A 71,600-nucleotide genomic window follows, 5' to 3' on the forward strand; every position below is an offset into this window, starting at 1 on the left:
GATACAAAGCAGGAAGCAGCCTGCAGGCCGAGGCGGGACAGAGGCTGGGTGAATGAGCAAGGAGCACCCGAGAGAGGCTCGGCAGGGTCTCACTCCCCTGCCCTCAGACCCAGGCCGCTCACCCTGATGCTAACCACGCAGGCCACCCAGCTGAAAATGTGCCCAGGGATGGCCCAGAGTTTCCAGTCTGAGGGGCTTGGGTTCCAACCCCAGCTCCATTTCTGTGACCTGTATCCACATATTCACACATGAACAAACATTAGGGAAGCGCTGCTGTGTACCTGCCATGAGCTGAGCCTGGCACGGCATGGTGAGGAAGCCGGCATGGCTCCTGCCCTGGCAGGGTGGAAGTCCAGCGGGGACAGTGGTAAAGCAGGTGAGCGAGGATGTGGTTGCGCAGTTGCTCATGGCGATAGCAGCATCAAAAGAGATGGTGCAGAGCTCTGGGAAGGGCTCTCCCAGGAGGGAGATTCCTGCCAGGCAGGGGAAAGGCAGGAAGTTGCTGGCTGAGTGGGGCCCAGCAGTCGATGGCCTGCGACAGATGCCACCCCTTACGCAGTGGGTGGAGCAGGTGGACGGTAGCTGCCCAATAGAGCCAGTGGGGGGGCAAATGAGACCTGCGCATGCTCTGTTGGTCCCAGCTCCGTCACAGTCTCGGCTCAACGCAGACAACGGTTCCTTCCTTCCTTCCTACTGCATCGCCCATCTGGCGAACCTGCCTTGATGAAAGGTGACTTGAAGGTGGTAATGCCTTAACCCACAGGGAGGAGCGGGTAACGATGGCGTTCCATCCAGTGTTGCCAGTGCCAATGTGGGGCCGCAAGGGGCGGCGCTTGGCCCCACCGCAGCCGCTGTTGCTCCAGAGGGCAGTCCTCAGCCCAGAAGGCTGGATTGAGTCTGGGAGACCCCAAAGAGCCGTGGGCAGCCGGCAGAAGCAGGAGGCCTGGGGAAAGGGACAGCTGTGCATTGGATTCCAGTGGCTGCAGCAGGACTCAGGAGGAAACCCTCACTTGTATGGGAAGCGCCAGGGGCAGCTGTCACTGCAGAGAATGAATTGTCAAGGAAACAGCCCTGTCCTGTCACATGGCAGAGGGAGGGCACCGTCAGTTGTTGTAAGCACAGGGAATTGGACTGGAAAGAAGTGCTAGACAAGCTTTTGTGCTGTCATTGTCACCTTTGTCCTCACTGCTATCACCATTTTCAGTCACCAAATGGCCCCTGGACTGTCACTGTCACCACAGAAGCCAGCTGTAGCTATGCTGTTATTATTACCACCTTTCCTGTATTCCATACTTTCCATCCAGCCATCCATCCATCCATCCACCTGTTCACCTATCCACCCATCCACCTGTTCATCCATCCATCCATCCAACTGTTCACCTACCCATCCAGCCATCCACCTATCCACCCATCCATTCATCCAACCACCTGTTCACCCACCCATATATCCACCCATCCATCCATCTATCCATCCATCCACCTGTTCACCTATCCACCCATCCATCCATCCACCCACCCACCCATCCATCCACCTATCCACCCCATCCATCCATCCATCCATCTATCCATCCATCCATCCATCCATCCATCCATCCATCCACCCACCCACCTGTTCATCTATCCACTCATCCACCCATCCATCCACCTGTTCAACCACCCATTCATCCACCCATCCATCCTTCCATCTGTTCACCCACCCATCCATCCACCCATCCAACCATTCATCCATCCACCCATCTATCCATTCACCCATCCATCCACCTGTTCACTCACCCACCCATCCATCCATCCATTCATTCACCCATCCATCCACCCACTCATCCATCCACTCATCTGTCCAGCCATCTATCACTCCATCTGTCCATCCATAGGTCCATCTTCCCATCAGTCCATCCATCAGGACCCTCTCTGAGCACTCCATCTCTGACTCTGTGGCTGGCACTAGAATAGGTGCTGGTTACGCTGTGAGCCAAACAAGGTCCCCAGCTCTGGTGGGGCTCACAGTCCCCTGGGGTAGACTTTGACAGAGAAGATACAAGTGAGGTCTCTCAACAAGATGATTCAGAGGGTGACGAGTACTTCATGAAACTGCACAAAACCCAGAGTGAAGGGTGGGGTGGGTGCCTGTGCAGGCAGGGTGGTCGGCACAGCCTCTCCAGGCATGCCATTGAGCTGAGACCCGGAGAGTGGGAAGGTTTCAAGAAGGAGCCTTCCAGGAATGGGAAACAGCAGGAGAAGGGACCTCAGGTGAAGGGGACAGATGGTGTGGGGTGTGAGGCATGGATGGGCCAATGGGGCTGAAACCAGCAAGGGGGACAGTGGTAGCCAAGGAGCTGACTCAGCCAAGCTAGCAGGGACTGGGGCTGTGGGTGTGCAGGGGGCTTATGGACCATGGGAGCAGGGGTGCTTCTAAGTGTGATGGGATGCCTCTGAGGGGCTTAGCTTAACAAGAAAAATACTGACAACAATAAGCTCCAGAAAGCCAGAAAGTGTTTTATGACAAACCCTCATGTTCCTGCCTCCCCAAGTGAAAAATCCCTTCCTGGAGGCAGCCCACCGTCATGAATGAGGGAGTAATTAGTCCACGTTTTAGACCTCTTCTGCACAGGACCTCCATAAACAATATGTTCTACTGTACTGTTTAAGCATTTACATAAATGGGATTATGGTGTAAGTAATGTTTTACAATTTCTCTTTTTACTCAACATTTTATTTTCAAGATCCATCCATGGTGACAATCTAAGTCTATTTTATATGTTTTTAAGTTCTGTAGTGTATTCCATCATGTGAAAATATTTAAATGTATGTGTTCATTTCCATTCTGATGGGCATTTGGCTTGTTTCCAGTGTTTTCTATTACAAATAAAGTCATGGTGAAAATAGCCGTCATCTATTAGGCTCATTGATGTTCTAGTAATGAGTAATTTTATATACATCCTCTCATGGAACTCACCTAATGACATTCGAGGGGGAAGTGCCCATTTTCCAATTAAGGGAACTGAGGCACAGAGAAAGCACATGGCCTGCCTAGGGTGATCAGCTGGTAGACACCCTGGCAGGCCCGTCCTGGGGTTTGGGGCCTTGGCTCTGATGCCATGCCACCTCGCATCCCTGACTTCTACGGGGCACATGCGTGGGAGGGAATGTGCAGGGTCTAGACTCACCTGTTCTCAACTCGATTTCCCTAGATGGTCTCCCAAAGGATCATGTTCTAAATTGCTCACATCAACAGTGTGTGCAACTTTTTATGCTTGGAATTGTCAATCTTCTAGATGTTTACCATTCTGATGGATGTGGAATGATATTCTAGGGAATAATCACATGTTAGTGAACATGTTCTCGTACCTATTCATGATGTAGATTTCCTCTTTGGGGAGTTGCCTGTTCAGATGCTTTGCGTGTTTTTTCTTTGGGTTGTCACCTTATTGGTTTGTAGATACTCTTTATATATTATGGCTATCAATCCATTATTTGCTGCATGTTGCAAAAATCTGCCTCACAAAGTCACTTATCTTTTAATTACGTTTATGGGCCTTTTTCATACAGAAGTTACAAATTTTGATAATTCAAACTGATCATTTTTCTCTTTATGTCTTTAATTTTAAAACTCTTTTTTACCCTGAGGTCATAGAAAAGTTTTCTGTGCTTTAATTGGTTAAACGTGTTTTATCACATTTGGATCACACCTGGATTTTTCTTTTCTTCCATGTGCACAGTCAACTACTCAAGTGCGACTCACACTTGGGCATTAAATTGAAGATGATATGGGCAGTTGCGAACATTCTCCTTTTACTCCTCACTAATGGAAATGCTTCTAAAGGTTCATCAGTAAGCGTGGGGCTTCCTGTAGGTTAAGCCAGAAATTCTAAGCACCATCGTCACCGCTGTCAACATCGTGAAAATGCTTTCTAAGTATCCATGTGGCCTGGACTCCTAGGGCTCTGAGCCTTCTTGCATGAAGCCCACCCAAGCAGGAGACTGCAGCCCAGGCCCAGGGGTACAGAAGGGATGGGCAAGGGGGCTTAAAAGATGAGGCTAAACCCAGAGGGGTGAGTGTGGCACAACCTGGGGGTGAGTGTGGCAGAGAGGGAAGGCCTGTGTCCATGGGGAGAGGGCAGAGGGTGGAGACCTGCCCGTGCTGGCACATGAGGAGAGAGGAGGGCAGTGAACAGCATAAATCTGGGGCTAAGTCTGCCTCCTGCCTCTGCTACTAACAGTCAGCCTCACACAAGTTACTTGGCCTCCTCAGGCCTCCGTTTCCTCCTGCGTAAAATGGGGCACGCAGCAGCTCCTTCCCAGCATCCTTCGAGGACTGAGTTAAGTGCTGTGAGCAGAGCCTGGTGCAGGGTGTGGGCTGGGCCGGGTGCTGCTGATGCTGCTGCCGCTGCTGCCGCTGCTGACTCAGTTGCTGCGGGTGGCAGGTGTGGCTGTGATTGGTGTTGAGGTAAAGGCGGCTGCAGCACCGTCCATCCTGTATGCCCCGGCTGACCCAGTCTAAGGCATTCAGGCCCTGCCACAGGTCCCAGATGTGTCAGGACATTGGTAGAGGAGAGCTGGGAGGACTCCAGGTCTGTGCCTGCCCTCCTGGCATGCTGAGCACCAGCGCAGAGCCCCGGACCTGACAGCGCTGCTGATGGACACGGCGGGGGGCCAGGCTGCCTGGGTTCGATCTGAGTCACTGAGCCATCCGTTCCAGGATTCCACAGATGGTGAGGAAAGAGGCCTTCGGGGTAGGGTTTCCACATGAAAACAGGAGGCCCAGCTAAATTTTAATCTCAGCTAAATAGTGAACACTAATTTTTTTAGCATAAGTATGTCCCAATTATTGCACCAGACATACATGTACTAAAAACATGTTGTTTATATGGAATTCAAGTTTAGATGAATTGAAATGTACCTACGTTTGGCTGGTGCTCAATATCTTTTAGTTACTAAATATGGGGCCCTATTTGGGGGAAGAGCATGGACAGGACCTAGAGAGGGTCTGTGGTCTGCTAAGGTTGGAAACAGGGCTGCAGGTGGGGAAATCAAGGCAGACCCTCTGGAAGGGGAACGGGTCTAGCCACAAGGTGCCAGCATAACTACGAGGTCGGGGGCACGTATTATGGGGAGGCTTCAGGGTATGGGGCCTGGGCCTGCATCCTGTCACCCTATTGACCCTAAGGCCTTGGAAAATCACTCTCTCGGCCTCCCTTTCCTCAGCTGTAAATAACGGGGCTCATCCTCGTGCCCCTCGCACTCAGGGCTGCGTCTGAGATGGACCCCACAGGGGAAGAGTCTGTAGCAGGAGGTGGAGTGATGGATGCCAATGTCCAGACAGACAGGATGGGAGCTCAGAGAAAGAAGTCTGCCTGCTGGGTGGATGTGAGGGCTTCCAGGGGGTGGTGACCTGGAGTTGGGCCCGGCAGGCTGAGCCAAGCTTTCTAAGCAGAAGCCCCCGAGAGCAGCACCAGGCGGTTTGAGGTTCAGATGGCCCCTCCTGGTCCCTCCTGTCACCCTGCCCAGCAGGGAACACGGTTGTCCCCCCAGCTCCCACAATGGCTGCTGATGTGCTGGAATCATCGAACACCATGATTTTTTAGCTCCTCTGCATGAGTGGCTTTGGCCTGGGGGCAGGGGCTCAGCTAAGGGGGAGGGCAGGGGAGAGACGGACGCCGATCAGCAGCCACAGGGCTGCCCTCCTCCCCTGCAAGTGCCCAGGGCTTGGAACCATCCAAGAGCTTCCTGCGGCTACCCCCTCTGATCTGTGAGTGTCCTGGCTTTGCCAACAGCCAGTGGCCCTCCCGAGAGCTGGTGAGGACTAGAAAGAAAGCCACAGAGCCCTAGGCCTGCTCGGCCCCTCATCATTTAGCACTGGGCTCATTCTGCGGCCGCCTGAAGGGCCTGCAAGGCCAGGGAAGCTGGTCCCATCCTCCAGGACGGCTTCTCCTCCGTGAGCTCTGCTGGCGCGGGTGCTGCCACAGCTGCTGGGGACTCGCTGCTTTGAGTCATCCTGGCTGGAGGGGAGGAAGCAGCCTCCTCAGAGCTGGGGCTGGCGACAGATTTCTCCTAATTGGCTTCTGAGCTTAGAGACTGACTCTCACAGCAGCGGTGACCGGGGACCGTGAGTCAGATGGGCAGAGAACAGAGAGGGAGGGAGGGAGGCATCCAGCAGTGCCAGAGAGGGGCTTGCAGCACTCAGGCCACCCTCGCTGCTGCAATGGGAGCCAGCAAGGCAAGGTCACAGGCGAGTAGGTGACGGCATGGAGCCGGAGGCTGGGCCAGCTGCAGCGCCGGCCAAGAGGAGTGGGGCCAGCCCTGATCTGGAGCCCTAGAGTGAGGTCAGGCTTCTGGGCCGGTCCTGTCCTTACGCCACGACCAAGTCCTGATATCCCGTGGCTCCGACCCTTGCTCCCACCACGTGGGCTGATCGTGAGATGTTTCTCGGTCACCTGCCTGGGATCGTTGACCTTGACGTAGGTAAATGAAGACCAAGTCTTACATCTCAGCTTTGCATCATCCCTGCCTCCTCGAGAGCCCAGCTCCTTGGAGGTCCATGTGCTCCCTGCCCCAATCCACTAACCCTCTGCTCCATGCATTTGTGGGGGCCGTCAGACACTCCGTGCTGATGGGACATTCTAGAAAAAGCCCCTCCAACACTCTTTCCTGCTGCTCACCAGCCGTCTGTTTCCTCCACCCGCATCCCCAGAAAGGAGGCGACTGGTGTGGGGTTCCAGCCCCACAGACCTCAGGGCCAGGCTGTACTGAGACATGCTTTCTGGCAGAGCATAGGGTCCTGACCCAGGTTGCAGGCCGAGGTTTCCATGGTGAAGCACATGGCCCGGCCTCCTTCCTTCCCTGCTCAGCTCTCCTCTCCCTGTCTGTAGGGGCTGCTCCCCGCTTCCTCCCTTCCCTTCTTCTCCTCTTCCCCTCTCCCCTCCATGCTCCACGCCCACAGAAGTTGCCTGACACACAGTCAAGGTCTAACGACGCTGACTCAGCCCCGCTGGCCCAGCCACCCCCTCCCCAGCATGGCGCAGCTCATTTCAGCCCCATGCCCCTGGGAGGCTGACTCACACGACTTCACTCACCCATAATGGGCTTGTGATGGTCGACGGGCCTGGCAGGGAAACAGGCCCTGTGTTCCTGAGATGACACGCAAATGCCTCCTGCACGAGGACAGATGTTTGTCATTAGCCAAGATGGGGCTGCACGCTACCCTCCTGCACAGCTGGACAGTGTGGTCCAGCGGCCTCGGCGAGGTCGGGTGTCAGGCTGTTGTCTTGGGTGTGACCCGCTCTGAGGCTTCTCCAGGGATCAGAGGGCAAGGGCTGAATGCCAGGAAGTGCAGGGCAGGCATGGCCAGGGCAGAGGTGCCCTCTGCTGTGCCCTCCTCTTCCTACATCCAAATCCTTCCCTTCCTGGGGCTTTGACCTCCTCCTGCAGGCCTGACCTCCTCATCCTGGGACCTGTGGAGAGGGCAGCGTGGCATTTGAAGTGCTTTTCAAGGATCTTTTGGTTTCAAGGGACAGAAACCCATCTCAACTGGCTCAAGCAAAAGAGGGAAGTCCCGGGCACCCCAACATTATCATCGCTGCCTTCTGTCTCTTCTTTCATCTTCCCTTTGAGAGGCCGCCATTCTCTGGCAGGCTGGGCCACACCTGGCTTATACCCAAGGATATAGCCAGCACAAGGCGAAGAGGTTTCCTCTCCCCTGACACTTCCAGGGAAAGTCCCCAAATGGAGTCCCATGATCACCTCCAAACCAATCACTGAGTCCAGAGGAGAGGCTCTGCTGACGGGCCAGGCAGGGCTGTGTGCTCATGCACAGGTGGGGCCTGGGGGCATGGCAACATCGTACACCACCACAGGGACGGAGCCGGGAAGAGAAGGCTCCCCCAGGAAGTGCTGGGTGCCACCCCAGAGGGGGATGGAGGCTGGGCATGCAAGAGGCCGAGACCTCTACTGCCCAGCTCCTATCTGGCTCTGACTTCAGTTAGCTGCCCTGAGCCCCCTCCTTGGGTCTCTGTGCCCTCCTTTCAGAAATGGAGCTCAGGCCAGGCTTTCCTCGCCATGTTATCAAGAACACAAATGAAAATATGTGCAACATGTGCCTTGCAGGCTGTAGCATGCAGATGTTACACGTGCCTTGCACACTCTAGCATGTAGACGTTACATGCGCCTTGCAGGCTCTGGAATGCAGATGTTACATGCGCCTTGCACGCTCTAGCATGCAGACCTTGTAATAAGATCGGGGTAAGCGATGACAGGAAGAGCAGTAATTCTAGGTGTCCTATGGTGATTCTGAAATGTAAAATCGTGTTAATTTGGCAAAGACAATTGAAACCTAGAATATCATCCGTGGATAGAAAGTCACTCCCCCCCACACAGCATACAGGAACTGGGAGAGTGTGGGGGTGGGAATGAGCGCTTTCCCTTCCCTGGTGTGGAAGAGGGAGGCAGAGGTTCAGAGAAGTCCTGAGTGGGTCTGACTGTCCCCAGGCCACCCTGCTCCACCTGCCGCTGCCGCCCCGCTGGCTGGGCCCCTGCTGAGCTTGAGGCCTGGTGTTCAGCAAGCTGCCTCGCATGCACTTCATCCTTACTCGTTCAGTCTGCACATCAAGCCTGTCGGGTGCGTATGAATGTCAGCCCACTTTACAGACGTGGAAACTGTTTTGCTGCGCCAGCCATCTCCAGAGGGTACCTTCCTCAGCGGGACCACTGCGGTCACCGGCCACATGGTCAGCTTTAGGCACCACTGTCAGAGGCTGTTAGAATAGGCACAGCTGGGTCTGTGACCCAGGAGCTGTGTAACTTGCCTAAGTTACCTGACCTCTCTGAATGTCAAGTTCTGATCAGTAGAGGGCGAGTGATACAGCTGGCATCTCAGGCCCCCTGTGGGTGCTGCGGGAACAGCCAGCGAGACTGCCTGCCAATGAGAGATGGTGGTGGAGTGGGATGAGGCCCCACAACTCCACACTGTCTAGGTGGGGGGGTGCAGAGGGCTGGGAAGCACTGGAGGGTCCCAGGGCAGGGGTAGCCACACTCATGCAGGGCTGCCAGGAGGAGGCTGCTGGGGGGACAGGCTGAGGGGACAAGCCAAGGGGACAGGCCAAGTGGACAGGCTGAGTGGATAGGCTGAGGGGACAGACCTGGTGGACAGGCGGGGTGGACAGGCCAAAAGGACAGGCTGAGGGTACAGGCCAATGAGACAGGCCTGGTGGACAGGCTGAGGGGCCAGGCTGAGGGGACAGACATGGTGGACAGGCTGGGTGGGCAGGCCGAGTGGACAGGCTGAGGGGACAGTCCAGGTGGACAGGCTGAGGGAATAGGCAAGGGGACAGGCCAGGTGACAGGCTGAGTGGACAGGCCGAGGGGACAGGCAAGGGGACATGCCAAAGGGAGAGGCTGACCGGACATGACAGGTGGTCAGGCTGAGGGGAGAGGCTGACAAGACAGGCCAAGGGGACAGGCTGAGGGGACAGGCCAGGTGGTCTGGCCAAGTGGACAGGCTGAGTGGTTAGGCTGAGGGGACAGACCTGGTGGACAGGCGGGGTGGACAGGCCAAAAGGACAGGCTGAGGGTACAGGCCAATGAGACAGGCCTGGTGGACAGGCTGAGGGGCCAGGCTGAGGGGACAGACATGGTGGACAGGCTGGGTGGGCAGGCCGAGTGGACAGGCTGAGGGGACAGGCCAGGTGGACACGCCAAGGGAACAGGCTAGGGGACAGGCCAGGTGACAGGCTGAGTGGACAGGCCGAGGGGACAGGCTGAGGGGACAGGCAAGGGGACATGCCGAAGGGAGAGGCTGACAGGACATGACAGGTGGTCAGGCCGAGGGGACAGGCTGACAAGACAGGCCAAGGGGACAGGCTGAGGGGACAGGCCAGGTGGTCAGGCCGAATGGACAGGTTGGGTTGTCAGGCTGAGAGGACAGGCTTGGTGGACAGGCCGAGAAGACAGGCAGATGGGACAGGCCTACGGGTCAGGCCATCTCAGGGAGTGGTGGCGGGGGTATTTGTGCAAACGCTCAGAGGCCAAGAAACTCACTGGTGGGTGGTGAGGGCTAGAGAGCCACCTGGCATGGCTGGGGCATGAGGCTCAAGGAGGGTGCAGGAGGTGGGCCATTAGATTCTGGCCACAGGGTGGGAGCCATCTATGCCAAGGGCAGTAGTGCAGATTGGATGTGTGAGTCACTGGGGGCCCATAAGGGGCTTAACTTGGGAAGCGCATAGCCAGGTGGGTGTGTTAGGGACAGCAGGGACTGGCAGGGTACTGGGAGGGGGTGTGCCTTGAGGTGGGGCGACAGAGAGGCTGTGGCTATGTCCAGAATGGGGCCAGCACCACAGCAGAGGCCTTGGGGGTGCAGGCAGGGATGCACTGGGTGGGATCCCAGGAAAGGACTTCCCAATGCTGCACCTGTAGTCTGTCCCGGTTCTGTAAATGCAGTGGGGAGTCCCAAGGACGAGTGCTCTATCCAGGCTTGTGCCTCTGCTGGGGGCTGGCGATATGGGTTGGGGCTGTGGTGGGGACATCTCAGTGGGTGAGCCTAGAAAGAAAGGGGCTGCAGGAGGGACTCACACAGAGGAGCCCACAGAACCTGTCCCCCTGGGGGCCTTCGGGGCCCAGAGGTCCCTGCCTAGCCAAGTTATTAACAGCATTGGTGGCTGTGGGTGGCATGGCCTGGGCAGGGTCCCCTCTGACTCACGCTGTGCCCTGAGAGGGTTCCCTTTCTGAAGAGCCCACAAGTGGGCAGGCTGGCTGGCTCCCTGGACAGCCTCGGAAGGGGTGGGGTCCACTCACTCTGCCCTGCTCACCTCGGCCACCCAGAAAGGCATCCAGGCCTGTGATTCTGGTCCTGAGGCATCACCAGCCTGGTGTGTGTGTTCCTGTGGGAATGAAGAAGGCAGGCGCCTGGAGCCCAGCACATCTGCTGTGGGGAGGACCTCCCTGTCCCCTGATGAGCTGGGCACAGGGGGAACCCAGGTTCTGCTCAGTCTTCCCACCTGGCCTCCGGTGCCATCCACACTGCCCCTCTGCCTCCTCCCCGGCTGCATGGACTGCACCTTGCCTGAGTGGTCTCCAGAGGTACCTCAAACACTCTCTGCATCTACTGCACCCTGCCACCCTCCTCGGCATTCTGCCTGGAGCAGAGCTGCTGCCTCACAGTCTTGGGAAGGATTCATGGGCCTGATGGGCCCATTTCACAGATGAAGACACTGAGACTCAGATGAGGGGTGCCAGGGTGGCCTGAGGTCCCTTAGCTCATGAGGGCCCTGGCTTGGGCTCCAGGGTGCCATCCTTCCCAAACCCATGGTCCACTATGGGGTGTGTGGTGCTTGTAGGGCAGGGCCGGGCTGTGAGACCAGACTGGCACATGGAGTCACGTTCTCACCCTGTGCTCCATGGAGCCCCCAGGGCCACAGTGGGCCGGGTGTGGGTGGTGTCAGGCCTGTGGCATGGTGGAGGCCAGTGGGACCCAGAATCCCATCCCCACAGCCCCTTCTGATTCGTGGGTGGTCCTGGGCTTCCTTGGAACAAAGGATTCCAGGCTCAGACACATCTGAAAGCCGGAGTAGGGTCTCCCGGGACCTCCTAGAGGGCAGTCTGTTTGTGGGGGCTCAGAAGGCTGGGCGTGAGCCCTGGTGGGATCTGAGAGCATCACCTCCAGCAGAGCGAGAGTGCCTGCCCCACACTGGGACTGCCTGGACTTGGGATCTGAAGCTGGGAGAGGGAAGCATTTGAGACCACCAAGACCAGCATGCCAGCTGTAAGCTCTGCTCCACCGCGAGAGGCAGGGGAGCCTGCAAGACACACTGGCTCCCGGAGAGGTTTCTGCACCGAGCAAGAGGCTTGGGCTGCAGGCTCCTCTCCCTCTGACGCCCCCCAGATGATACGGTTTCTGCAGCTCACTGGTGTTTCAAATTCTGAGGTTTAATAAGCTAAGATGCCAGGCTTCTAAGACAGTGTCAAAGATAAGATTTACCTATTTTACCCTAAACTTAATCAGAATAAAATTTGAGGTGATTTCTAGGAGTCTAAGCTTCTAAAAGGAAGCATCCTTAAGATTCTAAAACCCTAAGCTGATTTGTGGAGAAGATTGGATGATTCCATGCTTCTGAAAGCCTATGCTTCTGAGAGTCTGTGCTTTTAAGAGTCCAATATTCTCTAATTCTGTGTCTTCCATGAGGCCCGAGTGGCCAAGCATGGCTCAGGCGCTGAATGGCGACAATGCCCCCGCTGATGGGAGCTGCTGCTAATCTTCCCTTTGAGGGCCTTTGATGAGCTCTGGAGGCAGACGGGCGGCGTCTGAGCACAGCTGCTTCCATCAGAGGGGAATTTTGCTGAGCATCGGGGATTTGGAGGCTCAGGAGAGGAGCTAATAGCAGCTGCTTCTGGAGGGCGATTAGAATCTGGGGAAGAGAGAAGGCGTTAATAAAGCCAAGTGTAAAGCGCAAGGAGACACAGCCCCCAGAAAAATTAGCCACTGAAAAAGCCTCTGTGCCATAGGAGTGCACAACACATTCCCCTCATTCCTACGAGGGTCCCTGCCATCTCCCTCCCAGGCCACCTGCCCCTGAGACCCCTCCTGCAGAGTTAAATCCCATGTCCCCATAATGATTATCCTTTAGACTGGCAGACTGACACCTCTGGGAAGCCTTCAGCAGAGGGACAGCTTGGGGAAGAGTGCCCCTGCAAAAACTCTCCCTCTCCAGCCAGCAGTGCCTTGGGTCAGGACTTGGGAGATGAGCCTCTGTGTGTCCCAGGAGGGTCAAGTGTGGGTGTGAGAGGACTGAGGGAGGGACAGAGTTAGGGGCTTCCAGATATGGCTCAGCAATGTTTCTCCAGGCTGGGGTTCAGTGCCAACATCTCTCTTTTCATGCATGCTTTCACTTATTCATTCTTGCACTCATTCATTCATGCATTCATTCAACACCAGTGCTGGGCCAGGAACTGTGCCAGGATATCAAGATCAAGATGCCAGCAACATACCTCACAGTGCTCAGAATGTCAGCGTGTCCCAGGTGTGGTGCAGGCAGAGAGCAGGAGATGGTTCTGTTTTGCCGAAGGACCTGTGGACCCTGAAGCCTGGGCTGGAACACACTGCAAGGTCACACTGGCTGGGGGGCATCTCTGTATCATGAGGCACCATTGCAGCCTGGAGCCTTTCCACCAAGAGTCTCATGAGGGTAGGAAGCAATGAGTGGGCTGTCCTGGCTTGCCTGCTGGCCAGGCTTCCCGCCCCATTGGTCCCTCCTCTCCCAGCTGCAGCCTCTGCCCGGGGCCTTACCCAGGAGAGATTTAAGGACTTGAAGCATGCCCTGTGGACTTCTCAAGATCAAGGATCATGCTCCAGCATCATTCCTGGCCCTAGTAAATGTTGGAGGGTGTGAGACAGCTCCTTCCTGCCCTGTGGCCCTGGGCTTCACTGCTGCTGATGGGACTTTGGCCTTGCTCCCTGTGAGGCCCACAGACCCAAGTCTCTGCTGTGGTTTGGATGTGGTTTGCCCCCACGAGACCCAGGCCGAAGTTTAGTTGCCCATGGCAGTGTTGGGAGGAGAGGCCTAGCAGGAAGTGATGGGGTCATGGGGGTGGATGCCTCCTGAATGGATTGGTGCCATCTGGGGCGTAAGCTCTCACTCTCAGGATGGGGCGAGTTCCTTCTTGTGTTTGGTGCCTTTGCACACCACATTCCTTCCACTTTCCCTCATAAGTTGAAGAGCACCAAGCCCTCAAGGACGAGTTGCCTGGTCTTGGACTTCACAGCCTCCAGAATCGTGAGCCAAATAAACTTTTCTGTATCAATTACACAGCCTTAGGTATTTTGTTACAGCAAAACACTAAATAGACTAAGACAGCTTCCCTCTGCCAACTTGGCCCTGGCCTTGTGACTCTGTGGGGTCTAGGTGGCACCTGGTGTGTGAATACATCTACCTTGCTGGGCCCCCTGAGCCTGTGCTGCCATGATGTACCCACAGCCCAAACCCTGCTGGCTTGGACCTGGCCTGCTGGTCACCATGTCCCTTGGGTCTGGCATCTTCTCCCTAATGGGCATTCCCCCAGCCTCTGAGGCTTCATCAGATGATTTTCCAGAGTTGGGTGAGCCCTGGCCAGCTTCCCACCTGTATCTAGAAAGGTGGGAGTCTCCCTGCCCTTGGGCCTTCACACACCAGAGAACAAAACTCTTGAGTCTGCCCTGGCCTTTGTCCCCTCCCCTTCTCTCCTGTCCCTTCTATGGTGAGGTCAAATGGCTGGGTGAGGTGCAGATGGGGTAGGCCACTTATTCAGGGACTATGTGGTCCTAGGGGTATAGGCACCTGGTCCTCAGACCCTCAGCATGGGAGGGGTAGTGGAAACCATCTGGCCAGGCTGTTTAACCAACAAAGGAGTTGGCTTTTTGCCATGACGGGCCTGCTGGCTGGCTTACTGTAACTTCTGATGGGGCCAGGAGTTCAGCCTGCAGGACTGTCCTTTCCAGGGTGAACAGCCTTGGCCCAAGGGAAGTCTGGAGCATATGACACTGGCCTCCGCTACTGGCCCGATGCTGCCCGAGAGGGAGACGATGATGAGTGGCAGGTGTCACATGGGGTTGTGGTGCAGTAGGGCATGCAGCAACCCTACAGCTCATAACCAAAGCAATGGCTCTGTCCTTGGCAGCACTCAGTCCTAGAAGCCTGGCCAGTCCTCTCAGCAGCACACTGGCAAGGGCAAAAGGTGCGTGCTCTGAGCAATGTGAGCAGAGAGGGAGAGGGTTCAAGTGCCCCATCCTAACCCTGCAGGCCTGGGGTGGGGGCGTTGACGAGAGGGATGGCTTAGGTTTGCTGACTCCAGCATCGGAGAAGCACCCAAGCCTTTGGTCATCATCCTATCTCCCATCCAGGACAGGACAAAGGAGAAATCAGTGCCTCCGTGGAGCTTGAGATCACCTCTGAGGGCACTGGGGATTGGAGCCAGAGCCCCCACCTTTCTGCCCAAACAGTTCCAGAGGCAGGGACTCCTTCCAGATGTGAAATGTGCTGCCCAGGTGGACGGATTCCCCGCATGTCGCTTGCATCTTCTTCCGCAGAGCAGGCTGTCCCTTCTTGAACAAAAGAGCCCTTCAGAGGCTGGAGGGGAGCCTCAGACCCCTCAGCCCCACCCTCTCCACTCCTCCCTCCTCCAGGTGACAGGTTTTGAGTAGAGAGTGTGGGTAGCTGGAGCTTGGGGAGCGGCTGCTTAAGATGCACTCTGGGCACTAGGCTTTCTAATTCCCTCTCTGAGGCCTGTGCGGCCGAGATTGAAGAGCAGGTGTTTCCAATTAAATGGGGCCTTTCAATCTCTCCCTGGGCTGCGACTCCGTGCAGGCTCATTCATTGGCCCTGAACTCGGCTCCATGCAGAATTTCTCTGGGCGGGTGGCTTCAGCAGGCTGAGGCTGCAGAATCCTGAATTTCAAAGGCAGTTCTGCCCTCTTCTCCACAGCCCCAGCCTGAGCATGCCCAGCTGGTCCAGTGTGCAGGAAATCTCCTTCCCCAGGGTTACCCGGTGGGTCTTGGTACAGGTCACCCTGACAGGTCTGAGATGCCAGGGAATCCAGTGGCAAAGGGAATCACTGCCAGCGGCTCTCAGAGGGCTCATGCTTTATGGCTACATCTGGCCCTGAGAAATGGGCTCTGGAGGAGGGGAGCAGGCAGCAGGCAGGCCCCACAGCAGCAGGGGAGCAGCCCGGTGAATTTACAGCCCTTGCAGGCTGGGTTTCCCAGCTCAGCTGTCAGGGCCTGTCAGACTTAGCACCTTTCAGAATGGGAGGCGGGAGGAGGGGTGCACACAGCAGAAGGCTGGCTGGTGCCCTGCCAGAAGCCGGGACTGCAAACACAGAGGCACAGAATCCATAATGAAGGTCATCAGGAGGTTTTAGGATTTATTTGGCATTCCTGTGCCAGGTACTGAAATACAATAGCACGTGTAGAAGGAGCGTGTCTGGGGGCCTGACCAGGGCAAGGCTCAGTAGCCACTGATGCTCGAGCTTGCCTCACAGCTTAGTATCGTGATTAGGATTGGCCTCAGGACCAGCGTGGAGATGCTAGAGCTGGACAGTCTTGCTCCCGTTTCACAGGAGAGGGTGGCGGGGGTGCGGGCGGGGTTGGCACGTCTGTGCTTTCTCAAGGTCACGTTGTGGATGCTGTAAAACCAGGGTCTGGGGGAGACCGTCTTTGGCCCTGGAAAGGCTGGGACCTGCCCATGGGCGAGGTCCCATGTGGCCACTGGGGACTATTGGTTCCTACCCCACCATCCCTCTGCTGGGTTCCCCACCCTGCAGACGTGGGCTCAGCCCCTCAGCATCATGCCCAGGTACTCAGTCAATCCTGTGATTATCACTGGGCTCTGTGGTTGGCAGAGAGAGGGAGGCCATTCTGCCTCCCTGCCCCCCAGTGGAGGTGGGAGCGAGCTGACCATGGCCCACAGTGGAGGTGGGAGTGAGCTGACCGTGGCCCACAGTGGAGGTGGGAGCGAGCTGACCGTGGCCCACAGTGGAGGTGGGAGCGAGCTGACCATGGCCCTCAGTGGAGGTGGGAGTGAGCTGACTGTGGCCCTCAGTGAGGTGGGAGCGAGCTGACTGTGGCCCCCAGTGGAGGTGGGAGCGAGCTGACCATGGCCCACAGTGGAGAGCAGCTGCAGCAGGGGCACACTACTGCCTGGATGGCCAGATCAGGGAGGCTTCTCAGGAGGAGTATTTTAAAGGGCTCTTAAGGAGTGGGTAGAAATTCCATGACCCAAGGAAGGATAGAGGGTTCCTGTGGGAAGGCGGGGGAGGCAGGGGAGCCCTGGAGAGACGAGGCGGGGCAGGTGGGAGGGAGCTAGAGTGCAGGTCCTCACACACTGTGCTCAGTGAGCACTGGGCAATGAGACTCCATTCAACCTCCGGGATGGGTGCCTAAGGGCCACAAGGTCAAAGGTGAGCTTGCATCTGTCTCCAGGCAGCCCTGGGGGCTTGGGCGGCAAGAAGGCAGGAGGTCAATACAATAGCCCAGGTGGGACCCAGGAGGTGTCCTTGAAGGTTATCTGGGAGCCAGAATGAGGAGACTTGGCCCAGGGCCTCTGTAGCCCACCCCGAGCAGCTGATGGGGAGGGGAGTGAGGAGGCAGCTGTGGTTCTCACCCTTCACTGTGGCTGGAGGGTCTGGGTGGGAAGGGGTTGCAGGGAACAGGCATGTTACACTCTGAATGCGGAGCGGGAAACATGGAAGGATTCATTGTCGGGAGACTGGGGAGGGACGGGCTCTGCCGGTGGAGGGCTTTGAATGCACACTAGAGAGTTTTGATTTTATTCTTCTTGAATTTCCTTCTTCTAAACAGGGACCCACTTGGGGTCTCTGAGCATGAGCTGGGTGCAGGACTGTACCTGGGCTAGTCCAGGGTTAACTGCCCACAGTGGCAGCCTGATTCGTCCCAGAGGGGCTCACTCAGCAGGCTGGAGCTCTGTCCAGGCAAGAGGCAAAGAGGGGAAGAGCGGGGCTTGGGGGATGCGAGAGGAACGGGAAGGCACCTGGCTACTGCAGACACTGAACCTTCTGGTCTTATGGCCTGGGAGTGTGGGAGAGGCTGCAGGGTGAATGACCAGAGCCCAGGGATGGATGGAGCCTGGGGAAGAGCTGCTCTGAGTGTGGGGGAGTGGGGAGGGGCTGAGGGAGGGGCCGCAGCTGGCCACCACTTACCACCTTCCACTTTCCACGGCTCCTTCAAGGCTCCTGCTTGGGGGAAGCCCAGCAGGCGTCACGAGGCCAGAGCCTGGTCAACCAACATGTGACAGGACTGTGGCTGGGCAGAGCAGGGCTCAAGGACTCGCGGGGGCCCAGCCACTGTCACACGTCAGCCCACTCAGAGTCCACTGTGTCCAGAGCTAAGAGGGCGCACGGCACACATGGATCACCGAGGCTGAGTAGGGTCAGCCACGTGTCCCCTGCACACAACTCAGCAGGGGTGGCACTGGAGGTCAAACCTGCCTCTCTTATTGTCCCCACAACCCCACTGTCCCTACAAGGCCAGGTGACCCTCCCACAGCCCACATTACACCTGACGCTGCCATCACCCATGCCCTCACGTACTTTCCAGGCTCCTCAGGTGCTCTGTGGGGTCCTCCCTTCCCTTCCTCCATCCGTGCCTCCCTGCTTGCTGGTCCTGGTGGCCTTGCCATTGCCATCCTCTCTGTCTGTCACGTCTCAGCCCTTGGCTCATGCAACACCCCCAAGAGAGGCCATCCTGACCCCATGGACGCCACCACACCTTGGGCTGGAGGGTCTTCTCCACGGCACCCCTCCTTCCTGATGATAGATAGATAGATGGATATGATACATGGATAGATGACAGATAAATAGATAGATATGATAGATAATAGATAAATATAAGATAAATATGATAGATGATAGATATGATATAATAGATATGATAGATGGATAGATATGATAGATGATAGATGCATAGATGATAGATAAATATGAGATAGATAGATGATAGATGTAATAGTAGATAGGTAGATAAGTAGGTAGACAGTAGATAGGTAGATAGATAATAGATGATATGTAGATAGATAGATAGGTAGGTAGGTAGATGTAGGGAAATAGAGACAGAGAGAGAGAGAAACAGAGACAAAGAGAGAGGTGGGAACCCAGGTTCCTTTGGGCCCTCTGCATCTAGATGACGCTTTCAGTGAGTGTGATGGACAATTGAGGGAGGCACAAGGGAACAGGCACCCCCACAGAGGAGGACCTGTGGCCACCCCTCCTTGCCCGGCCACCCTCCTTGCCATGTCACCCCTCAAGGCCAACCCGTGCATGTGGGGGTGCATGACCAGCTGACATGGGAGCGTGGGTCAGCCCCAGGGCCGAGGGGGCAGTGGGTGAGCCAAGATCCCGGAGCATGACAAGGGCCCCGGCAGCTGATGGGCAGGGGAGTGAGCTGGGCAGGCCTTGGTTCTCACTCTTCACTGCAGCTGGAGGGTCTGGTGGGAAGGTGGGTGCAGGGAGCAGGCATGTCAGACTATGAATGCGGAGTGGGAAACACGGAAGGACTCGTTGTGGGGAGACTAGGGATGGACGGGGTCCGCTGGTGGAGGGCTGGACCAGCAGGTCCAGGCTCTAGGGCCAGAGCCAGGGAGGGAGAAGCGGCTCCATGCTCTGTCCTGCTGGCTTTCTGTGTCCTTCCTGGAAGGCCTTGCTCTGGTCTGTCCACAGCAGGCATCTGCCCGGAGTGGACAATGGGTCACCTCACACATCACAGCACACATGTGGCCACCAGCCCCGCTCCCCTGGCCTTATCATCATGCCACTGACAGCATGGACAGCAGCCACATGGCTGTCACCATCATCCCCTGGTGCCTGCGCTCCCAGACGGACACACCAGAGGCTCAAGGCTCAGGCGAAGCTCCCAGAGATCACTCCTGCCTGAGCCATCACTCCCCAAGGAGGAAGGAAGGTGGGCCTGCCTGGAAGTCCTTGCCCCGGGCTCCACACAGAGCTCAGGCCTGCGTCTCCCCACCTTTCCCTGCCCCCGCGCCTCCTGGCCCTTTGAGGGACGCCTAGCAGGAGTATGGCAGGAAAACAAGATGCCTCTGAGGGCCGTGCCTTCATCAGCGCCTGCAGGCTCTCAGGAGGGGCTGTAAAGGGGCCCATCCAGGGTGCCGGTTAGCACGCAGGATGCTCAGAGCATATGTTGTGCTATTTCTGTTTTTCAATAAAATCAACATTAAAAAATTTTAACAAAACCCCAGGCACCACTGAGAGCAATTAGCATTGCATCGTGGACCAATTGGTGGCTTTGCAGATGCACGCAAGCGCGGCTGCCTCGTGCTGCGGCCCAACCCTCCTCTGTGACTAACGGGCCAGCTAAGGGGGAGCCAGGCTGTGTGCAGGACAGCCCAGCCTGTGCGCCTGCCCAGTGTTTGGGGCTAGGGGTGGAATCTCTCATTGCAGAGCCAGCTACAGTCATCTTTCTGATCCCCTTCCCGGCCTAAGCAGCATTCTGTAGCCAGGTACAAGAAACGCTCAGTGTGTGACCAGGATTCAGGGCTCAGCCCACGACCGGTGATGAAGAATAAATCTGCAACCAGACATTAGGGCTCACTCTATGACCAGGGATCAGAATCTGGGATGTTATGAGGATCAGGGCTCAGTCTGTGACTGGGGTCAGGGCTCAGTATGTGACCAGCGCTCAGTCTGTGACTGGGGTCAGGGCTCAGTGTGTGACCAAGGCTCAGTCTATGACTGGGGTCAGGACTCAGTGTGTGACCAGGGCTCAGTCTGTGACTGGGTGGGGTCAGGGCTCAGTGTGTGATTAGGATTAGGACTCAGCCTGTGCCCTCTTCTTCTTTATCCCCAGCCCCTCCTGTCCTGATGATGCTGCAGCAACACTGGGCTGTGTTGTGAACCTTGAGCTCACCAAACACTGTTCTGACTCAGGGACCTTTGTAACTTTTGTTCTCTGCCTGAAAAAATATATATATTTTTTCCAAGTTACTAGGCCTTTCTCTTTTTTAGTTCTCCACTCAGACTCAGGTCCTGATAGAGCTCTCCCCTGTCCACCCCACAGCAGCCTCTTTATTTCCTCCAGGACACTCACCATAATCTAATCACAGAAATTCCTTTGAAAAATATGGGCAGAGGAGTGGAGTCTCAGTCCTGGGAGATAAAGCAAGCAGGAAAGGTCAGGCAAATGGTCTTGGTCCCGTTTTTGCTTCTTTCTGGCTCCAGGTCCAGGCCTGGTTTCTACTTGGTCTGGATTTGGGATGCTGGGGCCTGGGGGCCCCTGCTGGACCTCTCAATAGGGCTGCCTCCTCCTCATCTGCCTGTCATCCTTCCCACGGGCCCACTGCTCCATACTCGGCCCCACTCGCCTGCTGGGAGCTCCTGTGCTGGGGGCTAGTTCCACCAGGGCTCGATTACAGGCAGCAGCACTGAGAAGGGAACCCACACTCCTTAACAGTCACCTTTGTGTTAAAATCATCTTTTTAAAAGTGAAACATTTCCAACATGCAGAAAAGTACAAAATGTAAATAGGCACATAGGAAAACTCTATTCCAAACACACAGGTGTTAGCAGGTAACCATATTCCTTTGCATTTTTCTTAAATGACCAAAGAAAGACCACCTTACTGATATGGGCGGGGCCTCCTTCCTGCCTCTGCCTTCCTCTGACCTCACAGGCCAAGGCTGCCCTGAAGTTAGCATTTTTCATGACAAAGGGACATGCAGGGATTGGTAGTGATGCCCTGGCCAGCGGTGCTGCAGCCGGACACTCTGTGCCTGCTTCCCTGGGGAGTTAGGCTGGGCAGAAGCAGGCCCAAGATTCCTGTGCACTGCGCCTCTCATCCAGCTGACGCCAAGCAGTTTGGCAGACCGTGGCCCGCACACGCAGGGCCTGCTGCTCGTGGGGGTGGGCTCACTGAGGGGCCTGCCTTACAGGAGCAAGTAGACATCTCGAGGTGCAATGCCACCTGGACCCAAGGGTGCTGGCGGGGTGTGGGGGGAGGGAGGGAGAATAAAGCTCCACTGAACGTCTCTGCCTGTGTGTTTTGCACGGCCATGTATTAAACTGTATTTAACTAGACACGTATTAACATGTATCAGACTAGACATGAGTTCATACTGATGTCTCCTCCAGGCCCCTGTTCTCTCAGGTGTGACCTGTGGGCGAGCTTGCTGGGCCATGGGAAGGTGTGTGAGTCACTTTATCCCTGCCTGCTTGCTGCTCCTGGAGTTTCCCCAGGGAGGCTGGGTCATTACCAACTAAGGGAAATGCCAGCCTGGTGGCGAACACAGCTCTGTCTCTGTCTTGGAGCAGTGTGTGCATGTGTGTGTGTGTGTGTGTGCGCGCGCATAACTAAAACTTTACGATTAGAATACCATCCGATTTACAGAAAAGTTGGGAGAATATTACTGAGTTCCCATATGCCTTCTACTCTTGGCTCATGCTGTTACTAACATCTTCCATTCGCATCACGTATTTGTCACAGTTAATGAACTAATGCTGATACACTCTTATGAACTGAAGTCCCTGCTTTATTAAACTTTCCCTTGTTTTTGACCTCATGTCTTCTTGTGTTCCGGAATCCCACCCAGACACCACATCACATTTAGCCGCCATGTCTTTTCAGGACCCTCTTGGCTCTGGCAGTGTCTCAGACTTTCCTTGGTTTTGAGAACCTTGACAGTTTGAGGAGTACTGATCAGGTATTTCGTAGTTTTCCTTGATTGGAATGTGTTTGGGGCTATGGGTTTTGAGAGGAAGACCACAGAGGCAAATGCCCCTCTCATCACATCATACCAAGGGCGACCACGTCTTAGTCAGCTTGGGCTGCTGGAACAAAATGCCACAGCCTGGGAGGCTCATAACCACTGAAATATATTCCTCAGAGTTCTGGAGGCTGGAAGCTGGAAGTTCAAGATCCAGGACAAGCTCTCTCAGATGGTGCCGTCCAGCTGCATCCTCACGTGATGGAAGGGGTGAGGGAGCCCACTGGGGTCTCTTTTCCAAGACCACTCATCCTCATCCCACTTCCAAGGGCTCCACCCTCAGTACTGAATCACCTTCCAAAGGTCCTGCCTCCTAAACCAGCACCTGGGGGGTTACAGCTGCATCTGTGAATTTTGGGAAGGCCACAAACATCGGACCATGGCAGGTACAAGCTATCCACGTGACTGATGGCTGATGGATGTTGACCTTGGTCCTTGGGCTGAGGGCATGTTTGTTGTGTTGTTTCTGCCTGTCATCCCCACACCCCATTCCCATTCTACATTCCTTGGAATGAAATCACCATGTACAACCCGCACTCGAGGAGTTGGGGGTTATACTCCATTTCCTTGAGGCAGCGTATCTATGAAAATTATCTAGAATTTGGGGGCATAGGAGCTTTGACTATTGTTCCTCATTTATTCAACAGTTTATTTATATCGATGTGGACTCACGCATATTGATTTTGTACTTTGGGTTATAATCCACTACAACATTATTTATTACACTTTGCTCAGATGGTTCCACTTTGGCCACAGGGAGCTTTCTGTTGGCTTCCATGTCCCTGGGACACACCCTGTCATCGGGTTTTGTTGGAGCACTTCCTTACTTTCTGGCACAGTGAGATGCTCCAGCCTCATCTTGTCTATTTCCTGCCCCAGACCTAGTGCGGCATTTCTCCCCAGGAGCCATTTCTCCCAGGAGCCCTGGATCTTTTAATTGGAGAATGGCAGAAACCAAGATCAAGGCGCTAGGTGTGCTCACTGCTACTGGGGTGTCATTGCTTCTAGGTCCTCTCAGCCAACAGAGCAAGGAAATAGCTGTGTATCAAAGAAGTTGTGTATGTATACATGTAAACATCTCTATGTGTATCCATCTTTATTTGTATTAAACTAGGCACGAGCTCATACTGATGTCTCCTCCACTAACCCATGCCCATATGGATCCTTCTAGCCTCTTCCTCTTGTTTATCTGTGAACTACCTCTCTGGCACTGAAAAAAAGGTTCCCACCGCCCAGCATCCACTCACTTAGCTGTGCAATCCCAGAATACATAAATAGGGGCTTCATGTTTGTTAAGCCACATTCCTGTGAGAGGCAACTTTTCAACTGGAGAACAGTACTCATGTGCAGTTCCTTTTCAGTGACTTCTTTCACTTAGCAATATGCGTGTAGGATTTACGCATGTCATTGCACAGCTTGATAACTATTCCTTTTATTGCTGAATCATATTCCATTGCATGGAAGTGTTCGTTTCTTTATCCACTCACCTATTAAAGGACACTTTGGTTGCTTCCAGTTTTGGGTGAGAGTAAATAAAGCTGCTATCAACATCCGCATGCAGTTTTTTGTGTGGATATAAATTTTCACATCAGCTGGGTAAATAGCCATGGGCATGATTGCTGGATAATACGGTAAGACCATGTCTAGCTTTGTAAGAAGTTTCCACACTATGTTTCGCTGTGGCTGCACAGAACCACCCCCTTTTCTCTCACTTGTTCACATGCGTGAACAGGAGAAAAGGGGGTGGTTCTGTGTAGCCACAGTAAATTGTGTCTCTGAAGGGGAGAGAATCAGCTCTCAGGCCCTTGGTCAGAGAAGATTATGGCCACAGCACTCATGCTGAGATTTGGTGGGAGAAGAAGAGGGCATGGAGCGATCGCATGGCCCACAGTTGAGATCTTCATTTAGAATTACAGAAACCATCCCTTACCTTCCACCTTTACTCATGCTGAGATTTGGTGGGAGAAGAAGAGGGCATGGAGCGATTGCATGGCCCACAGTTGAGATCTTCATTTAGAATTACAGAAACCATCCCCTACCTTCCGCCTTTAGAGGACACTAGCCAATGGCTGCCGCATGATCAAGGGCTGGCGACGTGCAGCGTGTATCCTAGGGGAAGGAGGATGGCCTGGGTCCCTTACTCTCTGTAGGCCAGCCTGTGCCTGGGCTTCCACTGTGCAGACTCTCAGGGTGCAAACAGCAGAAAAACACAGTACAAGACCACCCCACTCCAAGCCGTGTCCACCCCGGAGAGCCTGGCAGTGCAGAAGGGAAGTGTGGTTGGCAGAATTTCAGGATGGCCTCCAAGATCCCCTCCCCTATCTGTGTGCCTGTCCAGTATAATCCTTTCCCTCGAGTGTGAATGATGGATAGATTCTGTTATGTGGCAAACGGTGTGGGAGCCACTCCCATGACTATGCAACGTTACTGAAGACTCCACTCTGGTGCACAGAGGGAGCCTTCCTGGCCAGCATGGAGGGAAGGAAGGAGCCTGGTTGCGAATTGTCTTTGGAGGTGTCCCGGGGGACCTCAGTCACTGAATTCCACCAACACCATGAGTGAGCCTGAACACGGACCTGGAGTCCAGATGGGAGCACAGTCTGACAGACAGCGGGACTGCAGCCTGTGAGACCCGGGCGGGACACCCGCCTACCCTCTGCATAGATCTCTGATCCGTGTAAACCAGGAAATAATAAATCCGTGTTGCTCTAAGCCACCCTGTTCGTGGTCATCTGTCACACTGCAAGAGACCCTCAATACAGGAAGCCTCAGACCTCCAGCTGCTCTGCCCTCAAGGCCTGCTGCTGGGTCATTGTGTGTTTCCATGTGGCACCTATTTTTCAGTGAAGGGGAAAGGGGACTTAGGTTTAACCAAACGTGAGGTTTAGGAGAAACCCTAGCCATCTTTCATAGTCATCAAATTACGCATCATGTCTAAATGTGCCAAAAAAGTCAAGTCCGTATGAAAAGCAGCCTCCTTAATTCTGTGAATAACTGCCATTGGCCAGGCCAGGAGAATGTGAGAAGATGCCCTAGATTCTGGCTGTGAAAAAAAACACGGACTCCAACTTTGCTATTAAAGAGAAGCAGTGAGGTTGAATGTAGACTCTCATAGGGAAAGACATTATGTGTATGTTAAACTGAGTGTTTCTCTTTTGCCCTCAACAAGCTGTTATGAAATCAATGGTGTATCTTGCAATCTGGCAAATATAAGAGTCAAAACAATGTATTTTCAGCAATATAAGAATACACCAAATTTGTTTACAAAATTTAATGCAGCAAATCTTCTCCCACCAGCAAGTCAAAGTTACCCCCAAACCATATCAGAGCACCCTCCCTCCTTCCTTTCCATGTCCTGTGCAGGGCCCCAGGAAAGGGTCTCACTGAGGCATCGGACTGAAACAGGGTATTTCTTTGGTATCCTCTGCAGGGAGACCCATCCAGGGTGCGGCTGCAAGGCGATATGAATACAGATCCTCCCTGGTTCCTGCTTGGCCCATATTTCCAAAGTACCTCACCGCAATCAGGACAGAAAAGAACTTGCCATCGCCAGCACGAGCAACAGAAACACAGCTGCGTGCCTGGGGCCACGCAACCCCATGGCAGCTTGCAATCAAAGATCCCTCCCTCACCTCCTTGAGCTGACAAAATCACAAGACGGGGCTCCCTTTTCTGAGTCAGTTGTTCTGCACCGCACGTCTCAGCCTGTATCACTCTAGAAAGCAGGGCCTGAGACCGTGGCTTGAATGCAGAGTTTTCTGAGGCAGCTTTCTCAGGAGCAGGAGTGGGTGGCCTGGAGCCGGGAGCAGGGAAACGAGGCGGGCCAAGTTGAGGGGCGCTGCAGAGCTGGGTGCTGGTGTGGACAGCGGGGTTCCATCCAGCTGGGGCCTGGGAGGAGCCCCCCCAGCGTGCCTCAGAGTCGTCCACCCAGGGGTGGGGGGCACATGTGCACACTGGTTCTCTGTCCCCAGGGGCACGGGTTGCCTTGTGGGGTGTTCACGTCCGCACTCCTCCAGCTCATGCAGCCCCACTAGTCTGGCAGGTGTCTGAGGTCTCAGGGTTGCTGAAACAGAGTGCCCCACGCTGGGCAGCCTCTTGGCTCTGGAAGTCAGCATCAAGGCATTGGCGGGTTGGGTCCTTCTGAGGGCCAGAGGGAAGGATCCATTCCAGGCCTGCCTCCTTGGCTTGCAGAGGACAGTCCTCACCTTCATGCAGCGCTCTCCCCAGGTGTGCGCCTGTTTCCAAATCTCCCTTTTCATAAGGACGCAGTCACATTGGTCACCCCAATGACTCCATCTTGAATTAATTAATTACATCTTCAAAGACTCTATTTTTAAATAGGGTTACTTTCTGAGGTATTGGGGATTAGGATGTCCAGATATGAATTTTGGGAGCACACATGTCCACCCATAATGCCAGGACAGAAGACATGAGACATTCACAGCAGGACAGGCAAAGTGCCGGGAAGCTGGCCCTCGTGGAGCCTCTGCTGCGGCTGGAGTGAGAGTCAGGAAGACACAAGGCCAGGCCCATGGCAGGCAGGGCAGTCCCCTCTGTACCAACAGCAGCAGCCCCAGGCCATACTGTTCTCCATAAACCATCACCACAGGATGCTGCTAACAGCAAACAGTCCCTATGAGTCCAGGGAACCCTCTCGCTGTAGGTGACCTCTGCAGGGCCATAAGAAGCACAGAGGGCCCTGGGGATTCATAGATGACCTCTAAAGAGGACTCTGCATCACTTCACTGAGCATTGTTTCAGTGCTCGTAGGGTGGGCATCCTGCAGAGGGTGCCATGGGAGCCCCAGCCCTCCAACATTGATGCTCAGAATGCTCATGTTCGCATTGCAGAAATCCCAGTGCCATCTTCAGCCTCAGGAGGCAGAGAGGGAGCCTGCAACAAGCATCCAGATGTGCGGAGCAGCCACTGGAGACTCCTCTGTGCAGCCTCCAGCTGGGCCCTTGTCTCATCCCCCTTAATTCCAGGAGCACTGCCTTAACAGCTTGGTAATTTCCAACAAGTCATTATCATTTGCTTGTGGCTAGAGTGGAAAGAAGGTGGAGTGTGTGTGCATGTGTGTTTGTGTGTGTTGGGGAGGAAGTGTGGGGAAGAGAGGAGAGAATGGAAAATCTGTTTACAATTAGTTACCTCTCCATCTTGGTCCGCTCTTAATGAGATAATTAGATGCCATTTGAGGAGAAGCATTTAGCTTATTTGTGGCTATTAATCCCCTGATGTGCTCTTACTCCTTCAGGAGGTCTCCAAGAACGTTAACATATGGGCTTTCCAGAGGGGCAGGCAAGGTCTGGAACTGCAGACACAGCAGCTGCTGCCTCTTACTATCACCGCCTTCATCATCACCACTATGATCACCATCATCATCACCATCATCACTGCCATTACCATCATCATCATCACCATCATCACTGCCATCATTACCAACATCATGACCATCATAACCATCATCACTGCCATCATCACCATCATCACTACCATCGTCACCATCATCATTACCATCATCACCATCATCATCACCATCATCACTACCATCATCACCATCATCATTACTATCATCACCATCATCATCACCATCATCACTACCATCATCACCATCATCATTACCATCATCACCATCATCATCACCATCATCAACACCATCATCACTGCCATTATCACCATTACCATCATCATCACCATCATCACTGCCATCATTACCAACATCATGACCATCATAACCATCATCACCATCATCATTACTATCATCACCATCATCACCACTATCATCACCATCATCATCACCATCATCACTGCCATTATCGCCATTACCATCATCATTATCACCATCATCACTGCCATCATCACCATCATCATCACCATTATCAACACCATCATCAATACCATCATCACTACTGTGATGCTTTTCACTGACACTATCCAAAACATGTTGTAAAAAGGGGCCGGGCGCAGTGGTTTCCCCCTGTAATCCCAGCACTTTGGGATACCGAGGAGGTCGGATCACAAGGTCAGGAGTTTGAGACCAGCCTGACCAATATGGTGAAACCCTGTCTCTACTAAAAATACAGAAATTAGCCAGGTGTGGTGCCGTGTGCCTGTAACCCCAGCTAGTCAGGAGTCTGAGGCAGGAGAATCGCTTGAACCTGGGAGGCGGAGGTTGCAGTGAGCTGAGATAGTACCACTGCACTCCAGCCTGGGTGACAGAGTGAGATTCCATCTCAAAAAAAAAAGATGGGGGTCACAATATGTAAATCATCACAGCTCAGGAAATCTGGGATATTTTGAGAAGCCACTTAAGGTGCCATCTGCATAAAAACTTCTTAGCCTTGTGGGGTAGCTATTGAGAGACCAAAAGGGCTTTGGGGACAGAAATAAGGGAGGCACAGGTTTCCTCATGAATAGAACTGCACAAGAAGGGGCCAAGGCAGGAAAGTCCAAGCCTTGTGAGCAAGCAGTGAGTACCACATTCAGGTAGTCAGCGGGGCTTCCAGATGAGCAGAGTAGGAAGAGACCAGAAAGGCAGGGAGAGATGGAGGGCATATCGGGCACATACTTGAGTTGGGAATCCACTTATTCAAGCCCTTGAGGTCCTGGGGCACAGCTGAGATGACAATGCTCAGGACACCTTGCCCAGACTTGTTTGCCACACACCAGATTGAGGACACAATGGGGTACCAAAGACTGAATGTAGGAAGGACAACCAGGAGACTGCAGAAGAGACTCCGGTGTGACCTGGCAGAATTCTGGTCCAGGGAGCTGGAACTGAAAATAGAAAAGGCAGCACAGAATTTAGACTTTTCAAGTTTATGCTTTTCTCTTTCAAATGGACCCAAGCTCCGGTAGGGCAGCACCTCCCCAACATGGTTCAGGACTCAGCACATCATGAAATAATAACTGTCCAGCATGTTGTCAACATTCCACATTGTTCTCAACCAGAGTCGACCAGCCCAAGTTAGGTGGTTAGTCTAGTAGGAAATGGAGTCATCCCCACTCCAGCACTGCTGTTGGGAGCTCTGCTTCGGAACAAGTACTGTGTCTCTTTCAGATTTCCATTCCCAGAGCCAGGCACGGTATCAGGCTCAGAGCAAGAAGCCAGCCAGTGGTGGTGGAGGCAAGGCGGGGGTCTTACACACTCAGTGGGGTTTTCCAGAGTGGGAGAAGGCAGAGTCAAGGGGAATTGCAGGCTTTAGAGACTGGCGACTGGAAACCAGATGGCACCTTTCTCACATAATCCTGCAGCAGTGTTAGCTTGAAAGAGAACATGATGCGTATATATATATATACTTTTTTTTTTTGAGATGGAGTTTTGCTCTTGTTGCCCAGGCTGGAGTGCAATGGTGTAATCTTGGCTCACTGCAACATCCGCCTCCCGGGTTCAAGCGATTCTTCTGCCCTAGCCTCAAGAGTAACTGGAATTACAGGTGTCTGCCACCACGCCCAGCTGATTTTTGTATTTTTAGTAGAGACGGGGTTTCACCATGTTGGCCAGGCTGGTCTTGAACTCTTGACCTCAGGTGATCTGCCCGCCTCGGCATCCCAAAGTGCTGGGATTATAGGCATGAGTCACCGCTCCCAGCCGATGCTCATTATTTTAATTACTCTGAACAGCACCTGCATGGAGAAAGACGAGAGCACAAAAGGAGGCCAGGCATGGATGCAGAAGCTTGAATGTTCTTGGATGCAGAGGTGGTCATGACATGAAAGACACAGCAGTGGCTGAGACCCTCGGTGGGGAGCTGAAGGGGCTGAGCAGAGAGCCCCGGGCCAGAGCTGTGGAATGTCATCAGCGGAGAGGGCAGGCAAAGGAGGTAAAGCTCTGGTGGGAGGTGGAATTGGAGAGAAGATTGCTGGAGGACAAAGGAGGGAAGCGTTTCAAGCCCCGGTGATCAATGATGATCCCATAGGGAGGGCAGAGGGGCTGGAGGAAGCAGAGAATTGAGCTGGCCCTCGGCAGTGTTAGAAAAGTGACAGGGACACAGAGCCAGAAGGCCAGGTCTGTGCAGCGGCGGTACCTGCTGCCCTCAGGTAGAGAACGTATCCCTGTAAACAGGGTCAACCCACACCTGCTTTCAGGGACAGAGCCTTGAAGGGAGGCCAATGGAAACGAGTTCTGTGGATAACACCACCCAACCTCCCAGGCTGCGTGGATGAGTTTTCCTCCCCTCTGCCAGAGAGCACGCCCACAACGGCTCTGCCCGAAGGCAATGCAGCCATTCTTATCTCCATCCTGAAAACGAGAACAGTGGCTTCCAGTGACTTCAAGAGTTTGTCATCTGGGGATGTTCCCACTCTTCCAGACTCCTGTAGTGTGTCCTATTTATTCTCACATCGTCGGCATGTCGGGGAGGAGGAGGCAGTTATTTGGTTGGCCTTCTCTTCCCCCGTTGTAAGGTCTATTTTGAAGACCTCATCCCTTCTCCTGGCCCCAAGCTTTCCATACAAACCTGGCTCCTTCTCACCTATCCTTGACCCAGGTGTTTCTCACGGGCGCTCCCATGAGCCACAGGCCCTTCAGTACGACATCCATCGGCTTCCTAACCTTGTCAATATTGAATACATTCATGCACAACAGTTGCCTTAGTTCCATAAATGGTGCAACACAACCTTTCTCCCAGACCGACATTCCGGGTGTCTGTTCCCTCTGTCCACAGCTACTCTGCATGCCCTTTGAGCTGCCTCTTCAGTACCTCCCACGTCAGTGCCCTGGCCGCTCCTCACTGACAGCAGATGAGCCCCAGCAACCCCTTCCGAGATTTCCTCCCCTAGAAGAGGTTCCTGGATGAGGGACAAACACAAGTGGATGTGGGCAGTATTTAAGGACGGCTAGAGTTAATAGGTGGAAGAGAAAGGAGATGGCAGGAGGAACCGTGAGGATGAAAAGGGTGCGGAATTGAGCTGAGCATGTGCCAGAACACTGAGCAAATCGGCTTATCCTTCCCAGAAACGGAGAGCGGTTGACAGGGAAGATGCAATCAAATTTGGGGTTTGACTCAGGGGAGAGAGGCTTTGAAGGGCAGAGGGAGCCCTGGGATTTAATTTAGTGAATAACAGGGCTCCTTCTCCATTCTTCATCTTAACTGGACAAGCTGGGAAGAACTGAGTTTTGTTCTGCCAATTACTCCCTGTTTTGGCCACAGAAGTCAGGCATAAGCGCACCGGTGGTGCCAGAGGTGGCGTGGCTGACCCAGGCGTGTAGTACAAGTGGAGCTGGCAGGGCTCACGGTGCCTCCAGGGCGGGGTGGGGGGGGGGGGGACGGGGAGGGCTGGTCTGTATACATCGCTCTTGTGATATTAGCTGGTAAATAATGCATGAGTCTGGGTGATGTTTGGCGGAGAGAGCTCTCTCAGTGCAAAATGTTACAGCCAACAAAGTTTAATAGAACACAGAGCTGCCTCTTGGGGGAACAGAGGCCCCATCTCTGCAGCCATCCCCACCCTGCCCAACCCAGTCCAATTGCTCCAGAAAGTGGGTGTCTCAAAGGCCAGGGACAACGCAAACAGGACACATACCCGGTCGCAGCCCCAAGCAGACTCCCTGGGCAGAGCCTGCCACCATATCCATCTCCCTGACCCCCAGCACCCTCATCTCCTGACCCCCGGCACCCTCACTCCCTGACCCCCAGCACCCTCATCCCCTGACCCCCAGCACCCTCATCCCCTGACCTCCAGCACCCTCACACCCTGACCCCCAGCACCCTCATCCCCTGACCCCCAGCACCCTCACCCCCGACCCCCAGCACCCTCACCCCCGACCCCCAGCACCCTCATCCCCTGACCCCCAGCACCCTCACCCCCGACCCCCAGCACCCTCATCCCCTGACCCCCAGCACCCTTACCACCTGACCCCCAGCACCCTCACACCCTGACCCCCAGCACCCTCATCCCTGACCCCCAGCACCCTCACCTCCGACCCCCAGCACCCTCATCCCCTGACCCCCAGCACCCTCACCACCTGACCCCCAGCACCCTCATCCCCTGACCCCCAGCACCCTCACCCCCAACCCCCAGCACCCTCATCCCCTGACCCCCAGCACCCTCACCACCTGACCCCCAGCACCCTCACACCCTGACCCCCAGCACCCTCATCCCTGACCCCCAGCACCCTCACCCCCGACCCCCAGCACCCTCACCACCTGACCCCCAGCACCCTCACACCCTGACCTCCAGCACCCTCATCCCCTGACCCCCAGCACCCTCACCCCCGACCCCCAGCACCCTCATCCCCTGACCCCCAGCACCCTCACCACCTGACCCCCAGCACCCTCACCCTCGACCCCCAGCACCCTCATCCCCTGATCCCCAGCACCCTCACCACCTGACCCCCAGCACCCTCACCACCTGACCCCCAGCACCTTCATCTCCCTGACCCCCAGCACCCTCATCCCCTGACCCCCAGCACCCTCACACCCTGACCCCCAGCACCCTCACCCCTGACCCCCAGCACCCTCATCCCCTGACCCCCAGCACCCTCACACCCTGACCCCCAGCACCCTCATCCCTGACCCCCAGCACCCTCACTTCTGACCCCCAGCACCCTCATCCCCTGACCCCCAGCACCCTCACCACCTGACCCCCAGCACCCTCATCCCCTGACCCCCAGCACCGTCACCACCTGACCCCCAGCACCCTCACCACCTGACGCCCAGCACCTTCATCTCCCTGACCCCCAGCACCCTCATCCCCTGACCCCCAGCACCCTCACACCCTGACCCCCAGCACCCTCACCCCTGACCCCCAGCACCCTCATCCCCTGACCCCCAGCACCCTCATCCCCTGACCCCCAGCACCCTCACCCCCGACCCCCAGCACCCTCATCCCCTGACCCCCAGCACCCTCATCCCCTGACCCCCAGCACTCTCACCCCCTGACCCCCAGCACCCTCATCTGACCCCCAGCACCCTCACCCCCTGACCCCCAGCACCCTCATTCCTGACCCCCAAGACCCTCATCTGTGAGATGCAGATGTGTGGGTGATCCCCAGGGTGATCGTGAGGACCAACGAGGGAATCTGCGGGACTGTGTCCTATTTGGGCTGCTGCAAAATGCATGGTCATCCTCCAGCAGTTCTGGAAAAGGGACGGTGCAATCCTTCACTTCAAACTTTAGATCTGAGGCTCTTTTTTGCACTTTTGTGCAGGTTATTCATTTCACCACCTCCACAGCTGCTTTAAAGGGGAGCTGGGGAGGCGGCGTGAACACACTTCCTTCCTCTCTCCTGGGAACCATGGAGGCTGATGCCATCGTGGGCCGCCCAGCATGGAGCCACCTCCGGATATTTGGGGCGTTCCTCAACTGATGGGCCTGGTTGGCAGACACTGCTTTCCAATAACAAAGCTGATAAGACCCCAGCGCTGCCTTCCCTGCTGACCTGGATGATGGGACCGGAACATGGAACCTCAGATGCCCCAGGGGCAGGGGAGGAGAGACCTCTTCACTGTGTGGCCACACCGTGATGGCCCAAGGGGAGCTGCAGAGCCACGTGGGGAGTCTGTGGTCAGGGGTGGGACAGCGGGGCTCCCCTTCACTGGCCTGGTGCGGGGATCTGAGTGACGGGTCTGGCCGCACCGCTCCCTTAACTCCTGTGTCTCGGCCTTCCTGGGGACTCCTGAGCTGCCCCAAATCTGCGCGATAAATTCCCCTTTGCTGCATGAGCCAGCCGTGCCATGCAGACCAAACTCCCGACCAGCACAGCGTCTGTTTGCCACCACCAGGCATCCCAGCAGATGGCACACCCTTGGGCATTCCTCCAGTGGCCGGGTCACCAGCAACGTGCCCAGTCACTGGGCCCACCGGACGGAGTCTGAGCTCAGTAGCTCCGAGGAGACCACTCCAGTGGCCTGCAAGTTATGGCCACGAGGTGGTTGTGCAGGTGAGGGAGAGCTTGGCCCTGGTGCTGGGAGTCCATGCTGCCCTGGTCTCTCCCCGGCTCCTGTGACTGTTTTGGGTGGGCATCTATCCTGCCAGCTGTTCTCTGATCTTCTTGGATCTGTAGTTCTGTGTCTACCACTAGTTTGTGAAAACTCTTGGTCATTGTCACCTCAAATATTTCTTCTGCTGTGTTCTCCCTTCTCTTGGTATTCTATATTCTAATCACACGTATTACACCTTCTATAGCTTCTGGCCATGTCCCACCGTTCTCGGATGTTCTGTTCTGTTTTTGGTAAATCGTGTGTATGTTTTTTTTTCTTTTTTCTCTGTGATTTCTATGGAGCTAATCTCACTAATTCTCAAGTCTCCCGGTCTCTGAGTCTGTGGAGGGCGTGCTCTGTTCCCGTTGCCATGCTTTTTTGTTTCCCCAAGACAGAATCTGTCTCTGGTCTCCCAGGCTGGAGTGCAATGGCGCAATCTTGGCTCACTGCAACTCTGCCTCCCGGGTTCAAGCGATTCTCCTGCATCAACCTCCTGAGTAGCGGGGATCACAAGTGCCCACCACCATGCCCAGCTAATTTTTTGTATTTTTAGTAGACCCTGTCTAGTCTCAAACTCCTGACCTCAGGTGATCCACCCTCCTCGGCCTCCCGAAGTGCTGGGATTACAGGTGTGAGCCAGCAAGCCCGGCCACCATGTCTTCAATCTCTGGTGTTTCCTATTGTTTTGTTCTTACAGTTTCCATCTCTTGGCTTACACTAGTCATCTGCTCTTTCATGTGGTCTACTTTTTCCATTGGAAACTTTAACATATTCATTATAGTTATTTTAAATTCCCCACCTGATAATTCTAACGTCTGTGTCATATCTGAGTCTGGTTCTAATGACTGTCACTTAAGATTGTATTTTTTTCAGTGCTTTGTCATGTTTTGTGGGAAGCCTTGCCTAGCATATTAGATAACAGGAACAGAGGTAAACAGGATTTACACTGATCTGGCTAAGGAGCTGGGCTAAGTTTCGTGTTTGCTGTAACTACAGGGGCCAGAGGCTGGGTGGATATTGCTTTCTTTTCTTAGTCTTTTCTCCTGTCAGACCTTATAAGAAAAAGCATTCAGTCAGCAAACATCCACTCACTGTGGCCAGGAAGTGCTCAGTCCCTGGGGACTCTGTGGTGATGACCAAGCCATGTCCTGTCACCATGCATCACGGAGACCCTGGGAGGTGCATTGGGGGCTGGAAGTAAAAATGGGTGGAGTGGAGTGGAGGAGGTGGCACAGGTTTTACAGTGCAGGCAGCCCTTGAATGAGGCGTTGATGGTTCTGCAGGAGTTGTTTAGGAAGGAAAAGATGGCGTATAAGCATGATATTGAAAGTGGCTAAACTTGACAGGAAATTGTGATCTGAATCGTGAGAACTGGGACAAGCTGGAGTTGCATGGGGTGGAAGCTGGGTCTTCCTGTGTTATCTGTGACAAGCTTCCCCCCTTGTTGACTCTGGAGAACAGCCTGTTCCATTCCCCATGGCGTCCTCAGAACCGGCACACGGCAAGTGCTAAAGAAATGAAGGAAAAGGGTAGACATGGATTCGATGGGATTGAAACCAATTGAGGCTAAGAAATGAAAGAGAGCACGGGAAATCCATGTCAGGTCCCACAGTGTGGCCTCCATGGCATTGGGAAGATTCTGCCAGGAGTGCACGGCTCCCCTTACTGAAAAACTACAAGCATCTCCCCCCAGGCTCATCCATCCATGCCTCATCCACTTATTCCTGCACATCCTTTCTACCAAAGTCTTCCTCTAGGGAGAGAAATGCATGTGCTTAAGCCCTTTCTGCTGGGGTGGGCCTCATTCCAAGGGTCTCATTTTATAAGTGTGTAAACAGAAGCCCAGAGAGGAGTATGAGCAGGCAGTTGGTTATACAGTGTGGCCTCCTGGACACCAGGTAAGTGTTCTCCATTATCCCAAAGGTTTGAGGCTCACAGGGGTCTCTCTGCAGGTGTGTGGGTGGGTCTGTCTCTTGCATTTTTTGCACTCTTGTCCCTTGCCTCTTTTGCACTTCTGCCCTAGCCCGATGGCCTGGACACAGCACTTTACTCCCCCAGGTTTCCAGTTCCTCCCTCGGCATGTGGGGATGATGATCTTCACCCATGGACCTAGCTGAATTGCCATCAGTAAACCTTCGTTGTGAGGCGTGAGGTGGGAGGCATAATTATCAGCACAAGAAGATAACCCCAAGAGTGGGAATTTTGCAGAAGTTTGGCCTGGAAATGATGAGAGGACAGAAAAGAAAGAAGACTCCAGAGGCACGAATATCTTCTGCCCAAGGGGAGAGCTACCCACGTGTCTCCCTCCAGGAGGAGGGACGCCAGAAACACGAACCGGACTCGTCTCGCAACAGTCACTGCCCTCCACTGCTGTATCAGTATTTATCAATTCTTCGGCGGCTCAGAATGCGTGCTGGGGATTCAATCAATTTAGCGGCAATCTGAGCTTGGCATTGCATTTTGAGCAACTTCAATATGTCTGCCGGTGTTTGGGCGCTTGCTTCCATTACCAATTCATGAAGCGTCTGCTGGAATTAGTAAATCCCTTTCATTTACTTACGTAGGAGAAAATGTTTAATAGCTGCCACATGAAATTTGCAAATTGTGCTCTATCTGAGGCTGATTAATAAAACACCATGGAAAATCCATCAGTCATTTCGGGATTTAAATTAGTACCGCATTCTACTCGAATCATCTTCTTTTGCAAAATGGTTATGGCCTCACATCTCCCTCCCCACCCTTTCTCCTTCATCTCTATTTTTCCCTTTCCAGCCCCGGCGAGCTGTTGAGGGAGCCGGGTGGGGGGATGGTGAGGTTACCTGTGGATGCAACTTATCTCCCACGGAGGCTGTGTTTGCCTGAGACGTCATTTATCCGCATGTCCCTCAGAGTGCCAGCACAGAGTCAGTGGGCAGGAATGGACAGGCTGGATCCTGGAGTTGAGGGTTTCTCTAAGATAGGGTGTGGCGTGCCTTCCTGTGTGGTTTCTTTAGGCTAAAAGTAGTTGAAAATTGCCAAACACTTTCAGGGCATCAGGCCTTGTGTTAAACAATTTCTATACCGTGTGCCATGTTATCAAAATCTCTCAGCTGCAAAGGGGGAACATTCCGTGCCCTCCATCATTTGGAGGGGGGAAGCTGAGGCTCAGGATATTAAGTAACCTTCCTGAGGCTGCCCGACAATTCCTGGAGGAGCCGGCATGTGAACTCATGTCTTTCTGAAGTGGTGGGAACTCTCTTGGGTCTCCCAGTCCAACATCTCTATTCTACCGATGGAGGAACTGAGGCCCACAGGTTGGTCAGGGTTGCTCTGGGACTGGGAGGAATCTGGATCTCCCATTCCCTGGGGTGCCGTTGATCTGCAGAGACTCCTGGAGCCCCTGCTGAACTCTAAGCTGTGTCCTGGGAGTGCCAAGCTCAACCCCAGGAGCAGAGTCCCCACCCTTGATGTGCGGCCTCGCTTCCAAAGGAATCGTTAGGTAAGCAAGTTCCTAGAGGCTCAGTCTCACCTCCAGGGAAGTCTGGACTCCAGGCCCAGGTCACCCTGCACAGTCATAGCTTGATGCAGAGGATAGTGATGGAAATTGTCAGCAGGAGAGAAACCCGCTCAGGCCCCTCTTTCTGGCCAAGTTCCCATATCTTTCCAAGCTTCAGTTCCATTATTCATGAAATGGAAATAATAACACATGACCTACTCACCTAAAAGACTGTGAGGATCAGATCTGGAAAAATTATACATGAAGCACTTTGGGAAACATTAAAATATGCACACATATACAATGGGATCAACTCCACCCGACCCTACACATGCAGGTGGTGATTATAGTCTTTGCGGGCAGGGGTTGCAGGTCTTCAGGGCAGCAGAGCACCAGGGGCAGCACACTCTTCCAGCTGGTAGCACACCCAGAGCCTGAATTCCTAACAGATTTTATATTATCCCCCCAATTACACACCCATTAGCAGCCAGTCTTGTCATGGTGAAGGCGTTAAGGCGTGACGTTTATAAAGTGATGGGAATCGGGCCACAGAGGCAGTGGAGGCTGTTTAACAAGCTGGTTGGAACCCAGCTCCCCTGCTTGCCCCCACCCTCAGCCAAGTGTGCTTTTTAGAACTTCCTTAAAAGAAGAGGCGACTTCAACGGCTTACTGTCTGGTTAGAGCCATAGATGATGGGAGCGTCACTGCATCCTTAAAGAAGCCTGGAAGGCTGCAAAGAATAAACCGTCCTGGGGGACGAGAGCTGCTGCATGAGTGTCACACGGCTCCCTGTCCTGGCCCCCGTGGGCCCTGAGCCTCAGATACATGTCATTCCCCATGGGGGCTTTTCCTAACTCCCCTAAACTTGCCCTGGTCTCGCGTGCTCATCGTCCGCCCAGCCTGCCTCTTTCACGTGGGCTGTCAGCATTCATGTTCCTCACCCTGGGGTGTTCTCTGTCAAGGAGCAAGCTGTGGCTTGTTTGTTCATCTCAGAACTCCCCACTCCTGGCTCAGCAAGTGTGTTCAGTAAAGGTTGTTAAGTTATTGGATGAATCTTATCCAACCCTAAGATTGCCGCAAATGTTGAGATGTCATGGCAAGAAAACACGCAATGGGATGACGGATGCAATAAGTCCCACCCCGACAGATAGAGACATTCTGAGGACTGGAAGATGGAATGCACCACTGGGGTCACAGTTCCTAACTCGGGAAGCTCAGGCCCTGAGTCTTGGGGCCAGTCCCAAGTTCGAGGGTTCTGAGAGCTGATGGTCTCCGCTGGCATTAGGAGCTTCTCCCATTGGCCCCACAGATTCCAGATTCCTCCAAGCGTTCCACAGCCACCTCATTAACGACTAGGGTCCTCTGTCACAATTTTAACATTGTAAGCTCACTTTCCTGGTCCCACACTCTCATTCCACAGTCTTCCCTGTGAATATTTGCATCTCAGCACAGGCAGGGTAAATGGAGATGAATCAGCTGGAGCCCCTGCCCTGGAGGTGCTCACAGCTTAGTCTGGAAGAAAGTAATGTGCCCAAATAATTAGAGTACAGTGTGATCAATGTGATAATTGAGCTAAGAACAAAGCCTTGTGGAAACACAGAGCAGAATGCGAAACTGCCTGGCAGACAGGCAAGAGCGGCAAAGGGGGTGTCACTTTGGCAGTGAATTTTCGTGATGAGCCATAGCTCCCTCATCATCTACCCAAGGCAGGGAGGGGGTGGGAGAGCCTTCTAGGCAGTAAGGACAGTGCATGCAGCAGCCCCGAGCCACCGAAGAGATCTGTGCGGAGCAATAACTGCTTTCCCAGGACTGGAAGCAAGGCTGCTGAGACAGTGTTGGGTGTTGCAGCTGGAGAGAGAGGTTGGGGTCAGACTATGAAGGGCTTTGAACATCTTACTATGACTTTTTACTTTATCCTGCAGGCCACGGGGGAGCCCTTAAAAGGCTTTAAAGCAGAGGAGTGACATGATGAAACCTGTGTATTATAAAGACACCTCTGGCAGCAGCTTTCCATTACTGATGTGAAACTCCCCATTCTGGAAGCTTAGAAGGCAGTTATGTCTTAAACCAGCTTTGCTGCCAACCCCGCCTCCGTCCTCTCATTGTTTTAGGAGAGGATGCCTTCAGGTAAGACCTGAACTTGATTCTAGTCCTGCTCCTGATTCTCTGAGTGACCTTGGACAAGCACGTGGGCCTCAAGTTCCTCATCTCTAAAATCAGTGCAGGCTCTACCCATCTCACAGTGCCATGGTTAGGAACTGACGACAAACAAAATGTGGATAGTATTTTTTTAATTGTAACTGGCTTTATAGATGCAAAGAGATTATTTTTATTTAATGAAAACAGAGCCCTCTGTCAGGGAAAAGGCAAATGGGTGTTTGAGCTGGGCATACTAATTCTGGACAGGAATGGAGCTCAATGATCATCTCCCCCAGCCTCCTTTGATCCCCAGAGCAGCACTTCCACCCCCAACTCCTGTTATTACACAAGTTCATCGTGGCAGATCTTCCAAGCCAACAACTCAAGTCCTGATCTTCCACACCCAGGGTAGGCCTGCAGGTCTGCCTCCAGGGGCTCCCTGGTGGGCGAGGACTCTGTCCATGGTGCTGACCCCTCACTGCCTTCCCCCTACACATTCAAGCATGAGCTGTGAGCCCAAATGGCAGGGACACTCCATTTCTGAGCACATGAACTAGAGAAAATGTTATAGCCATCTGTCGCCCCAAACTCGATTTTCTACAGCAGATTTACAATCCATAAACGTAGTCATCAGAGCAGAGTGAATAAAGCTGAGGACCTGGTGCACTTCAGCATCAACCATGAGCGAGTAGGAGGGCTTTGAGCATCTTATCCTAATTCCAATCCATTTATGAACTTGCTTTCCAAGTGAATCACTTATCAGACCCACCCCCACTCTCCCTCACTCTGTACTTTTTTCATTGCTGTGCTCACAAAGGAAGGAAATGAACACTGTTTCAATGGCTGCAGCTGCTGCCCAGAATCTCCAAGAACCAGTGCACAAGGAGGAGGGAGGGGGAGCTGGCTTTGGCTTTGACTATATGATGATGAGGTATTGGATATAAATGGAGCCTGCACTGGATGATCACCACAATCCCTTTCAATCACTGAGAGGCTTTGATTTTATAATCCTGATTCCTTTGCAGAACTCCAGTCACCCCCAAATGGTGCCTGAACCTTGATTACAATATGAAACATATCTGTGTTCTGAAAATCTTTCCTGTTCCACCCTCCTCTCACTAAGACTTTTCTTCCTTGTTCTGCATCTTCAGGACACGTCTTTCCTGAGGCTTCTATCTCAAAAGCATGCCTGGGGTGGATTCCAGCTTTGCAGATCAGTAGTTTTGACATTGAGCAAATCATTTAAACTTTCTGTAGCTCAACTTCCTCTTTGGTAAAATGAGGACACTGATATCCACGTCCTTGGATGCAGATGAGACACTGTGTGTAAACCATCTTCTCTGGTGCCTGGCTTACGATGGGCACACAAGAAATGCTTGCCTTTGTCTCCCCCTTCCAAGTTAATGAGCTCAGCACAATCTCAGTTAATGTATTAATTTCGGTAACACATGCTTGCATGTTTCCCTTGTCCTTTCACATTTTTTCCCGAGAAGAATTGATTTCTTTAGAGTAAATGCCTGGTCATGGGTGCCTTTTCCTAATCTCAGAAATAACACAGTGTGGGGAGCTCATCGCTTTGCCTACACACAGAACCATGGCAGGGTACATTGAACCTTGAGCATGGTTCAGTTTCTTCTGGCTAGTGGTTTCTTCCAGGCTGAGACAGTGATTCTTCTTACTTCTCCAACTTTGGAGAGGATGCAAGGCTGAGAAAAGCCACCTTGTCCAGCTGGAATAGAAGTAAATTGACTAATTTATAAGCCCAGGCTGTTGTCTGGGCTGGAGTTTCTGTCCTTTAAAGATGTCAAACAGTAATGAAATAAGGCTTCCAGCACCTAACCAACACTAATCATTCCAATGCTTCTGGGACACAATGAAACAGATAGTTTGGTTCCTTGCCTAGCTATGGAGAAATGAAAAAATCTCTTGATGCAGGCTCAGCTGCCAAGGCCTTGTAAATTAGGTCTTGCCATAATTCTGGGTTTGACCTTGAGCAGCTTACTTTTGTTGTCTTGGACCACTCTCTTTCTCAGCCTTCCCTACTCTCAAATGCCCCAGTAATTCCCCACTTACCCTCCAGGGTTTGTCCTGATAAAACCCTATTTCTGTCCGATTCTTGGTTTTCCATTCCCACTGCCAAACTTCCTCTTTCCCAGCATGACTACTGCCAGGATTTAGGCCAGTATCATTGCTCACCTGGACTGCTGAAAGCCTCCCAGATGGTTGCCATCTGCCCCAGCTATCTTTTCTCTCATTCATACTCCACACTACTGCCTAGGCATTCATTTATAAAATGAAAATCTGGCCATCTCCTTGCATTGCTTCAAATCTCACAACACCTCCTTATTGCCTAAGAATGAACCTGTAGCTCTTCATCCTGACATTCAAGGGCCATATGATTTGTCCCAGTCCTCTTTTATATGAGTAGCTTATTTCCACCCTATTCCTTGGGTTACATATTCCAGGAACCTCGTTACTTGTCTTTTTCCACACTAACTTTCCACCACTTGTCTTAACACATGCATTCTTGGACCTGCGATGCTCCAAGCTCATCCTCCAAAACTAACTTCCCCTCAAAGTCTTTATAGATATTCCCATATAAATCATCACACTCTTTCCAGAGAACCTTTCCTGGCAACATAGGTACCCATGACAGCCCCAAAAGTCTGACTCCAGGAGAAAACCTTCCAGCAAGAGCAGTTAGCTGGTATCCTGCCACACCCACCATGACATGCCGTGAGTCCCATATCTGGAACCACCTGCACTGTATAGACCAGGTGTAAAGCCATTTCCCATGATTGCCAGCTTGCTGGGGGAGAAATCCACTCCTTGGCACGAACTTGCCTTTAGCATATGCTGCTTGGGATGGTCAACTGCATTCTGCAATTAGCAGACTCTAGCAGCTGTGGTCATTGACTGAGCCTGCTGCTGCTGTTGCTGTGAACAAATTATCCTCTCACCTGGAGGATTCCATGCCCTCTCCATCTGTCTTCCTGCCTTCTACCTGTAAACCACAAGAATAAACTTTCTAAAATCCAGATCTGGCCATGCTCCATCTCCACTCCCTGCTTGCTAAGCACACGTATGTTATGGAGAAGATAGAAGCCAAGCTCTTCAACACATCCTGCAAACACAGTCCTTCCTGGCCCGGTTCCAGCTCCTTACGGCCTCATCTTGAGTCTCTCCCCTCTTCCAAGAACCACACAGTCCAGTCACAGTGCCCTTCCTCAGGTGCTATGGTGAATGGATCATACACTCTCACAGCTCCCTGCCTTGAGACAGGCTCTTCAAAGAGGAGGGAGCGCATTTTCTCTACATCTTGCCTTGAAGAATTCCTTCTCATCCCTAGAATCAGCTTACATTTTTACTCTATTTTCAATGCTTTTCTCCGAACCAACCTTCAGCATTCATTTTATTCTTATTAAAATAATACATGCACATAGTTTCACAAAGCTTATAATGAAAACAGGAGCCTCTTGCTCTAATCCTCCTGGCTCCCAGCTCTTGATAGAGGGGATAATCGCTTCCCACTTCACTAGCTTCCAGGAGAAAGATTCTTCCCCAAACACTCCTGCCCCATGAAGCTGAAATGTGGTCCCTGATTAGTGGCAGCAGCTGTTGGTCTATTCTGTTGAATGGATTGGATCACTCCATTGAAGGTCTATTCCAGTTAAGGAGTATGAAGGATTCAGTCTTATACACTCCCTTCTCCTCTTGGACCAGTGGGACAGAGGGACCTGGTGAGGGTCTTTCCCTGCAGACTCAAACTCCCTCTCTGGAGAGATTGCTCCAAGGTCTAGGCTGGTGGGACAGGTCAGTAAAAAGAAGGTCAGCAGAAGCATGTCAGCTCTTACACCAAGCAACTCACTCTGTCTTAGCTTTTATTGGTTAAAAAGGGAATTTGTTTTCTGTCTGCTGACTCCTTTTTCATATTCCTCAGCTGATAGAGAACTCGACTGCAGAAGAGGGTCATGGTTTATTGGCCTCCCTTAAAAGGCTTAACCACTTTTGCTTTCCCCAAGAAACCCCTCTTCTCACTTATGCTGTTTCTTCTGGCACTTAACTCCTTACTTCTAAGTTGCACGTCTACACGGCTCTTCCCTGATTTTTTAGGTTGAGAGAAAACCTATTGACTTTCAACAGTCACAGTTAAGGACGCAGCTCTCCTGACTCCCATACTCCACACACTTCCCCTCTCCATCCTTCCAGGATAGTTCATCAGCATTCACAGTTTACACCGTCGTGACTGCAGCGGCTGAGTCAAATGGCAGGCAATGATTGTATTTCTGCTCTTGGGCACTTTTGTTTTTCCTGGAGTTAATAATCACCAAATTGTTTAATTTGCTTATGTGCCTATATTAGCTCAGCTAGACATTCTGGCAGAGATGGGATTTTCTCAGTGTGTTGCAGCCACGCTGGCTCATCCATCAGTTTACTTTCTTTCTTGGAGCCATTCCTTCTCAAGCCTTCCATCCTCCTGCCTCCCCGTGGGAGGACCGCTCTGCGGCCGGCCATCCTGAATTCTTGCCACTCCATCACCCTTCATCTGTTTTCTATATGGGATCCCCTGTGACCTGGATTCTATGTCCTCCTCTTTTATCATTCATGTGGAATATGTTCTTCAGGAGCTACCCAAGAATGGGTGCAAGGAAAAAAGAATTCGACACCTTGAAGTCTTTGGTCCATCATTCAAATGATTTCTAGTTTGGCTGGTTCTACAACTCTCATTGAAAATGAATTTTTCTTTAGAATATTCAGAAATGTTCTGTCTTCTAGCTTCTAGTGCTGCTTTTGTGAAGACCAATGCATTATTATGCCTGATATTGGTTTTTCACCTTTTTTCTTCCTCAAACCCTTGAAGGTCTTCTCCTTATTCCCAATATGTTGAATATCACACTCAGAGGGACCCATTCAACTAGAAGCCAATTTTCTTAACTTATTTCTTGGCCAACTTTCTCTTCCCTCCATTTTCTGCTTTCTTTTTTCTGGAAGTGTCATCATTTGGACATTGGTCCTCTGGAGTGAATCATTAGCTTCATAACTTTTCTTCTCTCTCTCTTATTTTTATTTTTTATTTTTTATTTTTTGAGACAGAGTCTTGCTCTGTCACCAGGTTGGAGTGCAGTGGCGAGACCTCAGCTCACTGCAACCTCTGCCTCCTGGGTTCAAGCAATTCTCCTGCCTCAGCCTCCCAAGTAGCTGGGATTACAGGCACCCAGCACAATGCCCACCTAATTTTTGTGGTTTTTTTTAGTAGAGATGGGGTTTTGCCACGTTGACCAGGCTGGTGACAAACTCCTGACCTCAAGTGATCCACCCACCTCAGCCTCCCAAAGTGCTGGAATTACAGGCATGAGCCACTGTGCCCAGCCTAACTTTTCTTATTTTCTTATCTTTTGGTTATTTTGTTCTACTTTCTAGAAAATTTCTTTATCTTTAAAATATTCTGGCTGGGCATGGTAGCTCACGCCTGTAATCCTAGCACTTTGGGAGGCTGAGGCAGGTGGATCACCTGAGGTCGGGGTTCGAAAACAGCCTGGCCAACATGGTGAAACCCTGTCTTTACTAAAAATACAAAATTAGCCGGGTGTGGTGGCGTGCACCTGTACTCCCAGCTAGCTGGGGGCTTAGGCAGGAGAATCGCTTGAACCTGGGAGGTGGAGGTTGCAGTGAGCTAAGACAATGCCATTGCACTCCAGCCTGGGCAACAAGAGCGAAACTCCATCTCAAAAAAATATGTATATATACATTCTATTGAGTTAAAAATTTTAGTTCTCTAGTTCTCTAATTTTTCATTTGTGGGAGTTTTGTGTTCCCAGTTATTCTTTCTTGTAGCATCCTGGTATTGAAAGGAAGGAAGAGCCTTCTGTTATTTCACTGGACTTTTGAATGACGTGTTGTTTCTGTGGTCACTTTTTTCCCTCCATGCGTTGTTGTCTCTGGTTCATCTAGGATGTCTTGGTTTATTCCTTTTGGTTGGTTTTGATTTCTCTCTTTCACTTCAGAAGAATGTAAAGAAGTTCTCCTCAACATTGAGTAGCCTTGGAAGACTACTCATTTTTGTGAGTCATTCATAAAATGTTAATTGGCCACTCCGTGCTTGGCCTGCAGGGGACCCAGCACAGCCTGACAAGGTGGCAGTGGCTTTGGCTTTCAGTGTCCGTGGATCCTTCCTCTTCAGCCAGTGAGTACCCTGGGGCACATCCCTCTATTCTGTTTGGGGGGCATGAGCCTGGCTTCCAGAAGCCTAAGGGCTGGGTGTGGGAGGGTTCTGAGGCCACGCTGGTTAACATATGCCATTCCAGGTGGCCCCCATGTCATTGGTGAGACTCTGCCCTCAGCTCTTCTCTGGTGTCCAGTCTAGAACCCATTTAGGTCACAATCTCCAAGAAGTAAGTCTCAAGGCTCCTGCTAGATGTGGAGATGCATTGTTGCCTGGAGGCTCGGAGATGAGAGGGAAGGGGGCAGTCCATCTTCTCATTATAAAGACTTTGAAAACACTTTCCCTTTTCAACTCCACCTTCACTCTCACTGGCCCCTAGGAGTTGTTTGGGGTCCCTGGCTCCCTGATGCCCATAAGGAATGGGTCTACTTTTCCTTTCCCCACCTGCTCCCGTTCCCACCTCTGGTTGGCTGGCTGGGCTACCCTGTCCACCTGTTTTCCACCTTTGGCAGCTGTGCCAACATTTGGCTGTTTTGCTCTTGACGGTTTCTTTGTGCTTGTGATTTTGTGTTCTTCTCCCTTTCCCGTTATTTTAACAGGACTCTCTGAGAGAGCTGAGGTAGGCTCATGGGTTCAAACTGCCAGGTTTAACAAAAGTTCCTCCGCCAGGTATGAGAGCCCCATCAATATCTGACCCGCTGTAAATGTTTATCAAGGAAGGTCTGTCCCACGCCTGCCAGATTAAATCACAAGCTTGAGGCTAAGTTCACACCTCTCATTCCATCTCCTATTTCCCTTAGTACTTGGCAAGGTGTCATTTGTTAAATTGAAGTAAATCCTAATTACACCTTACAAGCTGTTTGGACATAGAGTCCCAAAGCCACATAAGATAGACAAAAACAATTTCACTGTCTGTCCCCTGGTCCTGGGATCCACATCATTGCACCATTTTTTTTTTCCTTTTGGGGACAGCAAGGTATATAGCAATGATCATGACTCTGGAGTTTCATCTTGGCCTGTTTTTTTTTTGTTTTGTTTTTTGTTTTTTGTTTTTTTTTGAGATGGAACCTCCCTCTGTCTCTCAGGCTGGAGTGTAGTGGTTTGATCTTTGCTCATGCAGCCTCTGCCTCCTGGGTTCAAGTGGTTCTCCTGCCTCAACCTCCCAAGTAGCTGGGATTATAGGTGCCCGCCACCATATCTGGCTAACTTTTGTAGAGACAGGGTTTCATCACGTTGGCCAGGTTGGTCTTGCACTCCTGGCCTCAAGTGATCCACCCACCTCAGCCTCCCAAAGTGTTGAGATTACAGGCGTGAGCCACCGCACCCGGCCCCTAATTTTTAATTTGTGAATTTTGGTTTTCTCACCTGCAAAATGAGCATAATGCTTACCTTGTGAGTGATTTTTGAGGATTAAGAAAATGTATGTAACCAGGTTCTGCGCATACAAGGAACACCATAAACAACACTTCTCTTCCTGTTATCCCCATTCTACAAGAGGTGAATACCCCAGAAATACCACGCTTCTCACCAGAAGTGACAACGGGAACAATTAAAGCTTGGCGTGAGGGCCCAGTCTTCCCAGGACTCCTGCAGGCTCTTTGCAGGAGCAATGGCCTCTGGAAAGCCAGTGCACTCCAAAAGAAAACCCAGCTAAATTCCATTCCTCCACAGTAATTTCTTTGGAGATATTTAATAGCCACTGGAGAGGGGGAAAAAGTTCAATCTTAAAGGCAATCCCAGTTTATAGCTTTATGGCTTTGGTGATAGCTGAGCACTCAGGGTTATACAATTTCCTTTACATCTCCCTTATTAAACACCCATCTTCACAACCCTCTGCACACACTGCACTGGTGTCTCACCCCCAGAAATGGCCCCGAGGCTCATTTACAAGCTCATTAACTTATATTTTCCTCATTAAGAGGAGAGGAGGGAAGTATGTGTTCAAAGTGAATGGCCAAAGGAAATTTAAGAACTGTTCAGGGGCCAGAGAAAGGCATGACCTCCCTCCAGAAGGGCAGCCTGAAAAATAACAATGATAATAATAATAGCAATGATCACAGTCATCAAAGCAATACTAACATTGCCCCTTAACATTTTAAAGCCTTGTGATGCTGTTATCTAATTGGGTACTCATCAAGGCCTAATAAGGATATGGGATATGTAGTTCTACCCTACAAGGGAAGGATAGCATCTCAGTCCATGCTGGCTGCTGTAACAACCTGCCACAGACTGGGTGGCTGTCAAAAACAGAAATTTACTTCTCACAGCTCTCGAGGCTCTGAGAAATCCAAGATTGAGGCGCCATCAGGGTAGGACTCTGGGGAGGGCCCTCCTCTGGGTTGCAGATGACCGTTTTCTCATTGTGTCCTCCATGGTGGAAGCAGCAAGGGACCCCTGCATGGAATTTTTGGAAAGGGTCCTAATCCCATTCGTGAGGGCTTCACCCTCATGATCTAATCACCCTGCAAAGGCCCCACCTCTTAATATCATCAAATCAGGGGTTAGGATTTCAATGTATGCATTTTAGAAAGACACAAACATTCAGTCTGTAACAGAGCGAGAGGAGACGGGAAGGGAGCTAGATTTGGAATCCCAACATCTGGGTTGAGTCCCACCACCTCCACAGGAATGTGACCTTGAGTGTCATAAAGGTTAAATGGTGGAATCATGTCTTAAGGTGAATGAGCAGGAGGAGGAGGGTTAGAAGCCTTTGTTTCCAATCCCACATCCTCCCCAATTTCCCACGCCACATTGACTGCTCCATCATGGGCTGTAGTATCTAAGCATTGCAGACTACAAACCTGCATATCTGGAAGCATCTTCATCATCTTTAAAAAATAACCCTCATGGGCCAGGCACGGTGGCTCATGCCTGTAATCCCAGCACTTTCGGAGGCCGAGGCGAGCGGATCTCCTGAGGTCAGGAGTTCAAGACTAACCTGACCAACGTGGTAAAACCCGATCTCTACTAAATACAAAACAATTAGCCAGTCATGGTGACAGGTGCCTGTAATCCCAGCTACTTGGGAGGCTGAGGCAGGAGAGTTACTTGAACCTGGGAGGCAGAGGTTGTGGTGAGCCAAGATTGCACCCATTGCACTCCAGCATGGGCAACAAGAGTTAAACTCTGTCTCAAAAACAAAAACAAAAAATAACCCTCATGGCCAGCCCTGTGCGAAGGCGAGGCAAGTGGCTGCAGCAATATGTTGTATGGGGCTTACTGTGGGAATGAACTTAGGAGGACGCCCAGCAACATAACCACCGTAGGTGAGATGAGGAAGGGTAAGAATTTTCCAACATTCATGAACCATGGATGGGCAGAGTCAGGGCTCTGCATCCATCACTCCATCTCCTCTGCATGAGCATATGGGAAGACTGCACTTCCCAGCCTCCCTTGCAGCTAGGTTGGCACCACATATCAGATTCCAAGGGAAAGTGGGCAGCAGAAATGGAAGATGCCTCTGGGTGTGGCTAAAAATACCTCTCATCATGACTCAGCCCTCAGTGACCAGGGAGCCTGGAGCTCCAGGTGGCAGAGTTATATGTTGGAAGGGGATACAACTTAGGGGAGAGCTATGGAGAAGAACCACTTCCCGCTCTGGCCTGTGCAGTGAGAAATGGTGTGAATCATTAAGATGTGGAGGTGTATTTGTTACTGCAGCACAGCCTAGCTTTCCCTGATTAATACACATAGCCTCAAGGACATAGATGAAGAAATGAAGACATTATCTGGGCACAGGATCCCATTTATATCAGAAAAATGTAATCACTCTGCCAGACTCTCTTATTGTAGCTTAGCATCTCACTTCTTCAGCCTTCAGGTCACTATTTTGATGTAGTGTCTTTGAGAATTCCTCCCTGAGGCTGCCTGCCTGATACACAGGGACTCTGTCCATCACCTGAGTCAGTAGCAGGTCTTCTTTAATTTTGCAGACTCTTTTCAAATGTAATTGTACAGTTACTTATTCAAATATTGTTCATCTCTCTGGCTCCATCCTAGAATGCAAGTGTCATGAACTCAGGGACTCTGCTTACCTCCTTCTTCCTCGTGCCCAGTGCAAGGCCAGCAACGAAGTCCACATGACAACTTGCCTGAAATTAGACCTTGAACGAGAACTGCACAGAATATTAGTTGTCATAGATATTTTAAATACACGCTTACATGCTTCTTAGGCTAATTGTTAATAAACTGCATGTAGTTATTCACATGTTGAAAAAATTCTGTTCTTTTTGTGAAGTCTGCTGGATTAAAGTATGCATAGGTTACATGCAGCACAACGCACCCATTTTGAGCATCCATTTGCATGATTTTTTGACAAGTGTATACACCTGTGTGACCAACACTGGCATCGTGATGAAGACCATTCCCATGAGCCCAGAAAATTCCCTCCTGCTGTCGCAGCCCATTTTCCCCTCCCCCAGCCACAGGCAAAACCACTGCGGCTCCGCTCTCCCGCTATAGATTAGATTTGTGCTTTTAGAGACTTGTAAAATTTGAATCCTAAAGGACACACTCTTTTGTGTCTGGATTCTCAAGCTCAGTATAATATTTTCGAGATTTATCCATGCTTTCTGTATATATGTATGTGTATATATATATATATATATATATATATGTAGTTAACTCGTTTTTATTGTTGAGTAGTACTGCCACAGTATGAATATACTACAATTTGTTTATCCATTGATTGTTTTTCCATTTTAATGAGAGCTTTATTGAGACATAATTCACATACCATAAAATTTACTCATTTAAAATGTACAATTCAATGGTTTTAGTATATTTACAGAGTTCTGCAACCAAACCACTATCCAATTTTAGAAAATGTTCATCACTCCCAATAGAAACCCCACACCCATGAGCAGTAATCTCCATCTCCCCTCCCCACATGCCCTGGCAACCCTAATCTACTTTCTGTCTCTGCGAATTGGCCCATTCTGGGGAGTTTGTATGACAGAAATTTTACAGTATGCGGTATTTCATGCTGGCGTATTTCACTTAGCATAGTGTTTTCAGGGTTCATCTATTTTGTAGCACAGGTTGGTACTTCATATCTTTTTAAGGATAAAACGTATTTTGTTGTGTGGATTTACCACATTTTTTTTCTCCATTCATCAGTTGATGGACATTTCGGTTTTTTCTCCTTTTTGGCTTTTATGAATAGTGCAGCTGTGAACATATGTGTACAAGTTTTCATGTGAACATGTTTTAAAGATTATCCTGACTCTCTACCTAGGATTAGAATGGTTGGGTCAAATAACCCTGTGTTTTGCTTTTTGAGGAACTGCCGAACCGTTTTCCAAGATGCTGCGTCATTTTACGTTCCCACTAGCAGTGGTTGCGGGGCCCGTTTCTCCACGAGCACGGCTGGTTTCTGCCGTCTTTGGATTCTAGCCGTCCTGGTGGGTGTGCAGTGCTGTCTCACGGTTTTGGTTTGTGTTTCCCTGGTGCCTGATGACACGGAGTTTCTTTCCATGTGCTTACTGGCCATTTGTAGATCACCTTTGAGGAAATGTCTACTCAAATGTTTTGTTCATTTTTAAATTGCTTTATTTGTCTTTTTATTGTTGAATTGTAAGAGTTTTCGTATATTCTGGTTACTAAACCCTAACAGATCCATGATTTGCAAAATTTTTCTCGCATTCTGCATATATGTATATGCACAGAAGTTTAGAATTTTGATGAACTTCAACTTAGCTATTATTTCCTATGGTCACTTGCATTCATTCACCTTTGATAAATAATTTGCTTTGTTTCCAGTTTGGGGCTGTTATGGATAAGGCTGCTATGAACATTGAAGTATGGGGAGTTTTTTGTTTGGTTTGGTTTGGTTTTATTTAGAGACAGGGTCTTGCTGTGTCACGCAGGCTGGAGTGCAGTGGTGCAATCATAGTTCACTGCAGCCTCCAACTCTTGAGCTCAAGTGATCCTCTTGTAAAGTATGGGTTTTTATGTGGACATATGTGTGCATTTATCTTTGGTGGATATCTAGGATTGAAAGTTCTGGATTGTTTGATAAGTGTAGTTTAACTTTTAAGAAGTTTCTATTTTTTTTTTTCCAAAATGGTTATAGAATTTTACATTCTCACCAATAATGTGAGAGGCCCAGTTGTTCCACATCCTCACTGACACTTCATATCGTCAGCCTCTTTCACGTTGGCCATTCTACTGAGTATACACTGGTTTCCCGTTTTGGTTTTAATTCGCATTTTTCTAATGGATAGTGATGTTGAACATCTTTTCATAGGCTTAGCGGCCATTTGTATTTCATCATCTTCTTCTCTTTTTCTTTGCCAAGTGTTTATTCAATTATTTGGGCCATTTTTTCTTGGGCTGCTTACCTTCTTAAGCTTAAAAAGCATTATAGAGAACAGCCTGGGCAACATGGCAAAATCCCGTCTCTACAAAAGCTACAAAACATAGCCAGACGTGGTGGTGCGTGCCTGTAGTTCCAGCTACTCAGGAGACTGAGGCAGGAAGATTGCTTGAGCCTGGATGCAGAGGTTGCAGTGAGCCAATGTTGTGCCGCTGCACTCCAGCCTGGGCAACAGAGCCAGACCCTGTCTCATAAATAAATAAATAAAAATAAAGAGCATTACATACTCTGATTACAAGAGCTTTGCTAGATATGCTTATTATAAATATTTTCTCCTCTTCTCTGTCTTCCTTCTTCATTTTCTTAACAACGTCTTTCAAAGTACAAAAGGTTTTAGTTTCTGCACAAATTGAAATCTAATTTGACCACATTTTCTTTTATAGTTTGTACGTATTTAGACCCTACTTAAGAAATCTTTGCTTATCTCCAGTTGGTAAAGATTTCATCTTATGATTTTGTTCGTAAGTTTTAGAGTTTTAGATTTTACATTTAGGTTTGTGATCCACAGCACTTGGTGGTGTGAGCGACCAAGCCCAGCCTATGACCCATTTCAAGTATATTTTTGTTAATGGCCTGAGGTTGGGGTCAAGGTTTATTTTTTCCTATCTATATACATTGCCAGTTTTTCCAATACCACTTGTTGATGATTATTCTTTTTCCATCGAATTACCTTGGCATCCTTGTAAGAATCAATTGAACATACATGTGTGGGTCTGTTTTTAGATTTTCCACTGTGTTCAATCTAAATACTGATTCTTACACCAACACCATACTCTCTTGATTTCGTTTTTATTCATATTAGGTGGTATATGTCTCCAGTTTTATTTTTTTTCAAAATTGTCTGAAGTAATCTAAGTTCACTAAACTTTCATGTAAATTTTAGAATCAGCTTGGTAATTTTTATAAAAAAAGAATATTTTTATAAGATTGAAATGAATCTATGGACGAACTTTGGGAAAATTGCTGACTTAACAATATTGAGTCTTCCAGTTCTTAAGCATCACATAATTCTCCATTTATTGAGGTCTTTTAAAATTTCCCTTAGTAATGTTTTGTTATTTTCAGTGTGTATGTCTGGAACATATTTTGTTAATTTTATTCCATATAAGTGATGGTTTTAATGCTATTTTAATTGACATTGTTTTAAAATGTTTTAATACTTTAATTAACGATTTATTGTCAGCATGTAGAAATACAGCTGGTTTTTGTGTAGTGCTTTTCTATCCTGTGGTTTTGCTAAGGTCGTTAACTAGTTTTAGAAAATTCTTAATGGATTCTTTTGGATTGTTTCTGTTTACAATCATGTCATTTGCAAATAAAAGCAGTTTATTTCTTCCCTCCTAATCTGTACACTTTTATTCCTGTCTCTTGCCTTCTTACGCTAGCTGGGACTTCCAGTACAACATTGAATGGAAATGATGGGAGTGGGCATTCATTACCAATCTCAGAAGATGACATCAGCTGCAGGGTTTGCACTCATACCTTTCCTCAGATCCAGGAAATTTACTTCTGTTTCTAGTCTGTTCAGATTTTCTCTCATAAACTGATGCTTAACTTCATCAAATGCTTTTTCTGTATCTACAAATAAAATTGTATTTTTATTTTTTATTCTTATAATTCTAAGATAATTACATTAAGTAATTTTCTTACATTAACCTTTTTGTATGTTAACTCAAACGTAGATTCCTGGAGGAGGCGGAGTCGTGAGAGTGAGCACCCTTGTCTTGTCCCAGTTCTCAGAGGGAATGCTTTCTACTTTTCCCCATTGAGTATTATGTTGGCTGTGAGTTTGTCATAGATGGCTTTTATTACTTTAAGGTATGTCCCTTGTATGCCGATTTTGCTGATAGTTTTAATCATAAAGGGATGCTGGACTTTGTTGAATGCTTTTTCTGTATCTGTTGAGATGATCAAGTGATTATTGTTTTTAATTATGTTTATGTGGTGTATAACATTTATTGACTTGCGTATGTTAAACGATCCCTGCATACCTGGTATGAAACCCACTCGATCATGGTGGATTATCTTTTTTGATATGTTGTTAGATTTGGTAAGCTAATATTTTTTTTTTCCATAGTTATCAAATTTTATTTTGGAAAATTTAGATTATTTTATAATTTAAAAAAATTAACATAGAATGATTACTATTATTTTAAATTAATGAATGTTTATTATATTTCTCTGTTTTATTTTCTTTTATTATTATTATTATTATTATTTTTTATTATACTTTAAGTTTTAGGGTACATGTGCACATTGTGCAGGTTAGTTACATATGTATACATGTGCCATGCGTAAGCTAATATTTTGTTAAGAATTTTAGCATCGCTCTCGGCTTTCGGCTCGGAGGAGGCCAAGGTGCAACTTTCTTCGGTCGTCCCGAATCCGGGTTCATCCGACACCAGCCGCCTCCACCATGCCGCCGAAGTTCGACCCCAACGAGATCAAAGTCGTATACCTGAGGTGCACCGGAGGTGAAGTCGGTGCCACTTCTGCCCTGGCCCCCAAGATCGGCCCCCTGGGTCTGTCTCCAAAAAAGGTTGGTGATGACATTGCCAAGGCAACGGGTGACTGGAAGGGCCTGAGGATTACAGTGAAACTGACCATTCAGAACAGACAGGCCCAGATTGAGGTGGTGCCTTCTGCCTCTGCCCTGATCATCAAAGCCCTCAAGGAACCACCAAGAGACAGAAAGAAACAAAAAAACATTAAACACAGTGGGAATATCACTTTTGATGAGATCGTCAACATTGCTCGACAGATGCGGCACCGATCCTTAGCCAGAGAACTCTCTGGAACCATTAAAGAGATCCTGGGGACTGCCCAGTCTGTGGGCTGTAATGTTGATGGCCGCCACCCTCATGACATCATCGATGACATCAACAGTGGTGCTGTGGAATGCCCAGCCAGTTAAGCACAAAGGAAAATATTTCAATAAAGGATCATTTGACAACTGGTGGAAAAAAAAAAAAAAAAAAAAAAAAAAAAGAATTTTAGCATCAATGTTCACCAAGGACATTGGTAATTTTTAAATTACCATTTCAATCTTGCTGCTTGTTATTGGCCTGTTCAGGGTATCTAATTCTTCCTGATTTAAGCTAGGAGGGTTGTACCAGGAATTTCTTGATCTCTTCTAAGTTTTCTAGTTTATGTGCATAAAGGTGTTCATAGTAACCTGGAATGATCCTTTGTATTTCAGTGGTGTCAGTTGTAATATCTCCTGTTTCATTTCTTAGTGAGGTTATTTGGATTTTCTCTCTTCTTTTCTTGGTTGATCTTACTAACGGTCTATCCATTTTATTTATCGTGTCAAAGAACCAACTTTTTGTGTCATTTATATTTTGTATTTTTTTTGTTTCAATTTCACCTAGTTCTGTTCTGATCTTGGTACTTTCCTTCCTTCTGCTGGCTTTGGGTTTGGTTTGTTCTTGTTTCTCTAGTTCCTTGAGGTGTGACCTTGGAAGGTCAGTTTGTGCTCTTTCAGTCTCTTTGATGTAGGCGTTCAGGGCCATGAACTTTCCTCTTAGAATCGCCTTTGCTGTATCCCAGAGGTTTTGATACGTTGTGTCATTATTGGCATTCAGTTTGCAGAATTTCTTTAATTTTCATCTTGATTTGATTTTTGACCTAATGCTCATTCAGGAGCAGGTTATTTAATTTCCTTGTATTTGCATGGTTCCAAAGGTTCCTTTTGGAATTGATTTCCAGTTTTATTCCACTGTGGTCTGAGAGAGTGCTTGATATAATTTCAATTTTCTTAAATTCGTTGAGGCTCGTTTTATGGCCTATCATCTGGTCTATCTTGGAGGAAGTTTCACGCGCTGTTGAATAGAATGTGTATTCTGCGGTTTTTGGATGAAATATTCTGTATACATCTGTTAAGTCCTTTTGTTCCAAGGTATAGTTTAAATCTATTGTTTCTTTGTTGACTTTCTGTCTTGATGGACTATCTAGTGCTGTCAGTGGAGTATTGAAGTTCTCCACTATTATAGTGTTGCTGTTATCTCATTTATTAGGTCTATTAGTAATTGTTTTATAAATTTGAGAGCTCCATTGTTAGGTTCATATATGTTTAGGACTGTCGTATTTTCCTGTTGGACAAGGCCTTTTACCATTATATAATGTCTCTCTTTGTTTCTTTTAACTGCTGTTGCTTTAAACTTTGTTTTGTCTGTTATAAGAATAGCTACCCCTGCTGCTCACTTTTGGTGTCCATTTGCATGAAATGCCTTTTTCCACCCCTTTACTTTAAGTTTATGGGAGTCCTTATGTGTTAGGTCCTGTAGGCAACGGATACTTGGTTGATGAGTTCTTACCCATTCTGCAATTCTGTATCTTTTAAGTGGAGCATTTAGGCCATTTACATTCAATGTTAGTATTGAAAGGTGAGGTATCTTTGCATTCATCATGCTCTTTGTTGCCTGTGTACTTTGTTTTTTTTTTTGGTTTTTGTTTTTGCTTTTTAGCATGTATTTTTGTTTTCTAGGGCCTGTGTGATGTATGCTTTAAAGAGGTTCTGTTTTGATGTGTTTCCAGGATTTGTTAAAAGATTTAGAGCTCCTTTTAGCAGTTGTTGTAGGGGTAGCTTGGTAATGGTGAATTCTCTCAGCATTTGTTTTTCTGAAAACGACTGTATCTTTCCTTCATATATGATGCTTAGTTTCACTGAATACAAATTTCCTGGCTGATAATTGTTTTGTTTGAGGAGGCTGAAGATAGGGCCCCAATTCCTTCTAGCTTGTAGAGTTTCTGTTGAGAAATCTGCCATTAATCTGATGGGTTTTCTCCTGTCTCACAGCTCTTAAGATTCTTTCCTTCACCTTAACTTTGGATAACTTGATGACAATGTGCCTAGGTTAAGATCTTTTTGCAATGAGTTTTCCAGGTGTTCTTTGTGCTTCTTGTATTTGAATGTCTAGGTCTCTAGCAAGGCCGGGGAAGTTTTCCTCGATTATTTCGCTGAATATGTTTTCCAAGCTTTTACAATTCTCTTCTTCCTCAGGAACACCAATTTTTCTTAGGTTTGGTTGTTTAACATAATCCTAGACTTCTTAGAAGCTTTGTTCTTATTTTCTTATTCTTTTTTCTTTGTCTTTGTTGGATTGGGTTAATTCAAAGACCTTGTCTTTGAGCTCTGAATTTCTTTATTCTACTTGTTCAAGTCTATTGCCGAGACTTTCCAGAGCGTTTCACATTTCTAAAAGTGCTTCCAAAGTTTCCTGAATTTGTGATGGTTTTTTCTTTGAGCCATCTATTTCCTTGAATATTTCTCCCTTCACTTCTTGTATTATTTTTTGGATTTCCTTGCATTGGGCTTCACCTTTCTCTGGTCCCTCCCTGATTAGCTTAATAATTAACCTCCTGAATTCTTTTTCAGGTAAATCAGGGATTTCTTCTTGGTTTGGATCCATTGCTGGTGAACTAGTGTGATTATTGTGGGGTGTTGATGAGCCTTGTTCTGTCATATTACCAGGGTTGGTTTTCTGGTTTCTTCTCCTTTGGGTAGGCTCTGTCTGAGGGAAGGTCTAGGGCTGAAGGCTGTTGTTCAGATTCTTTTGTCCCACGGGGTGTTCCCTTGATGTAACACTCTCACCGTTTTCCTATGGATGTGGCTCCCTGTGAGCCGGACTGCAGTGATTGTTGTCTTTCTTCTGGGTCTAGCCACTCAGTGAGTCTACTCAGCTCCAGGCTGGTACTGGGGGTTGTCTGTACCCTAGACGTCTTTAAATGTGATTGATCTCTTCCAGCAGTTTTTGTTTCTTTGAGTTTTCTGTTATTCTGCTTTCTCTTTCATTTAATTTCCCTTTTCCTATATTTTCCTATTCCCTTGGCTTATTTAAGATTTATCTTGTCCTTTCCCCCCGAGTTTCTTATTAAGGAAACTTAAGTTATTGATTTAAGATGTTTCATCTTACTAAAATAAGTATTTAATGCAATATACTTTCCTCTGAGCACTGATTTTGTTGTGTCCATAAATTTTGTAATATGGTTATTTTAGTTTTCATTCAATTTAAAACACTCTTTTAAGCCCTATTATGATTTCTCCATTAGAAGCGTCATTTTAGCTTTTCAAATATTTGTGTCTTTTCTAGATATCTAGTTGTTACTTTGTTTTTAATGTACTTCTATTGTGGCCAGAGAACATACTCCGCATGAGTTCAGCAAAAAAGAAAAAATTGTTGAGGCTTGTTGCCTTGCTTTATGGCCAAGTGCAGGGTGAATCTTGGTAGATGTTCCCTGTACACTTGAAGAGAACATCTCTTTCTCTCTGGGTGGGTAGAGTTAACTGGGTCAAGCTGGTTGATAGTATTCTCTGAGTTTGCTATATCTTTACTAACTTTCTATTTGTTTTATAAATTGCTGAGGATGAGTGTTGAAATGTTTAAACATATTTGTGGATTATTCCATTTTTCCTTGAAGTTGTATCCATTTTTTTCTCCCTTTATGCTGAAGCACTGCTGTTTGGTGCATACCCATTGAGGATTATGACACCATCTTGATGAACCTATGTTATTATCACATGCCCATTTTCCCCTGATAATATTTTTTTCTGCAGCCTACTTTTCTGGTATTAATAAAGCTACTCCAGATTTCTTTTGATTAGAGTCTGGATGCTGTAGATGTTTCTGTTTTTAATTATATGTGTTTTTATATTAAAAGTTGGTTTCTTGTAGGTAGCAGATAGTGAAATCGTGCTCTTTAATCTTGTCTTGCAATTTCTTTTTAAGCTGGAAGGTTTTTATCCTTTACATTTAATGTAATTATCTGCATATCTGGATTTAAATGTATTATGTTGCTCTTTGTTTTATGTTTGTTCCATCTGTTTTCTTGTCTCTCTTTCTTCTTTTCCAGCCTTCTCTTATACTGGGAAGTTTTAGGAATCAGTTTTATCTCTAGAGTTGGCCCATTAGCTCTATTTGTTTTTTTGCTTTCTGTGTTTGATCTAGTGTTTACCATATATATGGTTACCAAAATCTGCCTTCAAATAACATTGTGCCAGTTCATGCACCATTAAAAAACCTCAAAAATTTTATTTCTGCAGATTCCCCTTTAAGTTATTATTGTCATCTCTTTCTTCAACATATGTTATGACCCCACATTTCATTATTACTTTCACTTTAAATAGTAGCTTGTTTAAAATAAATTTAAAAATTAGAAACAAGAACTTTTTATTTACCCACATATTTATAATTTCTAGCACTTTTTTTTCTTTGCAGATTGAAGTTTCCATCTGGTGTCATTTTCTTCCTATCTGAAGGATTTCCTTTAGCAACTTTAACAAGTGCCGGTCTGCTGGCAATGCATTCTCTCAGCTTTTGTTTATCTGAAGAGTTTTATGTTGACTTTGTTTTTGAAGGATACTTTTACTGCATATAGAGTTCCAAACTGACAAGTTTTTTTTTCTTTTTTCACACTTGAAAAATATAATTCTGTTGTTTTCTAGCTTGCATAAATTATGACATGAAGTTTGTGATTATTCTTATCTTTGCTCTGTGTTACATTAAATCTTTTTCTCTAGCTGATTTTTAAATGTTCTCTTTATGTAATGGTGATGATGGTGGTGATAGTGATAATGGTGGTGGTGATGGTGGTGGTACTGGTAATGATGGCTGTGGTGATGGTGATAGTGAAGGTGATAATGGATAATGATGGTGGTGATGGTGGTGGTGGTGATGCTGTTGGTGGTGATGGTGTTGGTGGTGGTGATGGTGGTTATGGTGATAGTGATGGTGATGATGGTGGTGATGGTGATAACGAATAATGGTGGTGATGGTTGTGGTGATGATGGTGGCAATGATGTTGGTGGTGATGATGATAGTGGTGGTGTGTGTTTATTCTCCTTTCAGTTTAGTGGTGATGATGTTGGTGGTCATGATGGTGGTGGTGGTGTGTGTTTATTCTCCTTTCAGTTTAATAAGATGCTTAGAATTGACAGAAATTTTTTAAAATGAAATTTGAAAAAATTGCTGCCATTATTTCTTCAAATATGTTTTCTGTCTTCCCCACTCCCATACCCTATGTTCTAGAATTGAAATTACCAGATGTCAGATCACTTGATATCTCACCAGCCACTGAAACAGTTTATTTATTTTGTACTTTTTGTCTCTGTTTACTTCAAATAGAATGTATTGCTATGTCTTCTGGGTTACTGTAATTACACCTGTAATCCCAGAATTTTGGGAGGCCGAGGCAGGCAGATCACTTGAGCCTAGGAATTCCAGACCAACCTGGCTAACATGGTGAAACCTCATCTTTACAAAAAGTACAAAAATTAACAAGCCATAGTGGTGCAAACCTATAGTCCCAGCCACTCAGGAGGCTGAAGTGAAAGGATTGTTTGAGCCCAGGAGGCAGTTGCAGTGAGCTGAGATGGCACCACTGCACTCCAGCCTGGGCAACAGAGTGAGAACCTGTCTCTCTCTCTCAAAAAAAAAAATAGCCTTTAATAAAGTTAATGTTAATTCAGCCCCACTCCTAAGACCCAGATCCTTCTGGGCACCATCCTAAATGTCACATGTATTCAATGAAGTCTCTCCATTATGGCTGAAGGGAACTCCATGCTCTGTGTGAATTCTGTGCACTGTTTAACTTGCACCTCTCCCTCCCACACATGTGCATACAGGTATTTAGTCAGACTCTAGGGGACCCCATGCAATTTTTAGAATTTTTCCCCTGCATAGCTGTCTCCTCTCTATAACTCTCCCCTACAAATGCTAGCTGCCTTGGCATTCCTGAACTCTGATCTCTGTCTACTCAACTTAGCAACATGTCTAGATCTGTTTGGGTTCCTGGTTCCTTTGGGGCCGTCCCCAAATATCTTTTGGAAGAGTCCTAGATGATGATAGGCCTCCCTTTGTCTATTTCCCTTCCCTCTGGAGTCAGCCCTGCCCTGCCCAATGCTCAGTATCTACAAAGAATCGTTTTACTTGTGCTGATTTCCAGTTTTTTTTTAATGATGGGAGGGTGGTGCCATACCTTGCTATTCCCTCATGACTGGAAGTGGAAAGGGGAGTGATATAGTTTGCCTCTGTGACCCCCATCCACATCTCACCTCGAATTGTAATTCCACATGTTGAGGGAGGGATCTGGTGGGAGGTGATTGGATCATGGAGGTGGTTTATCCCATGCTGTTCTCTTGATAGTCAGTTCTCAGGAGATCTGGTTATTTGATAAGCATCTGGCATTTCCCCTGCTTGCACTCTCTCTCTCCCGCCACCTTGTGAAGAAGGTGCCGCCTTGCTTCCCCTTTCTCTTCCGCCATGCTTGTAAGTTTCCTGGGGTCTCCCCAGCCGTGTGGAACTGTGAGGCAAGTAAACCTCCTTTGTTTATAAATTATCCAGTCTCAGGTAGTATCTTTATAGCAGTGTGAAAATTGACTAATACAAGCAGTTTGGTTCTTAATCATTGATCTTTTATTTGCCCTTTGAGGACCTAAATGGCCATCACATTCTGAGTTCTTACTAGTGAGTGGTACCTGCCCTGTGTGAACCAATCCATGCTGGTCAGGCATGGGTGTGAGGGTCTCAGATTTTGTGCCTGCACCAGCCACTGTTCTGTTGAGATCAATTGGATTAAACCACGGTGCCTGAGCAGGCTGGCTCTTACAAAGTGTGTGAAGAAGTTTACTCTGTCACTTGTGATCATTAGAAAGCTGCCTGAGCCCACTGAACTACAGAGAGCTAGACACTGGAAATAAGAGGGTTCCAGCATAGATGTGGGACCCCAACTTTCAGTGATCCCATCACCATCCCAGGCTTGAAACCCTTCTGTGGCTTCTTTAGCTTGTGAACTTCACTGTGGCAGGGCATCCAAGGCACATCTTGGGGGCACCCTTCCCTGTTCTCCACACTCTCCATTCAGAGAATCTCTTATCCTAGAAACATTTAGCTCTTTCATGCCTACAGAGCCTGCTTAAATTCTCCTCCTGTAAGGCCTATTTCAGAAGTTTTCTGCTCTATAAATTCCTAATCCCTGCTCCTCAGTTAAGATGATCATATTCCTCTTTAATATCCTCAAAATTTTTTTGAATATCAGTCTTCATTTAGATTTTGATTTACAAACATTTACTAAGCCCCTACTACGTGGCCCTAAGCATGCTATGGGTGTTCATGTTTGATGGATCATCGAATCTGCACAAAAACTCCAAGAAGAAGGTTTTACTCTAGGCATTTAGCCAATAAAGATAAAAGACTCAGAAGGCCAAGTGACTTGTCTCATTTAAATAGCTTTGATACTTATCATTTTCTCCCTGATTTATGGTTCCTTGAATGCACGTCTGTAAGGAGACAATCCTTAGTCTGTGTGACCTTGGGCAACTTCCTTAAGTTCCTTGAACTTCAAGTTCTCCTTCTGCAAAATACAGTACATTTTACACACACTGTTGTGTGTAAAATGAAGGAAAGTGCCAGTCAGCATAGTGGGAAGTACCCCAACACACAGCAGGTGCACATGAGTGTTCACTCCCTTCCTTCCCAGCCCTTCCCCCTTACACTCTAAGCTCCTCGGGCATAGGGAGAATAACATGCTGTCTCCATTATTTCTTTTCCTGGCAAACTGTAGAACTGGCCTGAAACATAATAAGAGCACAGACAAATCTGGTGACATGAGTTGCCCAGACAACTCTTTTTCAGATAATTAGAAGGCAGCGCCAGGGTCACTCAGGGTTCCTGGAGGCCCATGCCTCCTCCTCAGGACACAGAGGTTTAAGAGCCGTAGCTGCCGCAGAGAATGACCTTTACTGGGGCCAGACCTTTCTCTAAGTGCCCCAGAAATATTGTCTTACATAAGCGATCTTAGGAACATGAGCAGTTGATTATGGCATTGCCATTTTAGGAAGGAATCAATGGCAGGTCAGAGTCTAAATGACTTTCTCAAGGTCAGAGCCATTGGGCATCAAAGCCAAGTCTGCATAACCTTGCTCTTCCATGCCTGAGATCTTCCCCTGGAGGAGCCAGCTGTCTGCCATCCCTGTGGGCAGGAAGATGTTTTCTGGAGCACATGGCATTCCATCCAGCTCTGTCTCACACCCAGACGGGCTGCTGTGAGTGGGGGCTCACACTTACTGAATTCCCCCCAGGTGCCATTTTAAGTTTTGCAATAACCACATGAGGTAGGTGTGATTCATACAGAACCCACTTTTCAGACAAGAAGACAGGTTCATAGTGATTAGGAACTTACTTAAAGTCACACAGCCAGTATAGACTCAGGTCCGGGTGACCCCCCGAGCCTGGGAGGCGCAGTACAGGGCAGTGGTTGAGCTTCCAGATCCTGGAGCTGGGGTTCCGACCCTGGCCCCACTATTTCTACCTGTATGACCTTGGGCAGGTTATGACACTTTCCCATGCTTTGTCTCTCCATCAATAAAATGCAGCTGCCAGGATTCCTGCTCATAAGGTTCCCATGAAACTTAGACCCACAATGTATGTAGTTCTCAGTGACGAGCACACAGGAGCCCCTCTGTAGGGGGTTGGCCTCTGTGGTTCTTCCAGCTGGACTTGGGCTGAATGAGCAGCGGGAGCAGGGCTTGCTGTATGGGACATGAGAGTGAGCGAGCAGAGCAAAGTCATTTATCTCTGAGCTCAGCTGCCTCCGCTCCAGTGGCCCCTGGGCCCTTTCCACCTGGGTGGAAAATGGGGTCCCCCTGAAAGCATGGTCCCCTGTTAATGACTTGAACTCAAGCAAGGCAGCAGGGTGGGGTTCTGAAGAGCACAGCAATTGGGTGTCCCTTTCTCTTGCTCCATCTTTGCCAGGGCTGCTGCAAGTTGACTGCCCATTGGAAAGCAGGGCTCGCCAGTCACAGAGGAGACCTCTGAGTCCTTGTGATGGCAGCAGGCCTCTGCCTGACTGGCACCTGCATCACTGCACAGCACATTTAGCCCTCAATGTGCAAGCCATGCTTCTGGGGTTAGGGTCTCAGGGTGGCACTGCTGGCCTTCTGGGCAGAGCAGGCCTTCTGGGCAGAGCAGTCCTTCTGTGTGAGGGAGTGTCTAGCACACCACAGGAACACAGCATGTCCCATGTCTATTGCTGTGTGACAGATGACCACGCATTCAGCAGCTTAAAGCAACACATGCCTATTATAACAGTTTCTGGGGCTCAGGAAGGAGTCCATGTGCAGCCTAGTGGGGGCCTCTGCTCAGGGTCTCACAAGGTTGCGGTCAAGCTACTGGCTGGGCTATGTTCTCATTCAGAGGCTGGACTGGGGAAGGATGCATTTCCGGGCTTGTTCAGGATGTGGGCAGGATTTATTCCTGCACAGTTTCTCCTAAAGCTCAGCTGTAATTTTAGAAGACGCAGATAGCTCCTTGCCATGTGAGCTTTCCCACAAGGCTGCCCACTTCCTCAGGCCCGGGAGGGGTGGGCAAGTGGAGTGTCATAGAGGGTAACATGAGTGCAGATGTGCTATCATCACCTTTGCTACATGGTATGGGAGAAGCAAATCTCCATTTCTGCCTCACACTCCAGGAGAGGGCAGTGTCCCCAGGGGGAGCACCATGGCACAGGGATCACAGGGCCTTCTTGAAACCTGCTCCCTCAAATGCTGGCAGTGTCCTTAGCTACTGGAACACCTGGGAGATGCCCTCAGTTGAGAGCCACTTGCCCACAAGCCTGTCTAAGGCTTGTCCTTCCTCTATTCCATCATCACCAGAGTCCATCTACGAGCCTCCTCAACTGGAAAGGTCTCCCTTCCAGGAATGACTGTGGCTGGTACTGTGGGCCTTTCCTTTGACCCTGCCATGGAAGCAAGGTCAAGTATTTTGGCCCCAGCAGTGAGCGGTGAGGTGAGGTCTCGTGAGGAAGGACTGAGTCCACATGCATAGAATCCTGTGTGACTAGTCCAGTGCTGGGGTGTGGAGAGGCTGCTATTATTGGTGGGTAGTTGTGTCTTTGTCTGGCTGAACCATGGCCTCCTTCAGGGAAGAGGTCTTCTCATCTTGGGGAAATCACTTAACCGACTGTGATAATAATTGCTAACATTTATCCAGCACTCCTTATGTGCCAGGTACTGTAAGATGTGCTTTGCATACATAATTGCATTTTAATCCTCACAACAATGACTAAGAGATTTTAATACATTTCCAGGAGACAGCAAGCAGGGGGTTATGAGCTGACCTATAAAGCAGGAAGAAGCTGTAGTCAGCTTCCTGGCAGCAGCCGCGACCAGGATCCCACCCACGGGATCCTGGGGAGGCTCAGGGCACAGAGGAAGCCGGCGGGACAGCCGGGGGTGAGGAGCCCGGCGGAAACGGAACTCTTTGCTGAGTTTCACCCAGCACAACCTCACCAGGCAGCCCTGGCTTCCCCCAGCCATGTGATCAGGTTGCAGGCGGAGGTGCCAGCCTGCGGGTACAGTCCTGGTGGCTTGTCACTGAAGCCATGGGATCAGCTCCTCAGGGAAGGCCAAAGCTGGGTCAAACCTCAGAGTGAAACCCTCTCATTTTGAACTGGGAGGCCACGCCCTCCCCCTACTCTACAGAGAATCTTGCAGCAGCCCCATTTCTCCCTGCCTCCCCCCACCCCACCCCCGAGGAAGCCCAAAGGCAGAGTTATTCCCCGGGGAGGGCTGAGCGACCAGCCACAGAAGAAGCACCCCACACCTGCATCTGTAGATTTATTCTATGAATAGACAGCCAGCGACCACCAGGCACATGGGGAAAGCCGGCAGTGTAGAAGAGAGAAACGAAGATAAGCACACTGAAGAAAACTAAGACCAGAGGAAACAGAGCAAATTAGGTGAAAAACACTCTAAAAATACTCCAATTAACACACTCAGAGATATTTAGGAGGCTATTATATCCATAAAATAAAAACCAGCAAGCTTTGAAACGGGAACACAGGCAACCAAAATAAGCACTTAGATTCTAAAAGATGACTGCACCCCCGATAAAACACCAGGAAGAGTAGAAATAGAGTGTACTGAATCTCCAAAACACAGAACAAAAAGACAAACGGATTGAACTTAGAAGCAAAGAGATAAGGAACATGAGAGGCAGACTCCAGGAGGCCAACATCAGCAACACAACAGAGGGAGGGGGTGGGGAAATGATCCAATAAATTATGCAAGAGCACTTCTGAGCACTAAAGCAAAACACAGACCTCAAAACTGAAAGGACCTCCTCCAAGTTCCAAGCAGGATGAATAAAAGAAGAATTCGCAGGGAGTCTAATTATCATAAAATTGCATAACACCTAAGATTAAAAACATCACCACCACCAAAAATCCCAAAACCTTTCAGAGAAAGGAAAAAGGTCATCTACAAAGACATAAAAAATCAACTGACATCTCCCCTCCTATCAGCAATGGCTGGAAAAAAACATGTACCCATGCTTTTGACATTCAGATGGAATTCTATTCACGGCCAAACTAGTAATCATGTGTGAGGGTGGAATGAAGCCATTTTCACACTTTCAAAGTCAATCTTTCATTTGGCTACTCTTAAAAAGTGACTTGAGTCTGGGCGTGGTGGCTCACACCTGTAATCCCAGCACTTTGGGAGGCTGAGGCAGGTGGATCACCTGAGATCAGGAGTTCGAGACCAGCCTGGCCAACATGGCAAAACCCCGTCTCTACTAAAAATACAAAAATTAGCTGGGCTTGGTGGCGTGTGCCTGTAATCCCAGCTACTTGGGAGGCCGAGGCAGGAGAGTCACTTAAACCCAGGAGGTGGAGGTTGAAGTGAGCTTAGATTGCACCATAGCACTGCAGTGAGCTGAGATCACACCATTGCACTCCAGCACAGGTGACAAGGCTTAAAAAAAAAAAAGGTGACTTGAGGATATCCTCCAGGAAAATGAGGAAGTAAAATTAAAAAAAAGAAGGAGATGGAATCATCCAGAAGAAGAGGACAGGCAACTGACCAGGAGGGAGTGAAGGGAGAGGCCAGTTCCTACTGGTACCAGAGGCTGGAGGCCCCAGGAGAAGGCAACCTGGTGCTGTGCGTTGTTGTGATTGAGAGTTTGAAGGGAGAACTCAGGCTCTGATAGAGGCAAGAAGTACAAGACAAAACAGAAGCGATTATGGGTCTATGAAAACCACACAGAACGAGCGTAAGTGAAGGTCGTCACCCCAAAACAGGCAGACCTCTGTGCGGTGGAGTGAGAGGCGACAGGTCCTCGGTGACGAGTGTCTCTTCGAGCGGCTCAGGAGGAGGGGACATGCACTCACAGGAGGAGTCTTGCTGTGCATCCTAGTGGAGAGTTGGCCCTCTTCCTCCTGGTAGTGTTTATTTGGTCATAATGACAGATATCTGGTTCTTTGGTTCTCAGTGCTTAAATTCAATCAGTCAACAGAGCATACGAGGCTTTGTTTGGGTGACAGAACAGAATGCAAATGTTAAGAACCTTGATAATGTGAAAGTGAGATGATGAAGCTCTGAATGTGAGATGAGAAACAGGAAGGAAAGTGAAGAGAAGACGGGTGGATCTTTAACAAGTGAGGAGCCAGGAGAAGCTGCTGAAAGTGGAGGGGTAAGAAAGAAGGGGTTGTAAGGGACTTACAGTTCCACATCCAGCAAGGAAGAGTGCCGAGCACACTCAGAGGAGTATCCAGTATCAGGAGGGAGAAGAGGAGAAAGAGGAAATAGTGCATTGAATTAATCCTCTTGCTTTTATTTAATTAATTATTTAATACATTAATTATTTGTTCATTTCAATAAAGGCAGTGATATTATTTAAAGTTAACCAGTAAGAAATTGATATTTTTCTTTTCTAATTAATGATGTAAGTAACAAAAGAAATAAAAACATAAACCTTTAAGAGAGAGTTCCTCTAGAAGTAGGATTGGGGGTCAGAAAGTTTTGGAAGGGGACCAGATGGATGCTTTAAAGTATTTTAATCATATGTTGCAATCATTGCTTGGTCTTTGGAAGGATTGATCCCAGGACCCTCCACAGATACCCAAATCCACAGATTCTCAAGTTCCTTAAACAGCATGGTGCAGTATTTGTATATAACCTACACACATCTTCCTGTATACTTTAAATTATCTCTAGATTACATATAATACCTAACAAAATGTAAATCCTGTATAGTTGTTGCACCGTAAGTTTTTTTTTGTATATTTTAGTATACAATAATAAAATTTTTATTATGCAAATAATAAAATATGCACTATTTGTATATTTTATTATTTTTAAAATAATCATTTACAATATTATTTTTAAAATATTTGAAAACAGAAGAATAATACTTTGCCTTCAAATATTTGTAATCTGCTGTTGGTTGAATCCATGATGTGGAACCCACAGAAACAGAGGGTGGACTATATTTGATTAACTCAGAAAGACCTATTGAAGTGAGTTCATAATAGCAAAAGGAGAGCCTGTGAACTTATTACTCAGCTTCACAACTAGCACATTCTGTGTTAGTCAGCACTGTTCAATTGCTAAAACAACCACCCCCAATCTCAGAGGCTGAGAATGAGAAAAGTTTATTCTATGCTCACTTTACTGTCCAGGGCAAATGGGGGTGGAGAACAGGGTTCTTCAGGACCCAGGCTCTTTCTCTGTTGTGGCCGTGCTGTTTTCTAGTGCCTTGGAGTCCTCCCTGGAGCTCCTGCAGCAGATGATGGAGTAGAGAAAGAACATAGAGGATGATGGGGTAATTATGTCGGGGCCATGCCAGGAAGTGGGACACAGCACTGCATTTGCGTTTAATGAGCCACACTCAGGCTTGTGGCCACCAAGCTGCAAGGGAGGCTGGGAAATGTGGCCCAGGCTTGTGTGCAGCAATATGGGGTCACAGGCAGGCGAACATCTGCTCGTTCTATGCCTCCACGGCAACTCCATGCCCCATCCTCTGGCCCCTCCAGAGGTGATCTCTCTCCTGAACTATGAGTTCATCATAGATGCAATCTCTCTCCTGAACTATGAGTTTATCACAGATGCAATCTCTCCCTTGAACTGTGAGTTTATCATTCCCTTTCTTTATTTTCTATGGTCATATAAAATACATGGAATACATGGAATACTCTTCAGCACGTCATGTGTTTGAGCTTCATAGAAATGGCAACATGCAATGTCAGATTATAAGGGTTCTGCAGAGATTTGCTTTCTTATTCAACATTATGAGATTCATCCATGATGTTCTGTGTCATGGAGGCTCATGCATTTCACTAAGAACAGTATTCCACCCATGAACATTTCAGAGTTGATTCACATTTTCTCCTGTTGATGAATGTTAGCTTTCCATTGCTAAAGCATCTTTGCACCTTGGACATAACAAATTTAACATACATGCCATTGGATATGATGTTGTTGTGTGTAAATATGACACTTAGATCTCCTGCAGCCGCCTTGCGACCATGAGGGAACAAACCCAAGGACAAAAGCCAACGATCAGGAGGTGGCTGTTTGGAAAGATGAGAAAACTTGTGTCCTCAGTCACATGTCTGAAGCATCGACTTAACTCACTCTGGGATGAGTCCATCTCCTAACGTATGAGATGAAACCCATGCTTTAGCCATTGTGAGATGGGTCTTTTGTTAGCTGCAATGGACACACATGTTCTGAAGCCATTATTTTTTATGCATGATGTAAGCTGTGTTTGCCACCGTGGAAAGTCACAAGTATGTAAGGAAAAGGAACACAGAACAGAATGTGCTGGGAAGCACCATCTGGCACAGTGGTCAGTGCAGGTTAACTGCTGGACCAAACACCAAAACAAACACAAGGAAAATCCAAGTGTCTGTGTGCTTTACGTTTATTTCTTATTGACATGAACAGTTCGTTGGTTCAGTGAGTGACGTCCCACATGGCAGGCCCAGGCTCCCTCCCTCTTGTAGCTCCTCCCTGCCCCAGGTCCTCCCAGCCCTCTTTATTCACAGAGAGTGGGTAATGAAGAGTGATGCCTCCCACAGTGGGTGTGATGGGCCAGGACTGGAAGAGGCACACACCAGCCTTTACCCCTCATACTCCACTGGCAAAGAGAGTTGCATGGCCATTGTTAGAGAAAACAGTGATTCAGTGGTGCTTGTCAGGGTACCCTGAGGAAGACTTTATTCAGGCCCATTGTGATAGGCACAGGGATCATGGCAATGGGATTCTGCAGTGGAAGAGAGATGGCTCAACTCCGAACACAGCCTGGCAAGTGGAGATTACAGCCGAGGAGCAGGTGGGATCGGGGGATGGAAAATGACCAGGAGAAAGCATTGGGGTGAGTGGGTTCTGGCTAAGCCCTCGCTAACAGGATGCTTGCTGAAGGCAGGCCAGGGGACCAGGCCTTCCCTGGGGGGTGGTGGGGGATGAGGACCCTGATCAGATATTTAGGAAGATCAGACATCAAGGGTGAGGGGTTCTTGATAAACTGACTTAGCAGGGTTCTTGTTAAAACTGGGCTTTACAAGGAAGGGCACAGATGGGCCAAGAGAAGTTTCAGGAGCCTCCGCTCAGGGTGCAACCACAGCCCTGCTGGGGGAGTTATCCTCACCCCCACTTCACAGGTATGGGAACTAAGGCCCCAAAGACAGGGCAAGTTCCCTCAAGTTACAGGACAAATCCCTGCAGTCTTGAAAGCTCCCTCTCCTGCCCTGCCCTGGAGCCTGCAGTGTAGACTAGGGAGGGACAATTGAATCAATGATTTGGGGTTGCTTAAAAAGAAAGCCAAAACCTGCCCCTTTTCAGGTTGATATTTACATATAGCTGAAGAATTCTCAGGTGCTATCGTAGAGTGATGGGGGTAATTCTCCAGTTTAGAAATGCCCATTGTGCCATGTGCTGGGCTGAATCGTGTTCCCCAAAATTCCCAGGTTGAAGTCCTCGCCCCAGTGACTATCTTTGGTAATAGGGCTTTTCAGAATGTGATTAGAGGTACAATGTAGTCACTATATGACTGGTGTCCTTATAAAAGAGGAGGAGATTTGAACACAGACATGCACAGGAGACAATCACGTGAAGACCCAGGGAGAAGATGGGGTCTACCCACCAAGGAGAGAGGCCTTGGGAGGAACCAGCCTTGCTGATGCCCTAAGGGCCGACTTCCAGCCTCCAGAGTGGAGTGGAAATGAATCCTGGTGTCTAAGCCTTCAGCCTGTGGTGCTTGATGATGGCAGCCCCAGCAGGTGAATGCATGTAGCTCGGGGAATGAACAGATCCCAGAAATCTCCAGGGCCGGGGAAACGGACCAGGCTGGGAAGCTGGAGAAGGGAGTGGGTAGGACAGTGCACTTTAGTGAACGTGTGCTCTGATTTGTGTGTTGCCTTTGGGATTTTATCTTGAAAATGAAATGCAAAACACACGTAGGAGGGTTAATGAATTGAAAATGTCTGCTGGCTTTTCCCGAGG

The 71,600-nt window shown here is 49.4% G+C and overlaps 1 protein-coding gene and 1 long non-coding RNA gene across 2 annotated transcripts; both read left to right on the forward strand.

Annotated features, from left to right (window-relative positions):
• Positions 1-4,313: 4,313 nt before the first annotated feature.
• On the forward strand, positions 4,314-24,893 carry LOC117981526 (uncharacterized). The gene is made up of 3 exons (XR_004673103.3): positions 4,314-4,709; positions 22,365-22,630; positions 24,697-24,893. It is a non-coding gene; the product is annotated as an uncharacterized LOC117981526 (long non-coding RNA).
• Positions 24,894-54,632: 29,739 nt separating this feature from the next.
• Positions 54,633-55,274, forward strand: LOC134731012 (large ribosomal subunit protein uL11). The gene has a single exon (XM_063606937.1). It carries the CDS (start codon positions 54,738-54,740, stop codon positions 55,233-55,235), a length of 498 nt encoding a protein of 165 aa, XP_063463007.1. The 5' UTR covers positions 54,633-54,737; the 3' UTR covers positions 55,236-55,274.
• The last annotated feature ends 16,326 nt before the right edge of the window (positions 55,275-71,600 follow it).

This window comes from Pan paniscus, chromosome 7 (assembly GCF_029289425.2).
Source record: "Pan paniscus chromosome 7, NHGRI_mPanPan1-v2.0_pri, whole genome shotgun sequence".
NCBI classification, from domain to species: domain Eukaryota; kingdom Metazoa; phylum Chordata; class Mammalia; order Primates; family Hominidae; genus Pan; species Pan paniscus.

What these genes read in the sequence shown, in the direction of transcription:
- LOC134731012 (XM_063606937.1), top strand. Translation starts at nt 54,738, where the DNA reads ATGCCGCCGAAGTTCGACCCCAACGAGATCAAAGTCGTATACCTGAGG.